Raw genomic sequence first — 58,799 nt, 5'->3', positions numbered from 1 at the left:
TTTGGGAATGGTTTTAACTTCAGACTCCAAGCTGTTATATTTGATGTTCAAAAGTAATTCCAGACTTAAATTATGTTATTACATACCCGTTTTCTGTAACTTAACTGTTACATATACTTTATGATTAACTGTCTTACAATAGTATCCGTTAAACGCAAAATAATTGTTTTGAAGAGATATTACCAATGATAAATTGATATGTCACTGAAGAAGTATATAACTTGCACTTAGATTATTCTCTAATACTCTAATGATTTTTTTCTGATTTATAAAATGTGCAGTTCACTTCTTAGATTTGTCTTTATCTCTCAGCCACTCATTTATTTTACAATCAATTACAATTCTCTGCTCCAGGAATTAAACTGAATTCCCCTATTTGTTTCATTCTTTTATTGTTACCGTAGAGCCGATGTCTCCTTGCTGCCTGATCCTCATCCAAACTCAGTCACACTAACTGATGCTTTCAGTCCATTTAGTCGCGTCCTCATTCCCAGTCTTCCAGCTATGGCCAGATATCATACAGTCATCCTTCCTGATTCACTCACCTTTTACGGAAAAAAGTTTTAAATATAAAGTTATCGTTTTTGTCACGCGGCTGTCGCTTTTAATGGCCGTAGCTTTTTGTATGTAATTGCAATTGCACAGCGCAATTACACAATCAATCCATTGTAATATAAAAAACGTGATTTTTTTTTTTTTTTTGTAAAAATGTTATGCCCATGTTGATTGTGTATATGGTTGCCATGGACTTAGACCACTGTAGAGAATATTTTCAGGTCAGACCACAATAGGCTGGAGTCTGTAAGAATGGAAAAGTAGACAATGTTTACAATGTTTACATGAAATGTTTTTGTGTTTGTTCTTTCCGATCCTCCCGTGTGCCACGCCCCCTCATCTACCCAGTGTGGAATCCCTACATTCACCAGCTGTTTTCTGTTGCCGTCCTCAGTCCAGTGTATTTAGTCTGTGTTCAATGCTGTTTCCCCAGTCCGGTCCATTGTAGTGATATGACGTTTTCTGTCCCGTCTGCCTCTCCTAATGTCTAGTTAAACCCTTTTTCCTTATTCCTCGTCTTTCTCGTCTGCTTCCCTAGTCCGTGCTCTGCACGAACTTGACGCAAATGTGCTTCTTTGAGTGTTCTTTGAATAGCCTTTTTTATGCTTTGTTTTATATTGTAATAAATAAAATAAACTTTAGAAATGAATGCTATTATATTCATCACATATATTCTTGGTTTACGGTGGAGAGAGTCAGCAGTTACAGGTATTGTGGTGTGGATATCTCCGTGGACCTGACATGGACTGATCACACCACGACACTGATGCAGAACGTAAGGCAGCACCTGCATCACCTTGAAGAAAATTGAAGAAAGTCAAGGTCTACCCCGTCCTACTGAAGACATTCTTCACTGCTACTGCAGGGTCCTGCAACGTCCAGGATCTTCCACATCTCACCCAAGCCATAGACTTTTCTCTTTTGCCTCTGTAATAGTTTTCTTCTTTCTGTTTTATCATATTTTTCCCTTATAGATTATATATTTTTATTCATAGTCATAGTTCTTTTGCCGCAATAACATTTCACTGCAATTGTACTGTAGAATTGTGCATGCAACAAAAATCTTGAATATACATGTGTATTTGTTTCAAATGAGAGTAGATGACATATGTGCAAGAAAGCATTCCAATGTACTCGGGCAAATGGCAAAAACAAAAGCATTATTTCGTTCAACTTCCTTATTAGGAAAGGTGCACATGACGTAATAGAGCATCAATGTGCAGGAATCGGACACATCTCAGAACTGGAAACTCCATAAACAATCAGAATGAGGTTTATTTAGTCAATTATGCTCAAACATACAGGAAATTTGTCTCCGGTTGTCAGTGATTCACACATACGTACAGACACAAGACAAGACAATGGTCAGATACAATTCTGTTGATATATACTATGTGCACAGGTCTTGATAAATGTCTAAAAAGTGCAGGACTGCATAACTGCTGGAATAAATGCAGGGAGACCGCAGAGCAATGGCAGACTTTACTGAACAATGCTCTGTTTTTTCTCCCAGTAGATTGGATGAGGGGCCAACATGCCAACTACCCTGTGAATAAAGGTCTTTTATAGCATGTTTGCAGCTCTCAGATCATTGATTCCACTTCTCTGTACAGTGTTGGCCTGGTGGAGAAACAGTCTTTGAAGCCCAGTAAAAAGAAAAGCTTTCTTTATCGCCGAGTACTTGATACACTGAAAGAATCGCTTTAATGTCTGTGAAAACTCTCTGTGGCCGAGATACCATTTTTTTTTTGGTCATACATTTCAGTCTGCGTCACCATGGAAAGTTAAAAAGTAAAAAGCACAGTCCAGTAGGTCTGTATAGTGTGTCCCAAATCCCTCACATATGCATGTCTTGTGTGAAAACTTTATAAAGCTTTTAATACGGTTTTCGAAAGTTGTCCCGTATTATTTTGTATTGTAGTGTTGTTGCCATTTCCGAATGCACCACACCAAGCAATTGCTCTGTCTCTGGTCTCCCCGGTTTCCCCTGCCTGCTGTCTCCTGCCTGCTGTCTCCTGCCTGCTGTCTCCTGCCTGCCGTCTCCTGCCTGGCCGTCCTCCTCCTCCGACCCGCCTGCACCTGCCTGCTCTACCTGCCTTCCCGTCCTGCTCCGCTTCCGTCTCGTCAGTCTATGTAGGATTGATCTTCCCGGCTCTCGGCCCTTGCCTGTGACCCGACCGCGATTTCGGATTCCCCTCCTGGTTTTCTTTGCACCCGGCTATTCGAATAAACCCGCTTGCCTCCGCATCCCGGGATCCGCCTCCTCCATTCGCATCGGGTATCACGGTCATTTGCGAGGGAATCTGAGGAATCTCATTCTTCTCAATCTTTGACACAGACCTCGCCCCGTGTTGTAACAAAGAAGAAATTGTAAGAAGCAGAAAAACTTAAAAACAGCAAACTGCTATATTCTGAAGTAGATATGAATCACCATTACTTCTGGTGTTCCGTAGTAATGGTAATGTATTACTACTGGGGGTCCGTAGTAATGGTAATTCATTACTACGACCCGGATCACTCTTATAAAATGACCAGGCATATACATTAACATTTTCAGAAGGGCTCCTAATAGCCAAACGTACCAGCATTATATTTTAAACAAAAGGGGTGGTTTATACTGCGCACTGATAGGTATATCTAACTATTAACACGACCAAGAAATAAAACAATTCAGTCATGTTTCAGTCCCCTTTCTCTGTGTGAGGCACATTGTGTAAAGGATATTTGCCAGTATTTTAATGGCTTTAACTTGTTTTTTTTTTGCCAGCATTAGCAGCATTGATCTCGATAGAGTGTCTCGATAGGCCAGATTGTGAAGCCTTTTCTACAAATGACTGCGAGTTTGTTGGTCAGTGGATTAGGAGTCTGACTGCCAGACCCGGCCAAGCATTAGCTGAGTTTCACCTGAGATCGCTTCTCTGCGACCCCCTTAAAACTAAGACAAATTTTTGGACACACCTAGCGTTATTGACATTACACTTTGAAAACTATTACACAAATATTGCCGGTAATGCTTATAAACTGTCAAAGAATGTTATAAATATCATACATTGGACTATTAAAAAAGTAACTGGTGCAACAGTTGAGTAAAGTTCTACAATCTCTAAACTTGGAAGTGATTTCACAATTTTGGCCACTCGTGTAGGTCAAGTGTAAAGTCAATTTCCAATTTGAAAAGTATCTCCATAACTGATGTTTGATTGGCCGGTATTTCACTAGGCCAGTCATTTCATGGAACATGATTCCAAAATCCTACAACAGAACATTATATGCCCTCTGTCACACTTCAACAGGGTGTTGGGATGACTTAAGCGGCCAAGCAGCGATCATTAGATCATTGTTATTTCCAGACTTTATGGTGAAAAGGGTAACTGTTCAGTGGTCTTTAGAAGGAGCCCTCTCAGATGTTCCCCAGCTAATCCCTTGATGTTCCTGCTTGGATATTGCTTGATAAGGTTTCACAGCCATCATAGTAATCAAGCAGCAACCGCATGTAAAAACAAAGGTATACTTTATTTTCTCTCTCCACAGCATATAAAAGTTATCGTTTACAAAAAGTATTATATTGACACTTTTCAAATGGTAGCTGTAAGCTACAAGTTATTTAATAAAATGCCTTTTTAAAAGTACATTCTCATCAGATACATTTATTTTGATAAACCACAGACCACATTTGACAACCAAACATAAGTAAAGATGCAGAAGGGGGCTCCGTGATAATTTTCTGTATCATTAAACGTTCCAGCTAGCTGGTATGAGAAGAAAAACTCCACTTTAATTTGATGTCATTTTTGTCCTGGAAAAATATGATTTTCATTTAGTCACTCTGGTATCGATAAACCTGCTGTATATCAAAAGCAGAAATGAGTTGTTGGTATGCAGAAGAAGTTAATGAGCTTGTTGGCTTCTCAGAAATGCTGGAAGATAGAATTCCTGGTGTCTGAGTTAGAAAGGCCTCCATCTGTGTTTCATTAATGAATGATTTGGTATCGTTCTGTCCAGTTAAACTAATCGAGCAAAATGCCGTTAAACACCATGGGATTTAAAACAAAAAAAAAACTGTCTGTGAGTCTTGATGTTTGAGAGCCAAAGCCCAAGTCAACTTTTTTCAATTTTATGGCAAAAATAACAGGGTTCAAAGTGCCCTTAAAACAGCAAACTGTGAGTTCAAACACTGAAAAAAATAGCAGGAGTCTGGTAAACAAAGCAGCAAGGTTAAATTCTCTATGTTCACAACGTGACAATAATAACAAAAAATAAGTGCAATGAATTAGCTGAATGTTCAACAAAACAAGGTAGTTATTATTACAATGACAAAATACCACAATACATAGTTTCTATGAAATATTTTCTGTATAAAATGCATTGAATAGTTAACTTTTTTCATCTTTTCATTCATTGCAAAGGGTAATAATCTCTGGACATGATAAGCAAGTCATTAGAAAAAATGTAGTCAACTAAGTTCAATGTTTGCATGTCGGGTTTCAAATCCGAACACAGGACAGTACGCTGGCTTTCGCTCTCTGTACCCCAGTGAAAGGACCCCTCAGACTGGGCCAGATCTTTCTTGGACTTTCTGAACACAAGCATGCAAGGATTCTAGTTCAGCATTGTCAACAGAGCAAAATTTATCACAAGCTCATACACTGTTGGAGCACTTGGGTGGTCTTGTGGTTGAGTGACTTGAGCTATGGCCAAGAGAATTCTTGTGCGAAACTTAACTAGCATTTCTTCCATGAGTATACAGCTATCTGAATTAACAGCAAATATCAAGTCTAGATATGTAACGTTGCAGACTATGGAAATGTAAGAGTCTGTTCTAATAAATTATAACAGTCATATCATGACTAATACATCAGTTGATCTTTGCATTGAGTACATTAAGTTTCAAATGTCTTATGTGCATCTTTGACATGTGTTGAGGTGGTCAACTGATGATGTTCCATGGAACATTCTCCTAGGCTTGTGTATTGATAGTGGATGAGTCTTGGGTGCCCACAGTACTATTTTCTGTTGATCTTCAATGGAACAGCATACTTAGTTCAAACTCTTTTGATTTAAATCATTTAAAGAGAACAATTTCAATGCCTATTACTTCTGATGTTACGTGGAGTAATTTAAGATGACATTTAAAATCTTGTTATTATATATGCCTCTCTTTTCCGCTTTTGCATTTAATAAGTTTTTCCAAACTCTAGTTTTTTCTCCAATTCTTGACAAGAGTCACAGTTTCCATATTTAAGCCATTTCACAGTTTTTACATCAGCAGAGAGGCTGTTGATGAAGGGAGTGTTTTTCTTGGAAATGGTCTGACAAAAGAATTAGCTGGATGGGGAGAAATGACCATAGAAGTTCTCCGACAGCCTTAAAATGTATATGATTAAAACATACATAAATCATCACTGGCTCCAGAATTGGACCTGATATGGGGCACCCTTGGTAATGAGTTACATCAGGACTTATTGAACCAGAATTCAAGATTTTGAGTTTTGGAAAGATCTTTATGGAATTGTAGTCTAGTCCAGAATGTCCAGCCAATGTGCTCCCTTTATTCCAAGAGCAGTTGCTGCCCTAGTTGATGTTGCTCTGAGCCCAACACTTGAACCTCTTTATGAGATCCAATCAAAATCCAATTGCAAAATATCTAAATCCAATTACGAAATATGTGTGGTGTAGAAGGGACAGTCCCGGCAAGATACTTCCATCTTCCCCGGTTACAGACAAATCTGATTGGTCCTGGCCGGGTAGTTAGTTGTTGCATGTGACTCCGGCATCCTCCACATGGCCACAGTTGGTTTTCCCCCAGCCTGAGAACTTGCAGTCATGGATGGCTTCTTCTGTTCCCAAGCAGGCTACGTCATCCATCCAAATCAGCCCTTGACCTGGAAGTAAAGGCATTTTAGAGCTCTGATGGAAGATCATTCCTATTTTGCATTACATATGTTCATCCGAAATGGGTGGTCTAGTTTACAGTATTCTTAAGAAGTGTGTTGCCTAGTATGTACCAACTGAAGGGCGGACGGATTGTGAGGTGCACCAAGGCAAAAGTATTCTTTTTATGGATTGGCTAGGAGACGAAAAAGCAATGAACTGAACTAAGCCTCAAAAATTCATAAATTACCCTTCTCCACCAAGGGTGCGTGGAGGTAGGAGAGACGGATTACACAAAATTTGGCTTTAACTGTGCAGACTTAAAACCAAGTTGACGTCTAACCAGAAAGCAGAACATTGGAACAAATGCTTTAGATGGATACAGTATAAAGCCCATAATATATTTTGTTTCATATTAACATAAAACTGAAGATCAGCGTAACATAAAATTTTGGCAACTGACCACTTTTGTAACTGCTGCAAACTCCAGGCAACACACAGACGACACCTATTACATGTGACTATAAAAACAGGCCGACAAATCAAACCAGTGTGCTGTGTGAATGTCTGCAACTTCAAATTAGACTCAGTCCTTTTTGGCAGTACGTAGAGCTATTTCAAAGGCGTGTCAAGTCTTTTCTTGTGGTAAAAGTATCAGCTCAGCCTCCCTCTCATGCAGGGAACTGGCAGCGATGAGAAATAACCAGCGTTTCAGTGAGACTTCATGAAAACATGAAACAAGGTTTCCATGTGCCCAGAACAAGCCTTCTGGGTAAGATAACTCCCCTGTCACATCAGTCTCCAGCAGAACCCTCAGGCAGACACCCACACACATAGCGACCAGACTCTGTCATCTGTTTTTTGTTTGTTTCTTGTTGTTCTCATCAAACTTGCAGAATTTAATTGGAAGCTGCGATAGTTTCGTATTAATTCACTGGCGATGTCGTCGGTCTTCTGCATGGCTTTGCATTTATTACTGATGCAGGTCTATGGGAAAACGCCATGTCCAGAGTTCCAATGCTCATGTGAAAATCTCAGCGGTTGAATGAATTTGTACATTCCCGTCGCAAAGGTCTGCCAGTCTCCGAGCCCCATTGAGACGGACGCCACGAAACCAAAAGTGACAGGCTTCGCTTTTTAAAAACTCAATTGCAAATCCCACATATAAGCTAGCAGATATATAAGCATCAGTTTTGTCGTTGCCTTGCTGTGTGTCATGTGAATTCTCACACAGTACTGAAATAAAACCAGTGACTGACATTTCAGTTATTGTAGTAATAGTCGATGCACAGTCTTTGGTAGGAGTTTTAAAATATGATTTCTAAGTTCTACTAATACTACTGTACCTTCAAATAATATGGATTCAAAACATAACCGATTCCATTTCAGCACCTCCGAAAATGAATGTAATATAAAATCATCAAGGCACACATCTTAAATGTAAATTACTCAAATATAGTACATTAACAAGGAATATGTTAATATTCCTTGTTACACTATAGTACTTTTTGTACTGTGTTTGGTCATTGAAGTCTCTTGAAGTACCACCGGTAAATCTGTAATTTGTATTGTGCTCTTTGATTTTGTGTATATGTATATTGTTCAATGAAGTGTTTCTGCTGAGTAATACTGTCCAGTACTTCATGTCTGGCACCAAAACACAACAACTTCTGCTATGTCTGCACAAACCGGCAATAAAGTGTTCTGAGTTCAGCCTGACAAATTAAACCACCCTTTAACATTTTATATGTAAACAGTACATCTTTGCAAATATATTTAGGCCATGGATAACGTATGTAACTCGCCCTCAATATATTTTCCAGAGGTAGATGTTTATTTAATGATGTATTGTCAGGAATGGTATATGTTGTATGTGCCTAACATCTTTCAGCCCCAATAGCCTAATTAATGCGATGCTGACACTCTAATGGCAGCAGTTTAAGTGATGCTGAGCTTCCCGGACAGACGCATGGGGGCTGTGGCTTCACAGCAGGAGAAGCTCGTGAAGACATTCCACTGCGTACGACGCAATCCCCCTCCACCCCACCACGACGTGACGTCCGTATGATTGATGTGACCTAAAGCAGAGCTGCATCCAAACCCCAGAGACGACTGAAAGTGTGAAACCCGCCTTAGACCGTGCCGAGTATCGGGTGACAGGCGCGGTCAGGAAGACCCTCCGTCTAGTACGTCACATGCCAGCATTTCAGAGAGTTGGCCTCAGCAATGGTGTTGAACTGAAATCGATGACATCAAAAACTCCTCTACAATCAGCTGACATCTTTCCAAGGAACACAAATGCTGAAAGAGAACCACTAGAGAGCTTTTTTATTTTTTTAATCACAAAATGAATAGTTCTACGAAGTTCATAGGCCAGTTTGGTTCTTGGCTTATGCCTTATTGTGCAACATGCAGCCATTCTATTTGTCCTGGTCAGGGTCGTTGGATAATGTGTATCAATCCAGCGTAATGAAATTATGTGGGTTTTGTTGCGTGTGTGTTTTTTTACTTAAAAATGTCAGCACAGCAGGTCAGCCTTGATAGAAGATGACCCACAGATCCACGAAGGTGTTCCTCACCTTGGCCGAACCAGCCCGTTTTGTGTATCTGCCGGGCCCCGTTGTAGCCGAGCATCCTGCACACCACATCGCCGTCCCTCTTGTCCCACACGTCGTCACACACGGTGCCCCACCTCTTCTCGTGGAACACCTCCACCCGTCCCTCGTGCGGACCCGAGCCGTTGACCAGTCTGACCAGTGTCTCCTCCACTGCAGTGAAGAACGGGCATGCAGTGAGTGCACAGGTGGGGTGTGGGGGGGGGGGGGGTAAAGGAAGATGGCAGAGGTGGAAGTAGGGGGTTCAGATTCGCTCAGGGTATGAAGTGACTTGCAGGCACGTAGTAAAATTACAGGTTTGACCCCCCCCTCCAAGAAATGTGTTTGCCTGCAATCAGACTTGCAGCCAGTTACGCATTTGAACCCCCCCACAAAATTTGATTCTGCACCCTGATTAGAGCTGCATCCACAGCCCCCCCCACCCCCCCCCCCCACCCAGTCAGTGAAATCTACCAAGGCTGCAAGCATGCTACCTTGTGCTGTGTTACATATTAGGAAGAGTGCAGAGATTACTTCCAGAATTTGTTAGTAAAGGGCCACTTCTGCCTACGACCTGATGTCACAAACACTGTAATGGACAGCAGCATTCTCCCCAGTTTGACACTCAAAATCCACTCGGATGAAACATTTAGACAAGATAATCGCCCCATGTGGACGTTATCAACAGTTATCTGGGAGGAGAGTCATTTTCAAACACCAGGAAGTGTCTGCAGTCTTTACAGTTTTCAGATGCTTCATAATCGCAAAGTTTCTTTCCAGTAACAAAGAAATCATTACTAAACGTTATTAAATGATTTAAATTCTAGAGGAACCTTTGCCAGTTCAACAGGTCAGGCACTTATGTTAGCTTAGCATGTCCTGAACTGAAACTGCATTTACTTCAGTATAAAAATAATAATCTTACAGTGCAAATAGATGAATGCGAAGCTCAGTGATAAAGCTCTGCAAGAGCATAGGAACATCCTGTAAATGGGTAACAGATGAAGCACATTTTGCAGCCAAAGACGGCTGATTTGAAACAGATGTCCTCTATGGACGTTGAGCATGGAATTCCATTTTCTCCATAAACTCTACTTGTGTAAATGCCCGTGCATCTTCAGCAGGCAATTTCTGCTGCGAAGACGAGGGCCCAGGTTATCATTTTCGCTGCTGGGCATCTTGCTTGGAGGGCTAGAGCCAAACCTAACCTGACATTAGCGTAATACGATACAGTACACACAGGCTGAAAACAGGCACCCACCAAAGTAGGCTGCATCGAAGTTATTTGGCTCCAGTAAAGAAGCATTTAGGACATGAAATGAATTTGGCCAGGAGCTATCAGTTATAAATCTGGGAGAGACACACAACACTCAAGATGAAATGGCACACATCTGCTGGAGCAACATGCATTTGTGTAAGGTGAAATAACAAGACCCTTAACCACAAAAACCATAAGCGTAGTTTCATATGAAAATAGATCAGCTTTAAGGACGTGTTGCAAATGTTGCGGCAACTTAGATAAATGCTACATGAAAGCTACATCAGGACAAACTTAAGATACAGGGTGCAGGGTCAGGGAATGGTGCATTATGGTAAGTATTTATCTGCAGTCAAATCAATTATGTAGTAAGTTTTTGCTGGAAAAAACATTTGGGAGATGAGCTGAAATCCCTCAAAAAACCTCAGAGGATCATAGATATCCCTTGGATTCAGCCAGAGCTATATGTAGCTACACATGCATATGAATGGAGGTATAAATCTACTTTAATGACCTTAGGGGTGCAGTGTGTGCTCGGCTCTCGTGACCTAGGTCAGAGTAACTGCATGAGTTTGGACTAACACAGTGGTTCTCAAACTCGGTCCTCGGGCCCCACTGCCCTGCTTGTTTTCCTGCTGTCCCTGCCCTACACACTGCTGATTACCTGGATCAGGTGTGTTCAGTCAATCAGAAGCTGGGGCTTGTGTGTGGGGCAGGGATAGCAGGAAAACAAGCAGGGATAGCAGGAAAACAAGCAGGGCAGTGGGGCCCGAGGACCGAGTTTGAGAACCACCGGGCTAACACAATCAGCCAGCTAGTCCATGTTGAGAGTACATGTGGAAGTGTTGTAATCCATGAGTCTGCATGTGTCCCCGGCAAAAACATCCAAAATATCCTCACACGAGGCAGAGAGAGCTGGGGAGGAGGGTTTTAGGGAACTCCCGTGCTGTGGGAAACCCATAATGCGACATGGAAGGTGCAGATTGCCTCACAACACTTGGGACCACAAAACACAAAACATCCATCCAGGAAATCTGAAGCTCGGCACCCGATTATTTGTGGAAGCATTACGATTCATGTTGCTAAAGGATTACAAAAGCACATGCTTCAACAAACTGATTGAAGGCAGGATTGAACCAACACTGCCTGGCGAGTGAAGGCAGGAGGGGAGAATTAGAAATTTAATTGATTTTTACTGGAAATGGAAACAAAAACAAACAAAAACATGATGCATGACCAATTGGTGAGAAACAGAAAAACAGATGAATATGTCAGGACTTTTGGGATCAATGTCCAGCAGCCTGATGTTAAGGTTAAATGTCCCAGAAGAGATGTTACTGTTGTACCATTGAGAAGTGAATCTAACCTAAATGGATTCAGCAAACTATGGCTATCATGCAATTGATTACTATTTATAATGTTATTGTATAAATAGCTAACAGTATAAGCAGATTGTTTTAAATGTACACTATAAAGTTTAGAACTCAAAGCTATTGGGAGAAAATTGGAAAACTGTACCTACTTATGACAGCCTGTTGCCCAATGGCAACTTGAATGCCTTAGTAGGGTTATATAGGAGGGTCAAGTGGGTAAATAGCTGGGGCATATTCAGCGGCGGGGCCACAGCAGCACTGGCTCCATCTGAAAGCTGACTGGCTACCGCAGGGCACCCTCCCCTGTCAATCACCAATTCAAAATATATCATTGGCTAATGTTAAGGCTGGTCCCTATGTATGAATTATGGCCCCTCGTACACCCCCCCACTTTAAAAAATCGGAGAATCGCCCCTAGTAGATAGCGTGGGTGTTAGGGGACAGTTGGGAAAAGACAGAAGGAATGATTTTTCCAGATTCCTCAGCTTCTCGAAGTTAAGCCGTCCGAGTTTGGCTTTCTCTCGTCGCCAGTGTCTCACTGCTGTTTCTGCAGGCGCCTCATCCACCATTTTGTCTTTCTATTAATAAAATCCAGTCTTTGAATCCCTGCTGTAATGTGCTTTTTGCCCTGCCCTGCAGGAGCCCCCCACCCTCTAAGCCCATCCTGTTATTTTTCAACAATGTCTGCACGAATGCATGTTCATTTTCTTCTTTGCCGGTGCCCAGGGGTCTCTAAGCAAACGCATACGACCTTCAAGGCCCATAAACGACCTTGACTCACGCCATAGTCACGGTACCATGGCACAGAGACCTTGGCAGAGGCCCACCGTCCAGTTCTGGCAAAAAATAACTCTTCTGGCTTGTATTAGGTCAACATTCCCAGTGGAGGCAGGCATCCAGGTGCCCTTGAACCCCCCGAATTTTGCCCCCCCCCCTTTAATTATCATCTTAATGTTTGTTTATTGTCTTTAGGGCTTGTTATCCTCGGCAGTTTCTCGTCCTGAATAACACAAAAATACCATAATATCTGTGTATGACGTGGTTTTGAATTTGGTTTTAATAAACTTGTAGTTCTTTAAATCTTACTTAAGCACCATAACTAAGCTATATAAATAGAAGCAGAATTAAACTAAGTCTATATCTCTGATTTATGCACCCTGGGTTGGCAGAACCTGCGTAATATAAAGCAGTACAACACGAGTACACAAATACACAGACACACAGGTATACAATCAGACTAAACTTAAAGAAGAATGTCAAAGAACAAAGGAAATGAAGTCCAGGCATTTTAATATCCAGCTTATACCGCATTCTGCATGAAGAGCAGCTTGGTCTTTTTTCATTAATGACGCTTTGAGTTTTCTAAGTCACACAGGTGTTCCAGCTGTTACGCATCACAGCTGTAAGAAGGGTTTTCCTGCTTCATAAAGCTCCACTTAGCCAGGGAGTGCAGAATAAGGACAAAATCACTGCATGCTTTCGGGCTGCATTAAAGTCTCATGTACTTACTTTTTACTTCAATTGAGGGGAATCATAGTTTTTAAACAACACTACAGTGTTGTAGGTTTGTCCTATAAATGTATGCAAGTTGACAGACTATTATTATAATATGATAAAATAAGCTGGATGTGTTGAACCTGGAGCAGCTAATGAAGGCAAATATCTGATTTTGCCCTACATTCTGAAATATGGTGTAAGAGCAGCTGTTCCAGGTTATAATGCTCCACAGTTGTGCTCGTGCAAATTTTCCACAGATGTCACAGTCCAGGAACGCTAGGTGGTGTGTGTGTGAGTGGCGGGGGGTGCCCTGTCAGAGCCACAGAGCGAATTGTGTTCAGAGTTTCATAGTCAAGCCATGTACGGGCGTCTTGCAAAATGCCCACGAGGCGCTGAGAGTCAACACCTCGTCAGTCCCCGGGGGTCACGCTTTCACGTTTTACGTGACATACCGCCGCTCGCGCTCGGCACACGGCCGTCCACGCGCGTGTCACACCTGCCATCGCAATGCTAGGAAGTGGCCAGACATCAAGCGTGACTTTATAAACGTCAGGCAAGTTATGAGACGCCTACAAAAATTCCACAGGGGTCCTCTGGTATCTAAGAATGGACAGCCCAGTTGGAAGGAGGTGGTAGATGGAGGGGGGGGGGGGTGCTCATTTACCATACACCCGGTCATATATCTGGAACTTAAGGAACCAATTTGAGGAACAGGGAGGAGGAGAGGAAAAAAGAAGAAGCTCTCTGCCCATAAATCATAAAGCTCCCAATAACGAGTCGCAGATCTTTTCCTCGTATCTAATAGAGTGAAATGCGTTTCAGATGTTTGGACAGGTCAGTTCGCAGAGAACTGCTCCAGCTCTCATCATACCAAAATGGCTCTGATGATGTCATAGGCAAATAATAATATAGGAAAAACTGAGGTTGCTTTTTGTTTTCTTTCCATGAATGAAAACACATTTCGGGGGGTTTGGTAAAATAATTCACCTGTCAGTAGAGACACATTATAAACGCGGGAAGGGCGTGCATAAAGCGTACAGGGTATCCGAAGAAATTAACTGAGACTTTGCACAGCTGTGTGTAACGCTGCTCTGCTCTCTCTCCCGTACAGTGATCTATGCTCCAGCTCGCTGTCCAGCTCATAAACGGGATTTGCCCAGAACAAGCAGCCTTGCCTTTTGCGGTAAAACCCTCTAATGTGTTTAATTTTAGTGACTACTTAGTAACTGACTGTTGATGAAAGTAGGCCATGAGTACACTGCCGTTGGCGACCTCACACCGAGACTGATCTGGCAGACTTGACGTGAGGTTGAATCTGACCACCCAGTTGGGAAGAAACAAACAATAAATTAAAGGTAGGCGACTGTTTTCACCTCAATTCATGGCGGAAGCTCATTTCGTTTCATCTGGTCAACCTGAACGCCCGCGAACATAATGCAGACTGAAAATGGAGCAGCTGAGTAGCTTAGTTTCATCCCAAGGTGTGAAACAGTATAGGTTTGACATCGACACAATGTGAATCATTGTCAGTGTTACACTTCGCTATGTAGAATACAAAAATAACAGCCATGAATATGTCTAAAAGCCCACACAGCAGTAAATGGTTAACGTTTACCTGTACCGCCATCTCCTTTGTCACCTTTTTCTCCGTTTTTGCCCCGTTCACCTTGAAGAGAGAAAGAAATTTGTAATTGTTCATATAACAGTGAGCAAACAATAGGGATGAGGTCACTGTAAGACAAGGGGTTCTGAGCTCAATCTGCTGGACCTTGTTAGCAAGGAGGCCCCAAGGAAACAAAGAGGCACGTGCTCTGTCTGGTCGGTAAGACAGAAGAGGCCATTTCTTTCTCATGTCTCTGTGACATCATGTGCTGTCATCCGCTGTCATCCGCCAGCTACGAGGCTGTGGGTGGGATTGAGAAAATAACTCTCTCCGCCTGCCGTGTTACATCGCCCGATGGAGCCTGCAGCCCATGCGGAGAAAAGCAGCGGGCGCATGACAGGACTCACATCCCAGCCGCTGTGTGCCAGCCGCCATCTCTCCAGACTGGCGTGGGGCTTTGTGTGTTGAGAGGAAACCAATTACCCCAGGAAAAAATGGGGGTAACTCGCGTCCCCAAATTGGGAGAAAAAAACTGGTATTAGCAGTGACCTGAAAAATATCGCCAAAGGACTGCTGTAAGACAAAAAAAAAAATCTCTCAGGCCCTTCATCAAAATAGGGAACTAAAAGCCATCATCTCCACCACTGTGGAGGCTTTGTGGTATCCTGGGTTTTGGGTTAAAATAAGGGAATGGTTTGTGGTATTCAAATGATCTTACAGGGTGCCTATGGGGAATTCTGCTCAAGGTTAGGGAAGTACAAGGTGGATCAAAACAGCTCCTCATGCATAAAAAGCCATGGCTAACACTTAATATAAGCCGCAGCACTAATCTTAAATGAATTTCCTCCCTGCAGAGCGTAAACTGTGTGATTCTGACAGCCAAATGGATCACAGCGTTGCCAAAGTATATGAATAAATGTAGATTATTGTTAACACATTATTTCGATAGACCACCTACAGAGGGTTAACAGTCTATTTCAACAACTTAGCTGAGATTCAACAGTTCAGCTGTTTCTCCGAGTCTGTAGACATCTAACAGAATATACAGTATATATTCCAAGAATAATTTAATTGAATTTGACTACTCACCCAACCCCTGTTATACGAATTGTTGAATCTTAACTAAGAAGTCGATGAAATGATACAAATACTCTGTGTACACTCTGTAGGCGGACAATCCAAATAAGATATTGTGTTACTGATTATTCTACCATGTCAGACAAATCCACATATATTTATATAGGTTTACTGATACTTACAATTACATTAACTTACAAAGATGGTAAGCGATTGCCTCCGGGATAATAAAAGTGTTATGAATCTGACTCATAGTGTGAAGTGTATCTGTAATATATCAATATATCATCATTGTAAAGCATATTATTACTGTAAAAGAGATTAAAGATGATCTTAATATTTACCTGGCCTAAATGGATCTTAAGTGGATAAGAAAAACCTCAAAAACTAAAGACTATGTTTCTCTCCGTTATACAAAGCATGAGGAAATCCTTAGAAACCCCCTTCATCTCACAATTACAGGCCTTGAACAAAATCATTTTAAGAGGCCAATCCATGTGCCACTCTTTTGCCTTTCCAAAAGGTTACATCATCTGCACGGGCTGTGATGTCACACTCAGAGTTTCTAAAGCCGCAGCACGTCCAGCCAAACAAAAAAACCTCTGTTCCTGTTAGCTGCCTTGTTTTCTTAAGCAGCTGCTCAACATCACTCTTCCTTAAGTCTTTTTAAAGTATCCGTTTTGTTTACTTAACATCCACCTGAACCACTGTTGTGTTTTTAAGTAATATCCTTACTGAGCCAGTAGATCTGGTTCCGGAATTGATGTCCGTGGTTTCGTTCCTGGACTCAAAGGGACATGGAAAAATGATGCAACCCAGCCAGTAAAATGTGTCATACTTTGTTTTCCACAATTAATCCAGCCCTGCTTAAAGCAGAGGGTAACTTACACACGTTCCCTTGCTTTTCCACCAGCCAGCTCTACTTCCAGAAAATCACAGAGCACTCACTGTGCCAGCTGGTCCACACTCCGAGTCAAGGAGCGAGGCGACCTGCACCATTCAGACACATGATAGTCACAGAGGCCGGCAGGGGTACCCTGGCCGATTCATCCCTCTGCAGTCCAGATAAACGCAATGATCTGACCTGCTTCGATCAGCTCAGGAAGATAAATCGCTATATGTTTAATTCCTCCATAACTGATTTTTTTCCCTTCGTTGCTTCATTGAATAAATTACATGAACAACAACATCAAGAACATTTAACGTGTATATTTGGAAGCAATGCTGGGTGATTTTTCTTTAACCATTTTAATTAAATGTTGACAAATACGCATATAAACAAGAGAATCCTCATATTAATATGGGAAAGGTCTATAAGTCTGCCGTGATGTTTGCAGGTATAACACTCCACGTCTTTCCCTCTAAAACGATGTTTCGGACTGGGCGCTTCTCCTATGCACGTGTCAGTTTTTTCTCTAAGCAGGTTGTAGACAGCAGACAGTGAAACTGCTTCCTCTACATACCGTTAAAACACAGTCAGGTCGACATTTCCCAAAGAATCCTCTGTACGCTCTCATTCATTTTATCTGCAGCAAGCTCAAACTGGTCAAAAGTTCAGCCCCTCTATAGAAAAACAGTTCACCTCGTCTGTGACCATGACGCTTTTGATGCTCATTCGGGTCCTTTTATAAGGCCTGACCACAATATCCTCAAGAAGTCCTTTCATTCTTGCTGGTTTCCGTTCACACAGCTGAGGCGGATTTTTCAGTAAGGAAATCTTTTAAACAGCTTGACATTTCCCCTCTGTCCGTATTGTTTTTGACGGTATCCCTGACTGAAGGTATTTTAATGTCGCAGTTATGAAAGACAATGAATGATCCCATTGTACGTGCAGCTTTGGGTATCTTCACAACCAATAATGAAGAATGGTATGTGGCCATTCAAGGACAGCAATTAAATCTGGGGGTCTTCCTCAGGCAGATCCCACCCTCGTCTTCATCTGCTCAGTATCGGGAAAGTTTCACAAACATTCATTCCTTTTAATTTTTAACAAGAAAAGAAAACATACAAGCTATTAAGAGCTGCATTTTACAAGCCAATCATAACTTCTTTTTCTTTTCCATTAAAGAAGTTTTATTTCTATATTTATATATAACTTTAATAGAGCAACACAACATTTTAATTCAAATACCCATTGATGTTAGCCTCTATCTCAGCTACAATGCATTATGGGTAAAGCCACACTTCACCTCTCTGATGTTTTATATGCATTGGTTAACATGGATCTAGTTGAGTGCAGAAAGTCACTGCCAAGCAAAATCAAGCTAATCCACACCAGCTGCTTGCCAGAAACTCGACGTCTGTGAAAATACAGGCGATCCCAGTGTCACGTTCTTCGCTGACAGGCTTAGATAAACTCGCTGTGTAGTGTTCTGTTGGGGGCAATAACTTTAACAAGTGTGGTGCTCCGATGCTCCGATCAAGAGCCCAAAGCAGTTTGGGCTTCAGCTGGGAATCATCCTCCACGTGGCTGTGGTGATGCTTGAAAACGCAACTGCGTGATCATAGATGGAATCTTTTCAAGGCCGGGGGGCAAGAAGCCATTAAGCATGGGGGATTGTTGGTGGGGTGGAACGGCGGCCTCTGGTTGTCACTGAACAAAAAAGCCACTGCTGTGAGCAATAGATAGATGAAATCTGTGCCCCCCCCCCTCCCAATACCACATCTTCTCACTCTACGGTCAATAGATAGTTCAGTGGATCCTGGTACTGCAAGACCTGTGATAGGAAGGATGGGACATACCTTTTGGCCCTGGGGGTCCAGGATCCCCTTTCTGCCCTGGACGACCGTCCAACCCGGGGGCCCCCTTTGGGCCCCGTGGCCCTGGGATGCCTTGTTCCCCGTCAATTCCTTACAAGAACCAAATTCAAAGCATTGGATTTACCCAAAGGCATTTTCATAGAGCATCTTTATCTAAAATTTGAGAAGTACAGTACTGAACAAACTAATTACATTCATTAATTAAGTGAGATGCTGGTGAAATGTAACAAAGACATGGAATGTGCCCCTGAGGAGAGGTGCGGGATCCAAACTTATGTTCGTCTAAACATTAAGCTTAATTTTAATATGCTCCATTGTCAAATTGTGTTTTTTTTTCTAAGGAAATATACACTCGCTACTCAGATCAATGCTTTAAACATTTTATTTGATTGCCTTAAACCTTTGCAATATATTGCTGGAATGGATTGTGAAAGGGTTTCGCGATGACCTGCACTTTACCTCTCAAACCAACTATGCCCGGAAATCCTGAGGCACCACGTGGTCCAACATCTCCTTTGTCACCCTTTGGTCCAGGTGGTCCTGGATAGGTAAAAGCAGAAGCACAGCTCCTACGTGATTTGATCACGCCAGCACACAGAACACCTTAACAGAAAAGCATGCATGACGCAAAGGTTCTGAATTAAATGGCAGACTGAAACGAAGACAGGCCCACAGAGTTGAGTGCAAAACAGGAGACTCATGAGTCACCCCTGACCATTTGTTGCACTTGGCTTAGGTTGATCAACATGTACTTAGTGTGGTTTTGCAATGAGCTCCTCGTCTGTCCAGTAACAAGCACTCGCCCATGACCGTGCCAGGAAATTGGCTTTCGATTCAGGGGCGATCGCTAAGTGGGGTCGTGCCAATGTCTTCCTCAGATGCCAGCCCAGTGTAATGATGAAGATCGGCTTCGTGCTTATTAGTAAACTTGGCAACACAGTTACTCAGTTACTACTCAAGTACAAATCACGAACAAATATAGTAACTGCACGAAATACATGAGCCATCATGACTGTTTAATCATGGACGAACATGGGTATGTAACACGTTTCTGGCTTATTGATAGTTTAAGTAATAGTGTACAACTACATTATTTGTGTCCCCTCCAGTAAAGTGTTACCGAAAAGTTATAGCAGAAAAAAATACAACACACAGTGTTTTGAGTACCATGGATATATATAAGTGAGGAAGAGGTTCACATTCAGATCTGTCAAAGAGAGAAGCCACCCACTGTGATTCACTTCTCCAGAACCTTCATTAACTAATTCAATGGAAACAAAATGCAGAACTAATGAGTCTCTCCCCCTTTGACCAAGGACTTCATGGGTTCCAATCTCAGTATGTCTCCTGATTCTGGTCACCTCAAACACAGAGCTGACGTGGCTACATAAAGAGCCTGTTTGTTCATGGAGAGATCACCAAAATGACTTTGCACCAACTCCCACTCCGTGTGAGAGGAATACGAGACCCAAAACAAACTGCTATTCATCCTTTCATCCAAAATTCAGTTTGCATGGTGAATTATGTCTCCTCCGTGCTTGTGGAACAGGTTGTTCTGTTAGCCCCCCCCCCCCTGGATGATACTCCCTTGGTGAGGACGATGTGGGGGCCTGCACCCACTTTCAATCCCTTCAGTTTTGCTTACATTTCAGTACGCAATATTTCAAAGCAACCACATCTGATGCAGTTATGTCCTTGTTATGTATCTTTGAGGAGTCCTCCAGCAGCACATTAAAAATGTCATGATGTATTGCGAATTCTCATTGGAAATGGCTGCCAAATCATACAGCACTGCCGTGCTCAAGCGTGCTGAGTTGCTTGCCTGCCAAGTAAGACATGAAGCCCACCATCTCTGCTGTCCCACTGGGATTCACTAGTCATTTAGAAGGTTACACTAACCTGCAATGTCAACCAACCCGTTCACAGAAACATGTTACAAGTACCTCCATCTGCCTGCGATCCTGTATAAAGCCACAGGCCAATGGGTTGTCATCAAGAGTTTCACACAAAAAGCCTTGAAAACATGCCTTGAAGTTTCCCAGCCGCAATCTGAAAATCGCGCCCTGCAGACGGCACTGTAGCCGTCTTTCCGCCATGTGTGGGGTTAACCGGGGAGGGACAAGTCTCTCTCTGCAAGCAGTTACCTCAATGCTTAAGTGGGCCAAAATGGGCCAGGATTGAGAAAAAGGTCTTCAATAAGGGTCATGTGTTAATTAAACTATACAGTATGTTCTGTCTCTTTGCCCACAGCAGCTACAGGATTGCTGAGTATGTGTAATAGACACAGCCTAGTGTAAGTAAAGATACCTTTCTTTAATTAATCTGCAAGGCTATTATGAGCACAGTACTTAGGATATCGTGCCAAGGCCTGACTAACACAAGCAGAAAACGTTCTGGATGCTATTACCGTTAATTAGGATAAAGACCCCAATTTCAATGTTTCCATGCCCGTACACTTCAGTTTAAACATTCTTAAGGTTCCATAATTTGTCCCTTCACGTCTCGTCCTCTGTTACACTTCGAGCTGGGAGGGGTGGCCAAAGAGTGTGGGGGGAATGACGGCAGAAAGGCCTATTACCACTGTGAGGTGTGTAGGCCTCCCCTGTAAAGTCTCACATAATGACGAGCAAATGTAATCGTACTAATGATGGGGCCTGAAGACTTGTGTTGGCAGCTACTAATGGCTCAGATTCTCCACATTTCTACTACCTTCAAAATATTTCATGAGGTATCAGTGACGTTTTTGAAGAGCAAATGTCAGTACGACACTCAGTGGCATGATCACAGACACCAATAAGAGTTATAAGAACAATATGAGTTAAATATAACAAAGTTAACTATGTTTGGATATGTATGTTTGAATCCTGAAGCTAGAGTTCCATAAGCCGTGGGTTACCTTCTATGAGAGTCAGGTTCTTCAAAGCAGTAGACTGTTCCCAGTCCTTCAGCCTCAGGTCTTCTGTGATGGTGCTCAGGATTTTGATCTCATTCTTCAGCTGATCCTCCATGGAGAGCTGAGTTATTCTCATAGTTCGGGACTCCTCGGTCACATTGCCAACCAGCACCTGCAAATCCTGGATGTTCAGGCGATGGATGGTGATGTCGTTCATGAACGTCCGGTTGACGTTCCCCACGGTCCAGGTGACCTCGTCCAGCTTGTCTTTGAGAAGGACCACCTGGCCGGCCGTGTCCTGGAGTAGCGTGTCCTGGAAGCGTAGCGATCCGGCCATCTGGGCCAAGTCGGCCTGCAGGCTGCTCCAGTTTCCCAAGCTAGCCAAGCTCAACTTGCCGACCCGATCACTCAGCACCGCCATGGAGCTGGTCGTCTCATCTGACCGGTACCGAAGTTTCTGTACCTCCTGCTCCAGCTCCTGCACAGCCAGACCCAGCTGTGCCAGCGTGTGTGAGTGATTCTGGAGGAGATTCTGCAATTTCCAGATGTTCTCTAGAACGTCTGACTGGGTGAAGAGCTGGTTCAAAGACTGCTGCAGCTCCCTGTACCGGTCCCCCAGTCGGGTAACATTCTCCATCAACATCTCCTGCTTCTCTGAGGCGGCCTGAGACCTGGATACTGGAGAAATGGTAAAAAATGAAAATGAATATAAGCATACAATATATAAGCATAGAAAATGCTATTTTCAGCAAGGTTTGCCTGACGAGTGTAAAACATCCATCCATTTTCCAAACCGCTTATTATACTGGGACGCGGGGGGTCCAGAGCCTATCCCGGAATCTATGGGCACGAGGCAGGGAACAACCCAGGATGGGGGGTCAGCCCATCGCAGGGCACACTCACACACCATTCACTCACATATGCACACCTACGGGCAATTTAGCAAATCCAATTAGCCTCAGCATGTTTTTGGACTGTGGGGGGAAACCGGAGTACCCGGAGGAAACCCCACGACGACATGGAGAGAACATGCAAACTCCACAGACATGTAACCCAGGTGGAGACCCGAACCCGGGTCCCAGAGGTGTGAGGCAACAGTGCTACACTGCACCACCATGCCGCCCCCAAGTGTAAAACATAACAAAATTTATATATATTAATTTATGAAAACACATAATTTTGGTGAACAACTGTAAAAGATTTTGTATTTTGTAAATGAGGTGCAAACCAAGAGTATTATTTTCAGTCACTATCATAACACAACCAGACTGATCCTGTAACCCACTATGTTTTGGCTAAAAAAACCTTTGGGCGAAGTACTTTAGTAAACATATTACAGTCCTGGAGGGTTCCGTGCTTTTTCCAGGGAATGTTTTAGTTAATTTTATATTTGGGACATTCTTGCAAACACATGGCATTGCAATTCCAAGTACATTTAGACAAATGTTTTACAGTAACAGAGCAGCACTGGTCAATTTCGTAACTGAGAAGTTGATTCTGCCATACGCATCCAGGGATGGCTTTCTCAAAAGAAAATGGATGTATCATTAAACCAAGAAGAATGGACATATATGGGAAAAGTGAGGGTATAAACAACACCAACCACAAAAACAAACTTCTCAGCGTTTATTGTCAGGTCACGTTTGATGTAGGTCATGTCAGCTATCAAGTTCCCTGTTACTGATAACATAATCGTTGTCAATCTGTTTCATAAGCAGGGAACGACACTGTGAAAGGGGCTCACAAAGTCGAAACACATGGCTTGTGGAAATGTGCCTCTTTTCTCAGAAGAGAAACAAACATAGCAAAGGGTCGACTCTCATTTAAGGTTCTATCTGTCAACCCTGAAGATCACAAGGATTTGCAAAGATGTGCTGCTGTGGTTTGGAAAGCCTTAACCTTGGGCTATCGAAGGAATCCCAAGCGGGCTGCACTGGTGCGTAATCTCGGCTACACGCCTACCACATGTGCTAGCACATCTTTTACGTTTTTGTTTTCAAAAATGCCATTTTCTTCAGTGTGACCTTGGAGCCAAGACTTATCAAAGAAACTGACAGATACTTTTATCCAAAGCAAAATACAAATAAGGATCAGAAAGAATATTCAAGCACTATCCCTGGAGCAATCAGGGTTAACAGTTGTGCTCAAGGCCCCAACGGTGACATCACTCTGCCAGCCATGGGATATAAACCAGCAACCTTCCAAGCACTAAACTGCATCCTCACACCCTGGCCACACACGGCACTGGTGCACTACTATGGGAACAGATGACGACATTTTCTGACCAGTAAAGATACAACTGGCATAAGTATGGAGACCACACATCCAATAAAATGAATAATCATACTTTCACAGCATGTGTTTTGATCCAAAGTGAAGTTTATGTATCTACATTGAGTCTGTTCACTTGAAATGTTTTGAGGCAGTAGAACTCATATTTTGCACATGATTCCAGCAATATGAGGCCTGAAACCACTGAAGTACCATGACTCTGCTCTAGGGTTGACAGATATGGATAAGAAAAGTCTCCTTGTTTTCGTTTTCCTTGCTGTTTTAAACTTTTGTAATCCATCCTCCCCCTCACAACCACTATATTCACACTGGGATCATTGCAATTCATTGCAAGCTGATCCTCAGTCCAGGTGCAAGTCAGCTGTGAGTCCCCCCACATCCTACCTCGACCGACCCTCTCGCAGTTGAAGAGTTGGGTGAACAATTTCGGCCATGACACTTGGCACTTCCATGCTATTTGGTCTCCTGTTATTGTCTCAAGTCTGTTCCTGATTATCCCATGCAGTTCCTCCTGATAACCAGCTTCTTCACAAAATCCAACCTCTCCAAACAAGTGTGTAAACCTTGAACGTTAATGCTGCTGCACGAGATCCTTAGGCACCTCAAACAAAGAAGAATATATGACCCAGTGGCATGAATTTGAGTGAACCAAAAGCCCTAGAGTTAGCTTATATGTGTGCTAACCTTTTGAAGTATGTATACCGTTAATTGATCCAGCCTAGACTCTAGGGAACATAATGCTCTTTGTGGTTTGAAATTTACCAGCAAGCTGCAAGCATGTCTTTGGCTGAAGGTCATGGAAGCTGCACATTGCAGTGTGCACCTGCTTAGTCAATGAAAATGAACTCCATTGGTTAGATCAGTGTTTCCAAATCTAGCTTGAGTATAGCTTAGTGATTGAGACAACCTTAGCTGTCTCTTCCTCTTCTCTATGAGAATTTCCAACCCAGTAGAAGCCCTCCAGACTGTATAAATTGGCCCAAACAAAGCTTGACCTGGCAAAGGAGTAAAACTCCATGAGAATGTAGCCATTTATTTATTTGACAAATCCCTACATTCAAAGAAATGTAATTACAGTCTTTGCCAGATATGTATTCATCAAACAACTGTAATATTAGAATTCAAAGTATATGAAGAGTATCAGAGAATGGCTTAGAGTACAGATTAATGCTTCAGTATTAGACGTTCATCACACACATATGCAATATGGATCTGAAAGGGAATAAAGACAGTCTTATTCAAAGGTAATTATTTTGACCTACAAAATGTCCATACTGGCAGAATACCGTGTTATTTTAGATGAAAATGTGAAACATCATCTTGCCATTCATCTGCAGATCCAATAATTTTCAAAGGCATTCCTCCGCTCTTTTGCTCACTCTCAAGAAAAGGACGCTGGTGCATTTACTCATTTACTCAGGTTTACCAGCGGACACAGCGTCTAGCTGTTTAACAAATCACCACGGACGACATGCATTTAAACTGACCGGCTGGGGTGAACTGAAAACATGTGTTGCTGATGACATGTGTGATGTGTCCAAAATGGCCGCCACAAGACCAGATCCGCAAAGGAAATTCAAAAGGAAATTCAAAGAGGAAATGATGGCGAAACCTTGAAAGAAGACAAATCTGGCGAAGTCATTAAGCACCAGTACATTTTAAACTGTTCGGTCCTGTTTTTTGCTACACATCGTCACAATTAATTAACCATGTTTAACCAGGAGTTATTGTTAACATAGGCCTGGATGCTCATGGTAGATGACTTGGGTCTTGAGTTGCGCGCCAGACTGGCCATTTCACAAAGACGCCACCGTCTCTTCGCACATCAGTCCACAGGTGACCAGTGTCCACAGACCTGCCCTAGATGAACCTGGGCAGATGTTACCACATGCAGAGAATTCTTACAGTCAAAAAATAAACGTGGAGGATGACAAACGCACGTGAGTGAGTCTGTGTACACCACTAATGTTCGAATGACATTACCAAAATTCATTTAAAAAAAAAAAAAAAACCCTTTTCTAATCCCCAGTTACCAAAAGTCGAGCGTGAAGTCAAGCGATTGATGAGATTTCCATCAACGGGGCGGCAGAGACAGTTAAAGTTACACGTATTCCTGGCAAACGGGAATGCAGGTCCGAACCGGACACCATCCAGATGTCTCACATACTCCCGCTAAACTGCTCTACAGGCCACCTTCCTCGGGGAGAGCCAGCCAAAGTCATGACAACACTGTCACAAGGCGACAAGCCTCTGTAAAAGACAGTCACCGGCATATTTTATTTGGTTGTTTTGATGGCCGAGGTTGTCGTGAAACATAAAAAAAATATATATATATACTTTTCCCAGCCTTTAAATGCTTTGTGTCTTAGAAAATTAAACACAGAAGTAGCCGTCGTCTACGGCACAAACATCCCAAAATTATGTGACCCAGTACCCTAATACATATTGCGAAGATGGTCTTTGTAATGTCTTTGAAAGGTACATTTTCACATTATAGGTACATTCATTCAGGAGGAAAGTTGTACATTGGGGACCTTGGAAACACAGGGGTTTGGAGATCCACACTGTTCATCTGCTTGCCACAGTAAACACAGATGCTGAGAACACGATCGCAACTGATTAGGAGAAAGAGTATATCTCCTGTTGAAATGAGCTCTAAAGAATAATCTATTACACCTTGGCTCTGCAAATGCATTCCGGCGGTAACCCCCCACTTCTTCGTACAGTTCAGAACCTTCCCTTTTTTTGGTGAATTGTGATATATAACAAGCATGCATTCCCCTTACAAGAAATGAATATAGGTGAACCCAACCACCCAAGATTTTGACCCTCAGACTACGCAGTGTTAGATACACGCTGCTCGTGTTTCTTAGCAGACAACCTTCAGCTATTTAAGCTCTACACTGAGAGTCCTTCTTGACTTCCCTGAAAAGAAGGGGCACACAATTGTAGAGGGTAACACTAAATTCTCACGGTTTGTCTGTATCCCATGGTCTGCTTGCATTGTATTCAGCTTAACGTGCACACATTTCAACTGCTTTGTCTGGAGATGGCAATGTCGTGGCGTCCTGTCCCAGACAGACTGTGCAGCTCTCTCAGCGGGCAACTGTTTCAGTTATTTTCACACCCGTGACATTGTCTGGGGCATCCAAGCAGGAATTTAATAAGCTTCCCGGTGACCTTAAAAATGCAATGAGTTAAATCTGCCTTTTTTATCCGGTGCTACTCACCTGCGACCATTATCCACAAATGAATCTTTTCAGCAAGTATAATACTTAATTGGACATATTTAGATCGGAAGATTGCTTCTGATAAATAGTGCTGGGTTTCAGGATGAACTTAAGCACAGTCTAAAAACTATCTCCAGACATGCGACACAGATGGTGCGGCCTTCGTGCTGTTTCCAATATTTTGTCGTGTTCTTTATCCAGTCCTTCGTGACAAGACCGATCTCCTCGTACTTTGCGAATGATTCTGAAAATCGAAGCCTTAACAAGCACATGCGAACAGTCAAGCCGGCTGTCAGCCTGTTCATCAAAAGCTGTGAGGCCGGGGACTGCCGCGCTAACCCAGGGGACTCAACCAAGGGCCGGTTTGTTGTTCATCGTCAGCCTCGGGAGTATTGCAGAGCAGCAGAATGAAGCATCCCCCATAACTGGAGACGTGTGGATTTTCCAGAACGCAGATTCTAACAGATTCAATTCATTTTCTCTATCTGAAACTAGGCTTTAATTCTGAGTGGGGAATTGACTTTTGCAGATGGATGCTCTGCAGACAGAGTGACTTGTGTGTGGGTCTGCACACTTGTCATTGCGATTCCTCATTGTCGACCATTGTTACAATGTATTTCCAGTCTCCCATGTGACCCCAAATTAGCTTTATAAATCATATCCACGACCTACCCGGTTTAATTCAATATTACCTCATTCGGTCCCTAATGGACCTTTGCTTTTGTATTTTGGTTTTGTGCTTTCATCACGACCACTGTGATTTGTCCTCCAAGGAACTGTAAGATTTTTGAAGTTTATAATGATGCAATAAAAAAAGAAGAAAGAGCAGATGGATAACAGCATACGTCCATCCAGCAAAAAGTGAGCTGGATGCCTATTCCGCGAAGTACAGGGCACAGAGCTGGGGACACCCTGGGCAGGATGCCAGTCCATCACAAGGCGCATGCTAAATGCTACGGGACAAGTGGCCCAAACCACATGTTTTCTTATTGCTGGAACCGGAGCACTGAGAGGACACACAAACTCAGTGAAAACAGACAAGCACAGATTTGGGGCGACAGTCGGACGGCCAGCGCTGGTGGTATCACACTACAGCGCTACTTACCAAGTCGCTATGCCACCCCAACCCAAAAGTGTTCCAGATGTCGCTAATGTGTAACCTGGTCTAGGCCTGCTGTGCTAAGAAAAAAATACCAACGCTCTCTTCCGTTTGTGATGACCAGCTGCTGTATTTCTCTCCAATAAGTCAATGCAATCTAATACTTAACAGGAAAACAAAATCAATACTCGTTTTCCACCCGTTTCCAGTAAATACCACTGCAGGGTTGTTTTATTTCATCCACCACAGATCATTTTCTCTACCTGAGCATAAACACGACACGTTTAAGGTGTGTTATTTGGTGCGACGTCAACACAGACGTGCCACCATTGCAGACGTCTGCTTCTGGCACCTTAACTACTTGACTTGTGGAGTCCTTGTCTTGGCAGATGGGAAAGAAACCACTAACTGCTCCAAACACTGGAGCAAAAACAAACTTTAACTTCACAAAGGATCTTGTGAGAAGTGATGGCAGGGTGCCATTAGACCCTCTGTAACCGCTCAAGCTCGGTCGCGACAAGGAAGATCAATTAACCCTCCCTCCTTTCAGGCTAAAACAAACATCGTCAATAGGCAGTCGGGGCCGTACGCCGCTCTATACAGGCATCGGTACACAAGACGAGGCAAAGCACAAAAGCACCCTACGGTCTCCCGCAAAGTGACCGACCAATTAGAGTTCAAATGTTAATGAATGCGCCATTTAACCCAAAATCTGAGCATCCGTGTTTTTGCCCACGCTGACATCTCAATGAACCCGTGAAGGCCTCGCGAATCTAGGGACGGTTTGGGGGCCACCTTCAAAGCCGTAATGAGTCCAACACAAAGGAAGCTCCATGCAGAACAGAGTTTAATCAGGAGGCCTTTTCACAGCAGAGAAAGGAGATCGGCAGCTGCATTACTAACATGCCTGGCTAGAATGTTGCTAGAAGCCAGCTGCCTAGCTACCATGCTAGCTACAATACCGCTATACATGCCTGCTCATGAAGAACTTACTTTAATACTTGTTTCCTGAAACTTTAATTACTTATTCACGGTATAAAAATAAAGTATATCACTAAATAAGAAGTGCACCTGATTTTTTGAACAGCAATTACAAATTTGCGTGCACATGGACTCACGCAAAGAATTAATTTTATTTTTAAATTAGTTTCACATGGGTAGAAACTCAAGGAATTCATTGCTGATGTGAGTGAAATAAAGATAATCTTTACTGATTTAATGCAGGATACCAATTGTTTAAAAAGCAAACTGTAAAATGAAACATTTAGGTTTCTTATGCAAGCATGCCTGCAGCGCAACTAAAATTCAATAAAAAAAGTACTCAACATGTTTGTCTAATTGCAGTGTTTTCAGTAAGGTGATACAAAGAGCTTGACATGGTATTATGTATACTGAAATCTTTTAAAAATGTATCTCATGGTACAGCTAAACCTGAAAACGGCTTGTAATGTTTTGGATTCTTATCTTCTGTCATGTATTACGTTACAGCAGCCTGGAATGAAGCTTTGGTTACCTAGCCTGCACAATGCATTCTTGACATTTACATAGAGATTTGTGCTTGCAGATTGCTTAAGTTGGACCTCACAAGGCCCGTGGCACAGGACCAGAGATCTTCATCGGATCTGACAGCTTACGACTCTCTTGGCCAAAGCCCCGGGTTTGAGTAATGGTCCAGTGTGGAGACGGAGCCATCAGCTCTGCAAATACCAGCAGCCATGGTGCCAAGACTAAATGACCTCCCAGCATGCACTGCTGATTGGTCAGGGCTGTGTATCCCAATTCGTTTCTTGGGGACCCACAGACAATCCATGTTTTGCTCCCAGGATCTGGGAGGGAGCAAAAATGTGGACTCTCTAGCACAGAGCTGGGATGGAGCAAAAATGTGGATCGTCTGTGGGTTCCCAAGGACTGGGTGGGGAAACACAGGGTTAGGATGGTATTCTAAGACTCGAGAAATGACCCTAAATGGCTTTCTCCAATGTCTTCCCTAATGCCAGCAGGAAACCAGTTGTACACCCTACACTACCAAAACACATTTTACAAATACCTTGCATTTCATACATACTACAATAATTTCTTTTCAATTTAGAGGATTCTCTCAAATTTCTGAACTAGTGGCCAGCAGACACAAAATCCTCTAAAATTAGCTCCGCTAATGCTATAAAGTGCAAACAAATTTAATATTTTTCACCATAATGGTATCGCAATAAAATAAATCAGAACATGTTTTCCTGTAACACTAGTTTCCATATGACCAGGGACGGATTACGGACGGGGCCAGCGGGGCCGCTGCCCAGGGGCCCTTGGGGTGCAGGGGGCCCGTGGGGCCCCTAGCCCAAAACAATTTGCAACGCTTATCAATAATGTATTTTCGTTTGTCTATTTTAGAGGGCCTACATTCTTTGATCCTCTGCCTACAAGGGCCCCTGACCCTATAGGGAGGGCGTTTGGCTGCCAAGGGCCCTTGAATTGTGGTGGTGGTGGTGGTGGGGGGGGCCCTCACGAACATTTTGCCCAGGGGCCCACACAACCTATAATCCGTCCCTGCATATGGCAGTATTTCAACAAAGCCTGATACTGTAAATCTGACGAAAAGAAATTATTTGCCATTTGAGCACACGTAAATCTCAATATTTGGGATTTTGCTAACTACAGGAACCACCTCATGGATAACACTAGCAGATCTTAGTTTGATGTAGAAATATGAACTGAGGCAGATTATTACCATTCATCACCAAGCAAGTTAACTTTTGCTATATTGATATATCAGGAAATAAATCTCACTCTGGCCATTTGGTCTCAAAAGTCAGTGCTCTTCTCAAACATATTTTACATGTGTAGCACTTTGGTTTAAGTACCATAATTTAAGATTAAGGGTATGTAGTGCATTTTATATGTTGTTTCACATCCTGCAATATTAACCATTAAATTGTTCATGCTAGCATAAATCTGCACTAACGTGGTATTAATGTTAACTAGGGATGCAGGAAAGGTACTCTCTAAAATAGTGAGCACTTGTAATAGTGAGTCTTACACTGATTTAACTCTAGTGTAATATTTCCCCAAATTTTCCAGAGATCAGAAACACCCACATAAGCTCAGTTTATCTGATTTATAATGGATACGGGACAATGTGTTTCACAGCAGTTACGCTAGCAATGCTAATAAGCCAAAATACTGTTGTTTTCGTGCCATGAGTAAATTGTAACAGTTCAGAATGTACACTTAAATTTGTACACACAAAGGCTCAATTCTGGGAATCTTATTGGGTACTGTGTACTCACCCCTTGTAAATGAATACCTAACCCAAAGATGAGGTCCCTAAACGCTCTATTTCCCCAGACCACCTGACCTACGAGTGGCGATAATAAGACTGGGCCCATCCTCAAACTGTGGTCTGTGGAGTGTGTGTGGTTCTTACCAACAAATGGCTTTGGTTTTCTTAACTGAATCCCAATGATTTCATGCTTTGAAATACAAACCTCCTCTAGAGAACCTAATAACTTCCAGAATCTGTGAAACGAGGCTTGTTCCAATTAGGTTTCATGAGATCCGTTTCTACAAATTCGTCAAAGCGAAATCTCACTGCGACAATTTGTTTCCCCATGTAGGAATTGGTATACTTTCTCCAGTGTCTGCGTGACATCTTGTCCGTAGCCTTTTGAAAATGTAACACAATTCAGAATCATGTCTGCTTTTGTTCCATAAATATACAAAACCCGGGAACACAGGGTATCAGCCACACAGCAGTAGCTATGTCCCTGGATAGCGGTGGCATTTTGATGCCACCATGAAGCCTCCCTCTACCTGAGGAGTCACAAGTGCACCACTGTTTCTACACACTCCACAGCACTTTCACTATTGGGACAGAAACGACTGTAGCGGCTCTAAAACCCCAGATACAGTCTCTGCTTGCAAGGATCCTGCCAAGCGATTCTGGCATTGACATCATCCATGAGGAACCCTGAAGATAGGCCTCTGAAGGCAGAGTGGACCGCTCCAACAAAACTTCAAAGGCATCTTCAGTTAATCTAGGAGAACCAGATACTTAAAATGCTTAAGTTTGAATACAAATAAATGTCGAAATAAAAGAAGTTTTAGATAACTTCTTTAATTTATACACTGAACAAAAATATAAACGCAACACTTTTGTTTTTGCTCCCATTTTTCATGAGATGGACTTAAAGATCTACAATTCATTCCAGATACACAATATTACCATTTCTCTCAAACATTTCTCACAAATCAGTCTAAATGTGTGATAGTGAGCACTTCTGCTTTGCTGAGATAATCCATCCCACCTCACAGGTGTGCCACATCAAGATGCTGATCTGACATCATGGGTAGTGCACAGGTGTACCTTATACTGCCCACAATAAAAGGCCACCCTGGAATGTGCAGTTTTGTCTCACAGCAAAATGCCACAGATGCCACAAGCATTGAGGGAGCATGCAATTGGCATGCGGACAGCAGGAATGTCAACCAGATCTGTTGCTCGTGCATTGAATGTTCATTTCTCAACCATAAGCCGTCTCCAAAGGCGTTTCAGAGAATATGGCAGTACATCCAACCGGCCTCACAACCGCAGACCACGTGTAACCACACCAGCCCAGGACCTCCACATCCAGCAGGTTCACCTCCAAGATCGTCTGAGACCAGCCACTCAGACAGATAATGCACGGCCCCATGTTGCAAGGATCTGTACACAGTTCTTGGAAGCTGAAAATGTCCCAGTTCTTGCATGGCCAGCATACTCACCGGACATGTCACCCGTTGAGCATGTTTGGGATGTGCTTGACCGGCGTATACGACAGCGTGTACCAGTTCCCACTAATATCCAACAACTTCGCACAGCCATTGAAGAGGAGTGGACCAACATTCCACAGGCCACAATTGACAATCTGATAAACTCTATGCGAAGAAGATGTGTTGCATTGCATGAGGCAAATGGTGGTCACACCAGATACTGACCGGTTCTGAGTCCCCAGACCCCCAATAAAGCAAAAAACTGCACATTCCAGGGTGGCCTTTTATTGTGGGCAGTATAAGGTACACCTGTGCACTACCCATGATGTCAGATCAGCATCTTGATGTGGCACACCTGTGAGGTGGGATGGATTATCTCAGCAAAGCAGAAGTGCTCACTATCACACATTTAGACTGATTTGTGAGAAATGTTTGAGAGAAATGGTAATATTGTGTATCTGGAATGAATTGTAGATCTTTAAGTCCATCTCATGAAAAATGGGAGCAGAAACAAGAGTGTTGCGTTTATATTTTTGTTCAGTATATAATGCTGCTCCAAGGAACACGTTCATTTACTGTGCTGGCTTTTGTTCTTTCTGTATTTTTTTCATGTTATAAAATTCAAAGGTAAATTAAAGTGAATATTTTGTTATACTTTGCGGATAAATTAAAACACAATCATTCCCAATGCAAAGTTAGGAATAACCACTGATGTTCAAGATTGCTGTGTCTATAAGTTAAAAGATGATGAAAATAATCTTTGATGTTTCATGGTTTTTTGTCATCCAATTATCCAATATTTATGATGGATGGATGGATGATGGATGGATGGACGGACAAGTATTTTTTGCTAGTAATGTTAGCTAAGATGTTAGAAAAGATTAATAAAATCTGTTAGCTTTTCAGAATGGCTGTGAGGGGGACTGTGCGCTTCCTGCTTGTTCACATAAATAATGTAACCCTAGCCGCACAAAAGTAAACAGATCTCAGGATTTTTGTCTTCTTATCTGTCCAAGAATCAATATCTATCATAGGCATTTAGTGTAATAACAAGCTAAAATGCTCAGAAACAGATAAAAACTGCCTCTGTAAATATGGCCTCCTTGACGTTGCCAGGTTTCAAAGACAGGAATGGAATTAAGCAGAAAAAAGTATAATTAAACTCAGGTAAGGCACTATTTTATACTTTTATTATTATTATACTTTATTTATAATGATTTATATTTCATACTTTTAATTGAAGGTGCTATGGGAAAAGATGACCAAGCAGAGTGGTCGCTGAACCGATCCAGTTCATCACTAGACTGGATATGTATTGCAAGTATTTCGCATATTCGAAATTACATTATGGATATCGAAAATGGTGGTATCTTTCGGATATCTGAATTTCAAATTACGACTAGTAACAATTGGATTGTAGATATCTGAAATGGGAGTTTTTCCTACTAAGAATTCAATCGCAGATATCATTCTGGATATCTGAAATATAATTGTGGATATCTGAAATTGAAAGTCCAATAGATATGAATGGCAAAAGTGACGTAATTTCTCCAAGGAAGAATGACGATGTAGATATCTGAAATGACAATTGTGGATAGGAAGAACGCCATTGTGGATATCTGAAATGCTCTTTTTGTCTAGCAAGAATACGATTTTGACTAGGAGAAAAGCTATTGTGAATATGTAAAATGTAATTGCAGATAGGAGTGTGACGTGATTAAATGTTAAAATGGCTTGCCATAATCCAGACAAGATTTATATCGATTGTTGCCAAGAGGTTGGGCTTTGAAAATGATGTTTGACGGAGGGCAGAAATCTCCAAAATGTTTTTAATGCCAAGAGAAACCGACATTAGCATGTCTGTGAGCACGAGTTTGTTTACAATTCAAGTCTGTTTATCCATGTAAGTAAAACATTTGGAAACTGGTTATTGTTTGGGTAGCGTCTTGTGACTGTCAGGAGTTTAACTACAATATGTTAGGCCATGTGTGTGCAAGTTGTTTTATTTCGAGACGGTGATATTGCTTGTGCTATTTTAAAACCCAAACAAGTGGGTGTAGAAATCAAACATATTGGTGAGGAATCCAAAAAATGTAATGTATATTCAACGTGAAGTAGACAGGACTACATATTTGCTTTACAGTTTAAAGGGGACAAAAATCTTCACTTATGTTTAGATAAACACACACAACTGAAATACATGATGAAACATGAAGATGAAGATGAAACAATAGAATAGCAGTACCTAGACACTCATTGCAAGTAGGACTGTTTAAATCAAGGTTTTGCTTACAAGCCTCCCGCCTCTTTAAAGGTCTTTAAACCCAAAACTCATGTGCTGAGAGAAGCAGGAGACAATAAGACCCCATGTGTTGTGCTACTCTGACAGATGTTTGCAATAAAAACTAACAGAAATGTTAATTGTCACACTGTTAACATTCTTTTTTCACCATTATCTGCCTTTTTGTAAATGAATATTAGATCTAGAGTAGTCAAATTTAACTAGATTTTTAACCTCTGTCTGCCACCAAGTAGCACCTGTATAAATGATTCACAGTGGGAAATTATCATAGTTTGAATAAGTGACATGGATGGATGGATGGATGGATGGATGGATGGATGGATGGATGGATGGATGGAGGAAAATCATTATGGTTCCAAACAAATTGAGCCATACCTATCATTACTAATTTTAAAAGACACATTTAAGTCTTCATGAACTACATTAATGTATATAAGGCTCAGGTCTTAGAAGATATGAATCATCAATCGATTTTTCACGAATACTGGGAACACTACAGGGACACTACAAGGACACTACAGGAACACTGCAGGGATACTACAGGGACACTACATGGATACTACAGGAACACTACGGGGACACTACAGGAACACTACAGGGACACTACAGGGACACTACGGGAACACTACAGGAACACTACAGGGACACTACAGGGATACTACAGGAACACTACAGGGACACTACAGGAACACTACAGGGACACTACAGGAACACTACAGGGACACTACAGGAATAATACAGGAACACTACAGGAACACTACAGGGACACTACAGGAACACTACAGGAACACTACAGGGACACTACAGGAACACTACAGGGACACTACAGGGATACTACAGGAACACTACAGGGACACTACAGGAATAATACAGGAACACTACAGGAACACTACTGAAATGTCCGCTTCACAATTTGTAATGTTTATGAGTTATCAGCATATCAATGGTAAGTAATTAAATATTTGGTCGTATTCATTTATTATTATCTTTAGATATTTATTTGTTGCTGTAATATTACAATACCTGTTTGAGTACTGGGTACTATTTAAATCTGCTAACACCACATTTACTTTTTGATTGCACTGTGCGTGCTGTCTTTGCACCTTGCCTGTATGGCACTAAATGTATGTTTGCCTGTGCACTGCTCTCGTTGATCCATGCACCAGATTCCCCCCCACAGCACAAAGTTCATCGTAATCTTAATTTAAACAAAAAAAAATGCACGTTATTGCTTCAAACCCAGGATATAACATGCTAGCACAATCCGTGACATATAAACACTTACATATATATTCTGAAACAAATGAGCTAGTAGGACAGCCAATAAAAGTTGGCATTGTTGTCACGTACAGTCTGGCGGGGCGCTGATGATAAATGGGCCCTTTTGATTGGATGACACACCGCCCCGCACCAATCACAGGCAGCATAAAGGATGTCGGCCAGAGCACACGCTGTAACTCAGGCTCCCTCCGACGCCGCCAGGCCGTCGCCGCTGCAGCCCGCACTGGAATCCACCGTTTTCACAGGGGGTCAGAGACCAAGCAATTTATCCTGCATCAAGTGGGGGGTGGCTGCAGGCTCGCTAGGCAACAGGCCGGCACCGAGTGATTAATGAGAACAGGGTGCTGCGCTGGTGGCGGGACACGTTCGCCCGAGGACATGCTCTTCACCAGACAGGGGAGAGCCCTACTGGGAGCTTTGGACCTTGTTTCTCCCTCTCAGTATCCCATCATGCTCTGTGCCTCCCCTATTATAGAGGGACCATAGCTAAACAACATACTAACACACTGCAATGTCAAAACATACAGTATTATCATCACCATGATGAGCTATACGACTCTAACCTGTTACATGCAACTCTTAACTACAAAAAAATCTGCCGTAGCTATCTAGACTTATGGTCTGCACGTCAATCTCTTGAAAGTCTTTCATTAGCGTTAACAATATTGCATTCTATGCTACATTTCTTGCTTACCAGAAAAGCCCATAATCCTCTTAACTGTTTAACTGCTTTTACTTATTTTTGCACTATCCTGTGATAATAGTTCATTCAGTATTAGCAGTTGGGTCCCTATCTGCTTTTAAATAAAAATGACAGCTGTTTCCCCGGCACTGGAAGATAGACAAACTGTTCCAATGTGACAGCGGCTGAGACGTTTCCCATCAATGCTTAATCCAGCGGGATGAGTGATGTCACTCTCTGCTCGAGGCCCGGGTTCTGTTTTCCCAAGCAAAGCCAGATGAGCCGGCAGTTTGCAGTCTCTGCCTGAGGACTACAAGTCTGAAAGCACATTAAAGATGATGAGAAGCATCCGGCTCCTCTGTGACCCAACAGGATGTGAGGAGAGTAACAGAGATTAAGACACACTGGGGTCTCAGTCAGCTGAGGGGCACGCACCGAGGCCGAGATTGCCAGCCTTTAACTATATGCAGCCGAGGGTGATCATGAACACGCACAGGACCACCGGGATTGCGGACAGCAGCGACCACACGTTACATACAAGCAGCTAAGGGATGACCTCACCATCTGCCAATCACAAGGTGGAGGAGGCGGGCTTACCTGCCACACAAAGGCCGAAGATACAGAGCAGTATGAGAATATACAAGGAGACGATGGCGTACTTGACGGCAGACAGAGAGTCCAGGTGGCCGCAGCAAGTGTCTGCTTTCCTCCGTCTCTTGGTCGGCCTGACTGCAAAAACATTGTTGCAATAACTGTAAATTAATGGAACAAAACTGCAAACTGGTTAAGAGGTTGGAAACAAACCACAGTGGAGGGTTGGAAACAAATGATTAAAATTAAGTTTAATTTAATAGAGGTTGTTTGGAATTGGAACGATTCGCTGTCTGGATAGCAGAACAAACCAAAGGCTTCTTCCATTGTAGTGTTATGCATTTCGGTCCCTATGACATCATACCTCTGACAGACATAAAATATTTCATGTAATGTTACAAGTTTAGTTTATTTTGTTCTGCATTTATCACTGTGTTATAACTGAAAGTCATCCTTAAAGAACACCTAGTGGGATTATAGTGCACTTTGTTAATATGGGTGGTGTATTAAAAAATGAACAGGCTTAGTTAAGTACTAAGAACACAAGAATAACTGGAACTAGAGAACTCAATACCGGATAGGTTGTGCGTGTAAATGTTCTCATTCCATCCCTGTCTGTGGGTTTAAAGACGGGTCAAGTTATAAGTGAGTCATTTGTACTGTGGTTACGCATGGATTATTGTCAAAATATATTTGGTCATATACCTTGCAATGTACTTTCCTGTATTCTAGGGAAAAAACAAAGATATACTGGAACTACAGACTCAATCTTGGGAAAAGTCTATGGAATCTATGGAAAGGTTTTCATTCTGACCTTCATCCTGCGCGTAAAGCTGACTTCACTTGTTCTGCTATTTTTACAAACGCATTATTGCAAAAATATACTTGGTTACATGCAGATCACTAACTAATCAAAGAGAGATGCATGAGCACACAGTCTTAGCCATCATTGTTCTCCGTGTCTTTGTCTAAGGCACTGTGAGATCCATATGAATAATTATTCTATAGAGAATATACTTCGGTCTCAAAAGAATCTGACTGAAACATATCCAAAGTTCCACAAACAGAAAGGTTTTATTTAAGAAATTTCTGTCAACTCATGCCTGACAGGATCTGATTTGAGGAACACATTTTCTAGGAGCCCCAAGGGGAAAGATTATGTACGATTAGCATCGCGCTAGCTTCCAGTCCAAGCCACAAACGGCGACAGCCAATCATTTCATCATCAGAACCAGACCACCACTTTAGGCCTATCACAGATCGGGTTGCCATGACAGAGGCAGTTAACCCCATGCCCATCTTTCGACACGCGTGTCATACCCACAATTAACCACCGTCCCGGTTTCTCCAGGCTAACTGTGTTAGCCCATGCATCATGCAGCCCTGGATTCATATTGATGACACTCCAGGTCTTTTTCCATAAACTTCACCATCACCAACGTCCCAAGATGGGTGATGTCATACCGGAGGGATGCTGCTCAGGCGCTGTGAGGTACACACGCTATAGCTGCAATACAGCGAGACCACTAACAGGCAGCATTCTTGCCAGAAAATACACACACACACACACACACACACACACACATGCACACATATATTATATATATTCTGGCCCTTTCTAACTATTGGTAAGGGTCGTGGGGATTTATATATAATCCATCCATCCATCCATTTTCCAAACCGCTTATCCTACTGGGTCGTGGGGGGTCCGGAGCCTATCCCAGAAGCAATGTGCATGAGGCAGGGAACAACCCAGGATGGGGGGGCCAGCCCATCGCAGGGCACACTCACACACCAGTCACTCACACATGCACACCTAGGGGCAATTTAGCAACTCCAATTAGCCTCAGCATGTTTTTGGACTGTGGGGGGAAACCGGAGTACCCGGAGGAAACCCCACGACGACATGGGGAGAACATGCAAACTCCGCACACATCTGACCCAGGCGGAGACTCGAATCCGGGTCCCAGAGGTGTGAGGCAACAGTGCTAACCACTGCACCACCATGCCACCCCTATATATATAATATACAAAAAATTATATTCTATTTTTTTACATGGCTAAAAGTAATGATACATGGTAGGATGTCCTGGAAGTGTTTAAATAATTTCAAGGACACTGCACATTAACCGGCTCCAGAACAGCCATCTTCAGTGATGGATTACGTTTGCCTTCTTCGGGCCCTCGCTACATGGGGCTTACTGCTTTCCGTCCCAAACATTCTGCCCTGGCTGGTGCCTGTGAGGCTACATCCATGTACTAAATCCATCCGTTCATGTTTAATACCACTTACAGTACATGAAGGCCTGGGTATTATAGGGAGGCCCAGGTACACGCACCCACAATCACACGCTACGGCCAATTTAGAAAAGCCAGCTTGCTGTGTTTTTTTTGGACCGCAGGCCAAAGTTAGAATGCCTGTAGGAGACCACTGACATAACGATCCACTTGCAAACTCCTGTAAGAAGTTACACTGTACCTCCCCCGTCCCCCCGCATGCGAAATCTTACAAGCAAAATGAAATAGCTGTTTAAGCAATGCAATTCGGTGCTCACAGAAACGCATGGGATGCTTGTTTAATTCAGTAAAAATATTGCGAATGTATTGGTTTCATAACAGAAGTCCATTGACGAGCAGCACAAATATCTCCCACGCAGACATTCTCTGTTTATTAAGTGCTATCATTTCTCTGACTGGCTCATTCAGGTCTGTTCAGGCCATTTCGCTATTAATTGCAGTTGTAGACACTGCCTCTCAAAGGGATACTAAACACAGATGTTTTATATTATTTCAAAGTTGTTACTAATTAAAAAGCCTGCCTGTAAGCTATAGTTTTTTTCAACTATAATTTGGGTTTCAATTAATTACCATTTGAAATGAATGCTTTCGTACTTAAAACTACTGGTTGATACTAGATGATATTTATTTTTTGTAAACAGATGAATAAAGCAATGATTTTTGTTATAAAACCAATAAATTTGCAATACTTTTTCACTGAATTAAATCGGCATCCCAAGACTTACTGTGAGCACTGTAGGTTCAGGACAGGCAACAATACTGTGGAATACCTATCATGAAACATAAAATTGTTTAGTAATTTAGATGAGATTTCTCACAAAAAAACCCTTGAATCTTGCAACACGCCAGAGGGATTGGTACTGGGGCTGGTACTGGGCTCGCTGTACAGTCGGCCCTGTGCTTCAGAATATCAGATAATCGCTTGATATTCACGCGTCAGGCACACATACTAACGCGAGCACAACATGACATCATTTACGCAGGAAATGGCGCAGGACAGCTGAAATGCTGCAGAATTCCTCCAACGTTAACGCACAGAGAGGAAAAACAGGAAAGAGCAAACTGAACACACCAGTAATGGATACAGGCCTGTGTGGGAAGTTTGGGAGTGTATCCCTCTACACACAGACTGAGCTGCTAATACCGGACGTAGAGGGCTTGTCCATATTACAGAGTTGTTGCTTTTGTTAGGCAGGCCTGAGGTTCCTGAGGGGAAAAGATTTCACGGAATTCCAGCTGTTGAGGGCGCATATCTGGTGTCCATGTTTATTTGGACTTTTGAAAGCAGGCGGTGTGCTGGAGCGAGTTTATTAGGCAGCGCCATGCCGCATGTCTCACATGTGCAAACCGCACCTGTCCGAGTCCGGCTCTCTGCTCACCACATGCCGGTCATGCCCGGACACTTGGGCGGCCTCTGGCTGCGAGGCTGCACATCAGATCCATGCCTCCCATTTGACACACACATACAAGGCAGAGAAAGCGCAGTACCCTCCTGCGCATGCAGCTGCAGTGCAGCCCCTTGCATATTTTTCCCAACGCTCCACTGCATGCTGGGAGAGGAATGGTTCGAGCAGGAAAGTAGAGCGGCTCTCTGGAGTTCCTGTAATGCCAAACCACAAGGTATCTAATCATTCCGTTATTACCCTGATTACAACACTTGCCGCACCCACTGCACAAAAGGCACTTAAAAAAGCTCGCATTCTTCGCTAATCAAAACCTCAAAAAGTTCTTGGAGGCGAATGTCGCATTAAATGCTCCTCTGCAATAAAACTCCCAGCCCCGTGGACAGAAAGCCAGATGAAACATACTATTGTAATCGGTCTCTTGGCTTTTGACCCATCTCACATTGGACAAGCAGAGCGTAAAACTTTACGTCTTTACCATTCGGAAATCCCATGAAAATCCAGTGACATCTGCATTTCATGCAGCTTATCAATGGTAAAAGCAAAATACTGTGCGCATTACAATGGCAGTTAAGAAACCAGGCCTGTCAACATGCTATTGCCGGGTCTCAGAAGAGGCTGTGATGTTGGACCTTTATAATGTGAACTTAAGACCAACAAATCTGACTATAAAAATAATAAAGTAAATTTTAAAAGCAAAAAAGAAAATAAGCTGATGCGAGCAGTTCTGGGTGAAAATGTGTGCCGAAGAAAGTATACAGTCCGTAACTGTGAATCTCCCAAACAGAGAGAAACAAATCAAAGAGTTTCACAGAGAAGACACCAGCTGCGTCTGATTCCGGATTGATTTTTCACTTTTACCAAACTCTAAACAGTTCTGGTGAAAACATTAGCGCTGGCTGCGGCGTCCGTCTTACACAACAGGGGCAGCCAAGGAAGAACAGAGCAACTGGCCAAAACGTGTACTAATGGATCCCAAAAGGGGTCGCAGTGACTCAGATCAGACCTCATGACAACACAAGCTGGTCCTCAGATGGTCGATTTAGTATACACTGTTGACAGACTCTCAGACAGAAAATAACACAATAAAATAAAACAATTCATTTCTGTCAAAAAAACAAACAACATTCAGACATAAACAGCATGCAGAATTGCAGCGATGAATATGATAGTCCTGCAGTAAATATTCCTATAAACAGAAACTCCCCACCTTCATGTGGGGCTCTGTTGTGGTTATTTTGGTAACACTGTACTTAAAGCACTCATGTATAATGCACTACAGATACCTTTTTAATGCATTGCTAACTTATAGATGAAAGCTTCATAAAGCATTCTTAAAAAACATGCCTATGTATGCCTTTTTATAAATAATCATGACTATAATACCTTATGAATGCATTATAATGCATCCCTAATAGAATAATTATTATGATTACTGCTTTAAGTAAAATATTACCATTTTTTCCCCCTTTTTGAAGCAACGTTTGCAGAAGATCAACCTAAGACTGGTTTCTCTGGGTATCTGCAGTAATCATTGAACATATTTAATAGGTTAGTGTGTTAAGAAGCTGGGAAACCCAATAAGTATTTGGTCAGCCATTGCCCTTCAAGCCGATTGACTTCCTGCCCCCGAACACGACATCAAGATATACTGCTGGATCTGTGGTCTTTACAAGATAACACACTGAGAAACAGTCAGGCGAAATATGCAGGTCACATGCGATGCCCTTACTTTCTTCACACAGGTTCAGCTTGGAGAGGTTCCTGCTACTCATGCCCTCATATCCCTCTTCGTAGAAGGATCCATTCTCCCGTTCCTCGTATGAGCTGATGTACATGGCCTTGTTGTCCATTGTTATCCACTATATCCTGGAAAGAACATCACACAACACCATGTAAAAAGCACAGCACACCTTTCAAAGCAACATATCTCACGGCTTTACACATAATCCTCAAAATACTAAGCGAAATAACCAATTTTTAATCAAGGAAATGTGAACCAGCCCATCTAGAGCAGGGCTCTCCAACTCCGGTCCTGGAGGGCTACTATCCAGTAGGTTTTCTATCATACCTGGCTTCTGATGAGTCACACCTGCTCTCAGACAAATACCAGGAACAGGTGTGGCTCATCTGAAACCAGGTAGGATAGAAAACCTACTGGACAGTAGCTCTCCAGGACCGCAGTTGGAGACCCCTGCTCTAGAGACTCAAAGCTGCACCTTCCATAGATCTCTGTTCTTGACCTCTTCCTCCTACCACCCATTATTTAAGGATTGTGACACACATTTCTTCACCTAGTAATAGTCAGAATAGCAGTATAACTAGATCACCTTTGTCAATAATAATCAAATCGTCTAGCGTCACAAAACCAAAGTCGAAGCATCACTCTGCAAAAGTCTTAGGCAAAGAAAATTATGTTTGAATGATCTTCAGGTTGATATAAAATTATGATTTTATATCTGTCACAGTGTGTCAATTTAGTAACTTCAACAAATCTACTAAAGTCACCCCAATATCCATCCAATATTCCCATATATTGTGCAACTTGACTAGTAGTAAACCTTTGGCTAATCAGTGTTTCATTGAGTTATTTACCAATTAAGTTAATTCATTAATTGCTGGTGGAGAACTTCAACAAATCCATGGAATGGCTGAGGTGCCCTTCAAGAGAGGTTTGGGAACCGAAGCAGCGTTCATCTAGCCATCCAACAAAATATCAGTAAGATCAGCCAGAATACATTCCTTTTACTTTTTATTGCCTTACTCTTACTTTTCATATGCTCTAATGCTAAATTCTGTTTTGAGCAAATATACCCTTACTTCCCAGTTAAATAGCTTTAAACATTTTCTTAGACATTTGCCCAGTACTGTATGTTTGAAACATTTTTCACGATTTGGCACATTGGGGATTTATTTCCACTTATTGCTCTGTAAATCTCGGGCAAATCATATAAAAGGTCAGTCAGAGAAAACAAAACAAATTTTAAACTCACACTGAAAGGAAATACAATGCAGAGATAGCAGGGATCCGCAGAACTGTGTTTTTAAGAATTTTTTTGTTTGTTTGTTTGTTTTGCATTGGGACAAAATTTGGGGGTTTGTAATCCAACGTATCTCACCGGTGGGCTGGCAAGTTTTCAAACCTTTCCAAAGATCAGGAGGACAAACAGTAGGGTTCATTCCCCATGCTCAACCCAAAATTATGCCCTTTTGTTATTTGTTAGCATCTATATAAGGGGGGGGGGGGGGCTTGTTGGTTTATTGTAAGGATTTAAAATGGCTGTAGCCCAAACTGAGGAAATACTTCCAACTTTCAGAGATTGCAAAGCTTTATTCAGCTCTTGCCCCAGTTACTTATTTAATCATCCAATGAAAGATTTCGCAAATATGGAATAAGTAAATAAGTAACCGCTGAATAAAGTTATGCAGGCTTTAAAAATTGGAAGTGATTCCATAATTCTGGCCACTAGCGTGTAGGTGGTACTAGTGTAAAACGTTGGGCTGTTTTTTTTCACGGCAATGAGGTTTGGGTTCCGGTTCCCTCGTGCTGCCCTCTAGTGCCATAGATCAACCAGGAATCTAGTGGGATCAAGTAGGCGGCGGGGGACATGTTACGCGAAACAGCCGTCCGGGGATGCAGTTCGCCACACGGGTATATGAAATAAAGTCAAGTAATTCTGTCGTACATTCGGTCAGTAACTGCAAACGGACACAGGACAGCAGGTGCCCTCAGTCCCATGTGTAAAGGACTTTAACGATACATGATTCTCAGGGAAGAGCGCGAACGTGGAAAACACTTATTTTCTGAATTGCCTTTCGTTTGCAAAAAGCGCTCATCATATTGACACGTTATATTTAACGTTTCTTGTTATTGCTCTAATGGATTACTAAACAGGTGTTATTTTACTCAAACCGGTTGTCCTACAGACAGCATGCACACAGTAAATGATTAACTGAGAACTAAGAATCTCATTGTAAGGTATTGTTCAGCCCCCTTGTGGGATTGTTCAACAATAACCCAGAACTTCACAAGAGGACGGTTGGGCAAAGTCATTAAAAAGCACTCAATCTGGTCTTTTCATTACTCAGTGGGTTGGCTTTTCTGGTCCAGCAGACACGACCATTAACACACCAGGCTGCTAGGAGACCTGGGATTACCGCACAGGACTCGGAGAAAGACGCCAGTACAAGAAGGGCATTCCGCTTTCTTTCACATGCTTGTCTATACTGGGAAGGAGCTCCATCATCTTCCTGGCAAATTGCTTTTTAAATTGAAGTCAAGTTCTCTACTTGGGAACTACTGGCGGCGAGTTTACTCCCCCAAACAAAAACAGTCACAAATTTTGATAGTCCCTTTTCCGGCTTACTGACCCCGTGAGATTCATTCCTGGAGAGAAAACTGGGTTTCTGTCAGATCCGCTCTCTTATCATTAGAAAAGTTTGATCTCTGGCACTAACAGCTGTGACCGTCATTTTTTTTACTAGCTTGTATTTAGAGTGATATTTGGAATAGGGGCTGACAGATTGCTCCTATGGGCAGCCTTGTTTTCAAAAAGGCGAAATAAATACAGACTGCTTCGTTCTGTATGTCCGTATATTGGCAGAAATAAAGGAATATACTCGTAACACTATAAGAGTTCTTCCTTTGGCAAATAACTTCAATCAGCCTTTTGCAGGGTAATCCGGTACATGCTTATTCACACTTGTCATAAAAATTCACAATGAACAATGTGGACATGTAACTCGTTTTTATAGTACACACGTTTAAGAAAGTGATCAAAGTTGTCCGTTTTTATACGATCTAAAGTGCAGTTTCCTTGCGGTAATTCTGGGGAAAGAAAGTTCATCTGAAATATTAGCTACAATACCAATAAATAAATATGCAACAATTTATACGTAATGAACCATATATAATGAGAAAAGAAAAGCGACAAATAAAAACTTTTACACCTGCCATTATCATCAATTTGTACAAACCGATAGCCTTGATGAAGATAATAACAATCGACAGTCAAGTGTAGTTTAACAGGTTCCACAGCTTGTATTACTTAAAAATTATAAGATTAACAAACTTTCAAAACAGCCTCCCACTTACCTTTCCAATTAAAAAGATGAAAGAAATCAACGAGTAACACTTTCAAATATTAGCATTTCATGTTTCCTTCGTCTTGCAATGCGAAAATGCGATCATCTGATTACGATGCGTGCCATTTGGACCACTTAAACAATATTCTTCCCCTTCAGGGCGAAACTTTGTAGAATTTCATCTCATCGACAAACCTTCGCAGAAAAAAAAATAATAATCTGTCAACTAGCACTAACCGTGCAACTGTCCAAAAGTCACACGCCACTGTTATAAATGATCATCCAGCCTCTAACTGATGTACGGAGCGTGCAGTATCGCGCGCCTGCTATGCTTTCGAGGAATATTCTCATTAGATAAATATGCATCTCATTGTATATAGGACCTGGTTTCTCTGTTTATGCACCAAAGGCAATGTCCAGTAAAACGGTGTATTAACAACTTAGAAGGAGTTTTTTTATGCCAAAAGCGCCCTCTCGTGGACAAGAAACTTTTAATTTCAATCCATTAATGCCAACTACTTCAGTAATTTTATAGGTACAGTGGTATACTTGGCCAAATATACATCGATCTAAAAATTATAAGGGATATGTTGTGTGTTACTGTTTAAATGTATTACTCTTTAATGTTTTGCTGTATAGGCCTAAAACTTAACTTTAGTACCAGTCGTACAATAACATGTTCAGCGACATTCACCAGGAAAATACTCAATTTTCGATATTTAGTTCATGCCGCTGATACGTCTAGAATGTGAGATTGTGGTCGCCAATGATGCTTTTGAGTAAAGTAACAGGTCCCAACTGAAAAACTGGACATGCGCAGTTACGTTCTTGATACTTTCACTACTCAAAAATCTCAAGTGAAAAAAAAAACTTTATTGAAAAGTTATTTACAAGGACTGCTGCTTTCCGGTAATCACTGCAGAGTGTCGATTGTCTAAATAAGTAAAATTACTAATCTTTTTTTTTTTTAACGCATCAGTTTACAGACTTTTCAAAATTAGAAATACAGTTAAATTAATGATTAAACTGCAATTTATGTGTGGGTACCGGGTAAATATAAGGCAAGATCTTAATACTATATTTTTTTATCATAATATATTATGTTTATCATTATTTTTTAGCTATATGAACACACTTCCTCACAGTCTGCGAGAGGTACAGTCTCAACATTTTCAAGCTTCAGCTGAAAACGCATTTATACCACAAATGCTATAATGTAACTGCTACTACGTAACATTCCTGTTGTTCTGTTGTTACTGTTGCTGCTTGTGTATTGTTCTCTGTATCAGTGTGAGAAAGGCGCTATATAAAAAACCCTTATTATTATTATTATCATTATATTTTTATATGACGGTGCTGCCATGTCGTTCCCATTAGAATGACACAGGAGGAGGCAGGTTCTCCGTGAGGAGCGTTGCTCCTCCTCCGCCTTTTAATCCAGGTGTAAGGAAGTGCGATTGTCGACATTAAAGCCACACAGGTAAGAAACAGGCCGTGTTACCGGCAGCAACATTTTGCTTTGTGCCTGCTCGCCGTATTTGGCAGCATGAAATCAGATTTGGATTAAGTCAATATCTAAATAGAAAAACTAACATGGCATAAAATGAGGCCATTTGAAAAGGTCTCTCGCGCTGTGCATCGGTGAAGTTTTATGTCTACGGCGATTCCTTCGGGGTGACGTCACGGATTTGTTGCTTTAGCCGACTTTGGTTTGTTTGTCAAAGTGCTGTGTGCGTTTCGCTGTTTGTTTCGTATTCTTTCAGTCCCTAATGCAGCTTTTTTTCTTTCACTTGCAAGTAGTTTTTAGTTGTAGTCCCACCATTAGTCTTCATCCAGGCGAGTGCTGTTATAAAAACGAAGTTAGCAACCGAGTTAGCTACAGAAACAATTTAATAGACAAATGGGTCGGGTCATGTTTAAAAATCAAGCAGAATATGCAGTAATGTGAATCACCATGCGGTGGTGCATTGGTATCAGGGCTGTAATTTTACGGGACTCATAGTCTTTGAAAATGTTCCTTTGTTATTGTTTCCATATTTCGGCAATATTTTTTTTTCAATGAATTGATCCACTTTTTAATTTTTATTACCTGTGTTATTAACTAAGGGAATGAAAGGCCCAATGACAGCTAAGATGGTGACGTGTTGTGATGCATCCCTTTACGAAATGAAAGTAAACATGAGTGTTACAGTGGTTGCATAGAATGTTTAGTTTAAACTGCGGTACAAGCGGTGGTTTGCGACGAGGTAGAAATCTGTACAAGGTCAACAACCCAAAAAGGTAACATACCGTAATACACAGGTATAAAATCTCGTATTCTTTAAAGAATAAAATGCCTGAAAACAGAATCACTGACAGCTACCTTTCGAACATAAAATAGTAGTTTGCAGCCCTGTCAGGTACCTGTTGGAGGGAGATTTACTGAAATGTGATTGGTTCGTATATTTAAATGCTTGAAAAGACCAGTATCTAATTGGTCAACATGTTTGTCCGTCAGTCACGTAATTTTAATAGTGGTTAAATGCGTAAATTCGGAAAAAATGGAATAACGACTAATACTAACCATAGTTATTTGGCTGCTGAAATTCTTGGAAAGGCTTAATATTGATAGTGACCATAACTGTGGAGAAGTGACATATCTTAATGTCCAACTTTTTTGCAGCTAGATCTATTCCCCGTGCCCTAAGTAGTACTGAAAAGGGGTAGTGAGATGTATAGCTGAAATTAGCGAATTCTCCGAAGACTGCAGAAGTGCTTCACATTGACTTTTAACACAATACTCTGAATGTACCTAGACAGTTGTCAGAAGTCAGAAAGATGTGGTAGCATAACCATAACACATCTCTTGCTGAAGAATCTCTCGTAGCAGAAATAGTAGGGATATTCTGGCTGAATAACAAAAATAGTCTAAGCCAGGCCTCTCGCCTCCAAGTCACAATTCATACAATTGGCTTATGGAAAAAATAGCGTAAGTCCCAGTCCAGAAGCCAATGACTGCAACACTATTGCAGTAAGACTTGACTGCTTCCTACACTGGTGATTTAATAAATGTGTCTTTGTGCAGGAAATATCATTCGGAATCTCTTATGAAAAATATGTGGTTCAGAACGTGTCATTCCCAGTCTTTCATGCTTGAGTTTTCGCCACTCAGGAATTGAAAGTACCATTTTGCCTTAAGGACTTGTAAGTCAATTAGTTAGTTTTTAGTCATATAAAAGTATTTACATACTTAAACTGCTACAAGAAGTAATACAGGTATAATTTACCCATTAGGCCTGTATCATACTTAACGTCGTAACAAAAGTGTCATATCTCGTACCTTTCAGCTTTCAACAGCCGGATTGAATGTTTTGAAATATTATTAATCTGACCGGTCATAACCTGTATGGAGAATGTCCTCCAGCTGTCCTCCGTGTAGCTGTTTGGCAAAGAATTTTCCGGAGAGGATTACTGCCAATAAGAATGATGTGTTTATGCTTGTACAACATCTTGACTTTATTGAATCTGGAAATCGGACTTTAATATCCGAATGAAAGGACCTTGTTTCACGTAAAGGTTTAAAAAGTGACATAATCTGCCTTGTTTGCTGTTTTTTTAGGAATCATCACACAAGCGGTTTTAGGGGGAAATGGTTTTGTCGGAATAAGGCCAAGAGATCAGTGTGACATGAGGGAGGGAGCAATGGTCAGAGATGGAATCTCTGCTTTGGGGGGGGGGGGTCCCTGGATAAAATTGGAAAAGGGGCACTCAGAAATCAGGAAGGAGTTGGTTTTGATCGTCCACGACAATAGGAACAGGTGCTTTCTCCCTTCTGTCCCCTAATTCTGCAGGTCCGTGGTCTTGCTGCCATGGAAATGTCATTGATACTTTATTAGCTATGCCTGTATAGTGCTGGGTAAACCCCCTCTTTGTCTGTGGAGCTGCTTCGAGGGTAGGCGAGATGTGCATTCAGCGCTGCCGTCCTGCCTCTCTCCACTGCGCCGTCATTATTGCACGTGTGACCTTCCTGTTAGTTTTAATGAGCCTGGCTGTTTTCCTTCAACCTCTCTCATTAACGAGGCATTTTTGCAAACCGAGCTGCTGCTTACTGGCTGTTCTTTGCTCATCACGTTACCCTCAGTAAACGCTAGACCGTGTAGCATGTGGGATGCCAGGGGAGGGTGGCCATTTCCACATCTGGCACCAAGAATCACACCAAAATCACTTGTGTCTAATGCTTCGCCACACAGTAAGTGGGCCTCCTGACCTTGTATGGATGATCTAAGTATTTAGTTTCAGCCACATGATTCCAAGTTAGGAGGAACAGGCTGTTTGTGTCTGACAAGCAAGGGTTCCTATTGAAGTGGCCAATGAGTGCATATTGTTGAAGGCTGGCAGCAGGTGAATGAAGGAGGCTTGTCACCTAAACTTGCCTCACTGTAGCGCATCATGCCTGTCCTAGCGTAGTTTTGCAATGGCATGATATTTTTTAAGATGATATTTTCTCATTACCTTATTCGCACAATTCAAATGCAAAGTACAGGCGCTTCCTGGCTCCCGGTGTTATGTGTTACGATATTTTGACTTTACGCTGTGTGATTATTCAATAAAGCACATGACATATTCAACCCTTTATTATGAAATAGGTTTTGTGTTAATGATTTTGCCCAGCTGTAGGCTAATGTGAATGTTCTGAGCACGTTTAAGGTGGGCTAAGCTAGGCTATGTTTACGTTAGGTGTAATGTAGTAAAATGCATTTTCGCCTTATGGTTTATCTGAGCGTCACCCCGTCATAACCTTGGTGGACTTGCACATTCTGCCGTTGAGAAAGCCCTCCTGTAGAAGGAAAAGTGTGCCTGTAGAGATCTTTTCTTTGATTTCTGCTTATGATGTTTCAGTGGTATAAAATCTGCTGGTAAGTATTACGTTTGGGACGATTCTGCTAGAGCTGGTAAGTGAAGTGAAAACGTCCCGTAATACCAGCAGCTGAAATCGGAATCACTTGGACAATGTACCATAGACCAAGGTATTTCCTGTTGTGAATCCGTCAGAGATTGTGGTCTTTATCTTCATCTTTATCTTATCTTACGCTTCATTCAAGGTGTGAAGCTAAGGCACAAATTGCTAATAATCATTAGCAAACAGCTAAGGACAATTTTTTTTTTTTAAAAACACACACACAAAAAAAACAGCTAATGCTGTTTGAGTATTTAGATTTTAATAGAAACCTTTGTACCATGCGTTTTATTTTGAGGTCAGTCTTTATACGGCAGAACCATAGAATTGATATTCTCCTAGATTGTCTCCCTCTTCATTCAACGTCCCAAGATGAGATTAAACCCATCACTTGGAACCATACTTTGTAGACCCCATTGAATACAACAATAAAATGCAGCAGGTGAGGTCTGCATCGTTTCCTCAATTCCGCAGGCTGTCCGCCATGACGGACTGTGGCAGGAGGGTCTCCCGGTGGACGGTGGAGGAGGTCTGCAGGTGGGTCCAGGAGCATCACTCCTCTGGACAGACTGCCTTCCTGGAGGCGATCAGAACCCACTCCATCTCAGGTGCCTTTCCCGCAGCGTTCCGCACTTAACTGGCCCTTCCCACCTGTCCTATTACTGCCTCTCATTATATTGGTCGTGCAGTGTGAAGTCTAAGAAAAGGTCTTATTTCTTTAGGAACACAACCATCGCCAAACCAACATGGCCCCCGCTTACCCTGGCCTTTCTAATTACGTCCCACGAATGCCTTTTCTCTGTTCAGTCAGTCGCCCCTCAGAGACACAGACTTCATTAGTCCCTCACCCTGTGGCATTTCATATGCCATCTATATGCCATCGTGAGCAGTTGATTTATGATTATGGTATTTATACCATTTATTGTGCACAGGTTTGATTTGGTGGCTAGAAAGTAAAAAAATTCAGACTAATTGTGGATTTTTGGAAATAAGATGTTTCTGTCCATTCATCTTCACACCTTTTACACTTCCTGAGTAGAACGTCAGTGTGGCTTGGAGCCAATCCCAAGCACTGTAGGGACACCAGGCAGCTTTGCATATACACCAGCACATATTCATTCAGGGCGGGCAGTTTAAAATCACAAAGTTAGCCTAATAGCATGTAATTGGACTATGATTGGAAACCAGAGTATCTGGAAATAACCAGTAGAACATGGGAAGAACATGCAAACTCCGCACACATGGAGAAGGGGTGGGACTTGATCCCACAACCCTGGAGGTGTATGGCAACTGCACTCCCACTGAGTTACCGTGCTCTCCGCATCAATTTTTCCCCATCAAATAAAATTTATTTTGCATTTGCTGTACATTACATAATGATTGTGAGTATACTTTAATAGATTAGTTCAGCACTTTCTTTGATTATGCATTAAACTAATTAGGGTCCTGGTTGGCTTGTGTGTTTACAGGTTCATTACCCCACATAATCATTCATGTATTTGGTTCAACTGATTAATGTGCCTCTGCAGGCCGAGCCCTGCTGAGGATGACTGAGCCTCAGCTCCAGAGGATGGGCATCGAAACTACGCAGCAACAGGAGATCTTGCAGGATGTCTTGGTCTTGAAGGTTCAGGAGGAGCTGACGAGCCTCAATGATTTCTTCTCAGGTGACAAACACACCCTGTCCTCTATTATATGAGAGTCCTTCCTGGGGAAGGCAAGGACTGAGGTGATTAAAGAATCAGCCTCATCACCTATACGCTGAAGGTTTATATCCCGGTAGTGGTCTGTTGTTGTGTGAGGTGCGTGACCTGAAATATAATTTCAAGAATTCTTTGTATGAAGACGAAAAACTCCAAGCCATGTCTCTCATGTCCATTTGTGACACGGGTCAACAGTTTGACTTATTTTGTCACATGATTCAAAATAAGTTGGGCTACATCTTTAGTATTTTCTTAGTAAGAATTCAAATATCAAATCAGAATTTCCCTATAATGCAAGGACTTTGGGTGGCGTACAGTAGAACTCCACACTATAGGTATATTTACGTTATATGTGTTTGGAGGAAGTGACTCGTCCTAAAGGTAGACGTGTGTGATTTTATGCTGTACTTGGGCTCAGGAATGTCCCTCCTCAGGGCCCAGCAAACCCCTGAGACCTGATCACCAGCTGGGGGGGGGGAGGGGGGGGCTGGGCTTCTGAGAGAGGGAGCTGGGTCTCAGCGTGTCCCCCCATGTTTCAGCCTGTCAACTTACTCTGTGCCCTTCTGTAAAGCCTAAACTATGTTCACAAATAGAAATAAAATCATTTTCTTAAATTAAACTTTTAATGTACCCATACATCTTTTAAAATGTGTTATGTAGCAGCAGTATAGCCTAAAAGTGACATCCCTCAAAACTGTATATGACTATATATAATTATATACTATCAATATAGCCTAAAAATCACATAACTCAAAAACTATGGAGAAAAGCAAAATTTGAGTGCAATTCTGAAATCAGGATTTAACAAGGACATAAAAGGCAGCCTTTAGTTGATCTGTGACAAAATCTTCGTTGACCAGTGTAATGTGACAGAGTAGTGCATGGAAGACTGGGGGTGGGGGTGGGGGTGGGGGTGGGGGGGGGGGGGGGGGGCGCTCTCGCCTCTCGCAGTGAAGTTGGAGGTACAGCCCAAAGACCTGGACTTGGTAACGAGGCATTCTTGAACATCGATTTAAGGAAATTTTACCTGAATTCCAAAAAATATTTTTGAGGTGTTAATAAAAGGGGAAGGATTCTTTTGAACTTAGTTGTACAGACATGAATTAATGATATTAGTTCGAGGGGGGATATCCTTAAGCACTAAGATAAGGTGTGTGTATACTGAAAATAAATGGCTTTAGAAGGGTTTTTGCTTAAGCCTTCTCACATTGCATTGTGTACATCTAAATATATGCTGTTTTTTTCCCCTAGAATTTTTTCCTCTCTGACATGGGACAGTCGGAAATGTGCAGTAGTGCCCCTCCTCGTCGAGGGACAGAAAAGGGAAACACATTCACTTTGAAGACTGCGGACATCAGGAACGACACCCAATTGGTCGAATTGTGGAATTTTACTTACATTGTCAATTTACAGCCTCTCGCCAAACGTGGCTCAGATTGGGTTGTTTATTTTATTTTAGTTGTGCAATGCCTGGTTGCCTGTCCAGGGACACAGGAAGGAGACACCCCTGTGCACTCAGGACCAGCATTCTGGGGGCCTTCTGCGGGACCCAGTGTTAACTGGAATGGGGTAGTTTAAGAAACCATTGCAGGTTTTCCAGGAGCTGGTCATAAATGCAATTTAGGTAGCAGCCATACACTGGCAGACCCTGGAAAGCAGTCTGGGTCAGAGGACGGTTTGTTTTGTTGTCTGGTACTAAAAGGCCATAAAAAGACATGAAGACAGTATTTGTTAGGTACTGCATCTAAACCAGAATCAAGCATCTGTTACACAAACTGCTTTTGTATCTGTTAAGGTTTTTTTTAATATTTTTACTTTGTAATGGATAATTTTGAGGTGGCTTTAGAATGATATTTGTATTCTTAGTGCATTTTTGGGCGGCTTGGTCGGTTGAGTCCAGTCTGATCTGATGACTGTGTTTGCATGTTCTCCTTATATCGCGTGTGTTTCCAGTTACTCTGGTTTTCTCCGTACCGTCCAGCGATTCTCAGCCCAGCCCCCAGGGGCCTCGAGGCCGTCCACATTTTTGCTCCCTCTGAGCTCAATATACACCTGTACCAGGTATTTGTTGTTCTTGATTGTTTGGTTGTAATGTGCTGGAGGGAGATTGTTGTAGAGGGAGCAAAAATTGTGATTTAAAGTTATCTAGAGGACATTTTTTGGGGAACCCCCCCTCCCCCCAAGGCACATTTGTTTTTCTTTTGGTGGGGGGGGGGGGGAGGGGGTGCCCCAGATCGCCCTCAGTTTGAACAGGCTCCAGGCCCAGCTATGGTCTGCCCCCGGATAAGCAGAGAATGAAATTACACTGACTTAAATAACTTAGGCAGATTACTTGAATTTACAAGAACCGTTATTTCTATATTTATGCTGATATATTATTATATTATTTTGTATTTCATTACTTGCAAATAATCAGTAAAGTTAACCTATATGAATTTTCATGTATTTCAGTAAATAAAATGTTGGAAGTTGGAAACTGATTGCGTCCCTTCTGTCGCATTTGACTTCTTGAGAAGGAGAATTGCTACAAACGTGCCCTCAGAATAAAGGATATAGCCCTGGTACAGTTTTGTATACCAAGGTACAAACAACATTAATGTACCCCCAATGAGTCCATTTCAGTATATTAAAAGGTAGGTACATGTACCTACAGCTGCGGTGCAGTTAGCAGACCCTTGAGGGTACAAATTGGTTCTTGTGTTTTGCAGTGGGAAAAGAAGCTTAGGAATGCGACGTATTCAAAATATGCCCCCACCCCCCCCCCCCCCCCACAGCAAAAAAAAAATGTGGCGACACAAACGCAGTGCCAGACTGGTGCTGTTTACATTTTCACACCTTCCGTGGACTTAAGTGCTGAGCCTGTAGCTGCAGAATGCCATTCGGTGGGGGTGGGGGTAGGGGGGGGCGGCTGGCAGGCAAATTAGACGGTGTGATTAATATCGTTCTACAGAGATGCATGGCATTTGATTTCCTCCTTTCGGGGCAACAGTGCATCAGGAAAGCGCTGACTCACATTAAATGTAAATATACCTCGGGGAGGGACACTTAATCTTCGCTGACAAGAGGAGGGCCGCTGAATACTCCGAAGGTTAGCAAATCTCGTCTCTAACTTAAAGCGGGGAAACTTGAAAATAAATAAATGTCCTCAGACCAAGTCCTCTTTCAATAACCTCCTCAAACATGAGTCTAGACTTTTATTATAGTTTCAGAGAAGAAGCTTTGATCCAAAGTAAATAGCATTTTTCCTCCCAATCAGTTGGATTTTACTAAAGGTCTTTTCCCCAGCTGTTACTGGTGCTTTTTAATCATGAGCCTCTTGGTTACATTAATCACTGGTGGCCTTAACCTCCATTCTGTCTGTTAAAATAGAACATAATAATAGTGATCTTTTTTGCAAAGGCTTTAGCTTGTCCCTTCCCTCCAAAATTCCTGCAGAATATACCTTTACATTTCTCGCGGACGCTTTTATCCGAAGGCAGATGGTACATTAACAGCATACAGCCGTCAAGGGGCCAGCTGGGTTCATCGGCTTCCACAAGAGAGCCGGTCAGGGATTGCAGATGAAGAAGGAGCAGGTCGGCGGTCGGAAGACTGGGTCGTGCGTCCCCGGGAACAGATGGGTCTTGAGGGATTTCTTGAAAGTTGAGATTTTGACGTCCGGTTGTGGACGTGGAGTTCATTCACTGACAAACCACGCAGGAGAATCACCTAGACTTCTCACATGGTGGAGGAATCTTTATGTGGTGCTGGCAGTAAAGATATGAGATCCTATGGCCATTGTAGACCTTTGGCCATTAACTCGTAGATATGTAGGAGTATTGTATTTATAACTGCGTTGGAGTAAAAGGAAGCATACCAACAGATCTAAGCACCTTGGCTTCCTCTACCCAATAATCCCCCAGTCCGCTACTGAATAGTCTCCATCTGAATCTTAACGCAGTATTGGAGACGGAAAGAGCTGATCTTTCTTTGCCCATGCGAATTTGCCAGTAGCATAGTGCTAATGTGAGCAGCGGTGGGTTGCATCGGTGGTGTAATTTTAGGGAAATGGCAGGGACAGATGGCGCAGGCGAGGCATTTAGCGGCCGCAGTCCCCATGAGCACTGCGAGTGCCTCACCGTGCTCCGCCATTCGCGAGGCCAACAGGAGAAGGACACAGAATAATGATCGCCGCCATCCATGGAAACAGCCGGCTTGTTCGCACCTGGGACACAGCATGAGTAGTTAACATGGACAGAATATGGTCTAGCAGATGGAGGTAATGTGCTTCTGCTTTAAGTTAAGAGGGCAAATTTGACGCTGCCTGCCAGTACCACTCTACTCCGTGGCTCTCGAAAAACTACCACCGACATGAATTTTCCGGATAGTTTCAGTATTATACTACCCGTAATATTTCCTTTAACAGGTTTATCTATAATGATTAACAAGAGAAATTATTAAACAGAGAAAGACCACAGAATATCAAATTACTGGCATTTTTCTCAGTGAATCGCTTCACCTTAAGGGACTATTAAGAATTCATATTCTTAATTAGCGATTAGCACAGTTACTCAAAATCCTATTAGTGAATTACGTGCATATTAATACTGCATTTCTGGTATGTGAATAAAAACTCACCAAAGGTCTTTTTTATATAACAAGATCAAATTACTTGATTTATATGTTATGTTGCATTTTTTTTCTGCAGCCATCAAAAGTTTGTTTATGTATTGAAGGAATCCTTAGATATTTTGGGATAAGTGGTTATGGGATTGCTCCTAACAGAAGGCAAGCTTTAGGTCTTAATAGAATTGGCCCCGAATGACTAAGTACCGGAAAAGCATGAATACGGCAAGATGTTGAACAGCAGCATTACGAACGTGGAGCCACATACAAGCCATACAGAGGTGGTGATTTAAGGTGTAAATATTACTAAATACTAGTTTCAATAGAAACTGTCGTTGTTATTCCATATTTTATTTTCGTTGTATCTATAAAGGAGCAGGAGTTTGCAGGTTCCAGGGCTCACTTGGAAGAGGGAAATAAAGGAGAAATAAGTGAATAGGATGTCGTCCTGGGGTCTCCTCCGGGTACTCCGGTTCCCCCCCACTGTCCAAAAATATGCAGAATTGTGCAGTGGCGTGAATGTGTGTGTGAATGGTGTGTGAGTGTGCCCTGTGGCGGGGTGCTTTGCGCACGATGTTTCCACGACTGGGAAACCCTATGACCCCGTGGGTCGGGGGTGGGGGGGGGGGGGGTGGGGGTGGGGGGAGCATGGAAAAAGAATGAATGAATGTACAAAGCAGGCAGTTCAGCTTAAAGCAGATTGTATGCAGCATTATGTGTTCCGGACTGTTTTGGTCTCATCCCACTGGTTTTATATTTAGGTTGTGTCTCTCTAAACATATTTTTCCAGCCATACATTTCCACAGTTTTTGCCATGTTATATGGGTGCATGTATATGTGCAGTTTACAGCATAAGTGCAGGAGTCATTATTTTGGCTCTGGTTATGTAAGGATTGCCAAGCCAAAGCTACTATTCTCGTACAGATTACATCGCTGTTATCAAATGTGTAAAGAATGTATTCTAGGAATCTCGAGATGAGACTGGCTTCAGGTCCTCTTCCAGTGGCCATGATCCCAGTACGGTGAAGCACCCAGCCGTCCTCCTGGTAACGTCAGGTCCTGCCG

At 42.3% G+C, this 58,799-nt stretch overlaps 2 protein-coding genes across 3 annotated transcripts; one reads left to right on the top strand and one right to left on the bottom strand.

Annotated features, from left to right (window-relative positions):
• Nucleotides 1–4,049: 4,049 nt before the first annotated feature.
• scara5 (scavenger receptor class A, member 5 (putative)) lies at nt 4,050–46,903 on the bottom strand. The gene is made up of 9 exons (XM_048986310.1): nt 46,501–46,903; nt 43,138–43,274; nt 37,711–37,842; nt 21,485–22,159; nt 19,048–19,128; nt 18,571–18,678; nt 14,764–14,814; nt 9,006–9,194; nt 4,050–6,437 (listed from the first exon to the last, which is right to left on the bottom strand). Exons 2-9 carry the CDS (start codon nt 43,256–43,258, stop codon nt 6,304–6,306), a joined length of 1,491 nt encoding a protein of 496 aa, XP_048842267.1. The 5' UTR covers nt 43,259–43,274; nt 46,501–46,903; the 3' UTR covers nt 4,050–6,303.
• A 968-nt stretch (nt 46,904–47,871) lies between these two features.
• Nucleotides 47,872–55,605, top strand: LOC125715079 (sterile alpha motif domain-containing protein 12-like). Of its 2 annotated transcripts, none has more exons than XM_048986321.1 (4): nt 47,872–47,970; nt 51,901–52,034; nt 52,956–53,093; nt 54,381–55,605. In XM_048986321.1, the coding sequence occupies exons 2-4, from the start codon at nt 51,911–51,913 to the stop codon at nt 54,395–54,397; spliced, it is 279 nt and encodes a 92-aa protein (XP_048842278.1). In that variant the 5' UTR covers nt 47,872–47,970; nt 51,901–51,910; the 3' UTR covers nt 54,398–55,605. The 2 variants fall into 2 exon arrangements, with proteins under 2 accessions (XP_048842278.1, XP_048842277.1); XM_048986320.1 differs by lacking the exon at nt 47,872–47,970 and adding an exon at nt 47,977–48,770.
• Nucleotides 55,606–58,799: the final 3,194 nt, after the last annotated feature.

The sequence above is a fragment of the Brienomyrus brachyistius genome, chromosome 19 (assembly GCF_023856365.1).
Source record: "Brienomyrus brachyistius isolate T26 chromosome 19, BBRACH_0.4, whole genome shotgun sequence".
In the NCBI taxonomy this organism is placed as follows: Eukaryota; Metazoa; Chordata; class Actinopteri; order Osteoglossiformes; family Mormyridae; genus Brienomyrus; species Brienomyrus brachyistius.
Note: the sequence above shows the minus strand (reverse complement) of the source record. Positions and strands in the feature narration are given on the sequence as shown.

What these genes read in the sequence shown, in the direction of transcription:
- LOC125715079 (XM_048986320.1), top strand. Translation starts at nt 48,694, where the DNA reads ATGTTTAGTTTAAACTGCGGTACAAGCGGTGGTTTGCGACGAGGTAGA. An exon ending in AAGGTCAACAACCCAAAAAG is followed by an intron (nt 48,771 to 51,900) that starts GTAACATACCGT and finishes TCAATTCCGCAG; the next exon opens with GCTGTCCGCCATGACGGACT. An exon ending in CAGAACCCACTCCATCTCAG is followed by an intron (nt 52,035 to 52,955) that starts GTGCCTTTCCCG and finishes GTGCCTCTGCAG; the next exon opens with GCCGAGCCCTGCTGAGGATG.
- scara5 (XM_048986310.1), bottom strand. Translation starts at nt 43,258, where the DNA reads ATGGACAACAAGGCCATGTACATCAGCTCATACGAGGAACGGGAGAAT. An exon ending in TGGACCCCCAGGGCCAAAAG is followed by an intron (nt 14,815 to 18,570) that starts GTATGTCCCATC and finishes TCTCTCTTCAAG; the next exon opens with GTGAACGGGGCAAAAACGGA. An exon ending in AACGGGCTGGTTCGGCCAAG is followed by an intron (nt 6,438 to 9,005) that starts GTGAGGAACACC and finishes CTTTACTTCCAG; the next exon opens with GTCAAGGGCTGATTTGGATG.